Here is a 72,089-nt window from a genome sequence, read left to right as displayed (position 1 = left end):
ACGAACACAAAAGTAATATAAGAACTCAACAGGCCAAATCACCCATTGCCACTCATTTTCATCAACATCAACATAACATATGCCAACTCCGTTTCCTCATCCTTGAACAGATTCCTTTATTGAAAGGACGAGACAACAACAAATTTCTATTACAGAGAGAAATCTTTTGGATTCACAAACTTAATTCCACCCAGCCTAAGGGTCTCAATGAACGTTACGATTTAGGCTGCTACTTGTAACTCGATCTCCTATACTGTTGAGAAGATGACTGTATATAACTATCACCTCTGGAATTCATTGTTCATCAATTTACAATCCTTTGACACGATAACTATTTTTCTTGATATGATGACCTTGTCTTTTCCATGTATTATATTACTGTTTATTATGTTTCTTTTATGTGTGACATATGTGATTACACATCGTTTATTGCTCTGTTTTTACACCTCATGTATACACATGTTACATTTACTCTCCCACCGCTCCTTCGAGCACACCTTTCCGACGAACTACCAGTCTCTTTTCTCTGTTTATCTATGTAGTTCACGTACACGTACACTCACTTCCTTAAATGAACACGCCCCCCTATCACATGACTACGATCCGTGAACTTCACTATCACCGTAGCACCCGTGAGCGTTTTACCGCTAAGTGATGAGATCTCAATTCTACAACTCTACCGTAACTTTATGCTCGACCAACTACCCGTGCTAAGACCTCACGACAATAGTTCTTTACCCACCTTTTTTTTACCCCTTGGTTTGACGGGTCTAACCTTCACGGATATCGGAACATTGCTTTATGTAATTTATTACTCACTGGGCTTCACAAACTTTGGATAACAGCACATCCTTTCGTTATCACTAATTTTCTTCTTTACCCACGTATTCACCCGTTTCAGTACTACCTTCACCTGCATATTGACGTTATGTATACACGGTTGTCTGTAAGCACATGACACACGTTGCACCTTGAATAATTTCGCCAGTACTCAGCCTTTATTTCATTCATGTCTTAGGAAACTTTATTGTTCACCTCATTCTTTCGCACAACCCACGCTTTACTCTAGTATGCTCGTTTAATTGTGTATGATTCGACAATGAGTCCTGCTTCCTTGTTTCCTCCACAGTGCCTCCCCTGATGAAGGCCTTGAACGGCCCGAAATGCATTGGGCATTTGATCAATGGATGTTTGATCAATGAGTTGACTTGATACGAATGATGATAATTCTACATCAGTTGATGAATGTTATGAATAAATTCAATTGACCCTGGATTACCGTTTCATTTTGTGGAACTGAACTCATGGACAAGGAGAACTTTGACTCTCTTTCTGAGTGCCACGAGTGACACCCTCCTCCCAGGAGTGAACATAGGTTGAGACATCCCACCTGCAATGGACACCATGTACTGAAACGTCCCAGTGGCAAAGAAATGCAGGGCGGCCATCACCTTTACTGTTGGTGTCAAAACTGTTAGATATGTTCTGTGAGACCTCAAATGGGGCTCCAACTGAGCACATAGCTCTTGAAGGGTAAGGCGATTCAGGCAGAATTTCTTAATAATGTCGCTATCCTCCATTGTCTCCAGCTGTGGGAAAGGCCGATACACAGGTGGTCATCTCCTACGTTTTCTGGCAGAGGATACATGTAAAAATGATTCAGAGATGAGATGTGGGTAACATCTTACATAATGACTAACACAACCACAACATTGACCGGACTGTAAAAACAGCTTAATGCACAAGTGACATACATAGACACCTTGATCTCCTGTAGTCATTCATGTAGCCAGGATGTACATACTGACTACTGTAAAATCTAAATCAGACTATGTGTATGGTATATGGTACACTGCTACATTATGTGTCCCCAGCCCTCTGTGTAGCTGACACACCACATGTGGCTAACATCATTAATGCTGAGTTGTATGTAGCTGCCGTCACTGCACAACCTCAAGGTTTAGTCACACTAAGCACAACATCATTACAAAATAAGCCCAGTGTGTGTAAGCTGGACAACTATCAATATAAATACAGCACTGTGTACAGACATATATGCATATTACGTGGTCAGTCCATCATAACTGTGGGATGAGTTTGCATTTCACACATTGGCATGTTCACAAAATGATAAGCAATTCAACATGAACTCTGTATACATGCCCACATGGATGAAATTTGACATGTGAGTGTGGACAAACCAATGCATTTAATCATGTGTACTGACATGTGTGGGCATACTTAAGTTAAATGTCACACTCTCAATTCACTTTACAACGCCCTGAAATGATTTTTGGTAAATGTGTTGTGATCAGTGATGCTACTATCCTTCAGGAAGAGCCTAAAAACCTGGAGTTTTAATAGCTAATGGGTCCTTTATACATGTTCTCCATGCGCTGTCACGCGCCAGGACACTCTAGTCTGAGTAGCTGTGTGCTATATCAAATACACTATTTAATGCAATTCGCTAAGTGAGAATGCTAAAGCACAATGTGTTTACAGGTGAGGTTGGTGTGCTCCACCACTGCGGTGACAGGCATTGGGCACAATTGAATGATGCAGGATTGCGGTAGACAAATCATGACCCCCACTGTGTGACACTGCCTATGCGAATAACATCGCAGCCTATAGGAACCGTCAGTGCGGTAGTGCATTTCAGTTTGGAACATCGCGGTAGGCATGCTCCCCCACTGCGGTGACAGGCTTTTGCCACAATTGAATGATGCAGGATTGCAGTAGAGACATCATGACCCCAGCGGTGTGACACCGCCTATGCGAATAACATTGCAGCCAATGGGAACCACCATCGCGGTACTGCATTTCAGTTGTGAACATCGCGGTAGGCGAGCTCCGCCACTGCGGTGCCAGGCATTGGCCACAATTGAATGATGCAGGATTGCGGTAGATACATCATGACCCTGCGGAGTAACACAGCCTATGCCAATAACATTGCAGCCAATGGGAACCGCCATCGTGGTAGTGCATTTCAGTTTTTAACATCGCGGAAGGTGTTCTCCGCTAGTGCGGTGACAGGCATTGGCCACAATTGAATGATGCAGGATTGCGGTAAAGACATCATGACCCCTGCGGTGGGACACCGCCTATGCGAATAACATTGCAGCCAATGGGAACCGCCATTGCAGTAGTGCATTTCAGTTTTGAACATGGCGGTAGGCATGCTCCGCCACTGCGATGACAGGCATTGGCCACAATTTAATGAAACAGGATTGCGGTGGATACATCATGAACCCCGCGGTGTGACACCGCCTATGCGAATAACATTGCAGCCATTGGGCACCACCATCACGGCAGTGCATTTCAGCTTTGAACATCGCGGTAGGCGTGCTCCGCCACTGTGGTCACAGGCATTGCCCACAATTGAAGGATGCTAACCAGGTGGACCAATCGCATCAGCAGAGTACTACTGGAACAATCCTAGGGGCCTATCATTGTCTGTGAGATAGCCACACCTGTCACTTGCAAACAGACACTGCTGCTTGCATTCATCACCACCAACTGCTGCTGTAACTCTACTCTGGACCCACTCATGGCTCGTACAGAGAACATCAGGGCCTGTCACTTCACCACAGAGGAGCTGGAGGTCCTGGTGGACGAGGTCCTTGGCCAGTAAGGGAAGCTATATGGTGCTCCAGAGGTACTGGTAAGTGTATAAGTAAAAATGTTTGAGTGCTCACAATGCTCACATTCTGTTACTGTATAGTTGTATGTGCCTGAGAGTGCAAGCCAATTTTAATGCATTCAGATTTAGCTATTAGCATGGGCAATACATGACGTGTACGTTTTTGCACTTGAGTATGTGGGGAGGATGGCACCATTGACACTGGTCCAGCTCCATTAAAGCCAAACATCACACATGTTGTTCTGAGAATGTTACATGTAAATGAGTGATACACTGCCTAGCATAATGTCCTCACGTCAATGGGGTGTATAGCCTTATTCCCCCAGATCCCTGACTGCGTGTTATGGACATAATATTGTTTAGAAGTTGTACAGTTACACTGCTGATTTGAGGAACTCTCACTCTGTACACACATTCCCTGTGCCACGTCATGTAATAGTTTATTAACTGTGCATATGATCATTTGTGAGATGCAAAATGTAGAATGGAGAGAGGGTACTGATTAATGTGTGTACTGCTTTGATAGTGACCCTATGGAGATGTGGCCAGTCTGCACAAGAGAACAAGGCCTGTATCTATTTATAATGGTGGCAACTCACCTCTCACACATTTGCTAAAGGTCCAGCCAGCCCTCAGACTAGCACATCCATGGATCCCTGTACCTCAGCCAGTTCTCCCCCTCCCAGGTCCTGTCCTCTGACTGTCCCAGACAGTCATCTCCCTCCCAGTTCCACTTCTTCACAATGCTGAAGCCAAGTCCCCGTTCCCACCCCACTCCTCCCTGAGCAGTGCCTGGACTGCCCATTTGATGCCCCTATCCTGGTGAGATTCCCATGGCAGTGGACTGTGTTGCAAATTTGTAGTGCAAGTTTTAATGCACACATGTGCAGACTCACAATTTGGACTGGCCGTTGACCTTAATGTTTTGCACTTTTAATTTAATTTAAATTATGTTATTTATTTTTTTGACATTTCGGTCTGTATTTATCAATATTTATTTTTTTGCAAATTTTATCTGTATTTATCCATATTTATTTTGGGTTTTGTGAAAAAATGAATCTGAAATGAGTATAATTCTACATTTATTTGACCCAAAAATATGCACTCATGCCTGAAAGACTGACAGGTTTCAGGGATATAAACACACTCAGATGATAAAATATGCTTTTATAAGAAAACGTGCACATTTTAATATCAAGGTTTTGCATGTCTATTGCTGTTTAAGGCTCTTTACTAAAATTCCTTTAATTTTTTAACCCCCTTACCTTTCGACCGACATAGCTATTGGCATGGTAGTCATGCCTGACAACATGTGGAATCAGTCAAAAAACAACCCAATTTCCGTTTTTATCCACATTTATAAAGAAATACAGACAGGAAAATCAATGGTTTTCTGTCTGTATTTATCTGTAAAAATCAGTAAAAACGAAAAACAGAGAGCCCTAATTATAATCACATCTTGCTGTGCAGAAGGCAGGTGACCTGTATGTTTTATGTAAAGAGTTGGGCAGCCACGCATTCACACCGCCTGGTTACTACTGCTGCCGGCTGCTCGTTCACGCTCATTCCCCTGTGTTATAATTCTGTCTGCCCACCCATTAATATTACTCAACGGAGGTAATATTTCAGAATCCTTCATTGGAAACAAGGTGACATCCCTTTCGCCTGTGTTCCCAATGTCAGTAACCCGGCCGCGTCCCTGCAGTCTCCATTCTACATGCCATGTCCGGAGGTGACATTGGTTAAAAGGAAATGCCTTGTTAATCATCACAACCATGTCACACACTGGCATAGTGGAACAGTGATGTGTGCAACACCGTGTCTACATGCATTGAATGTATAAATCTGTGATGTGCATACAATGGACCATATTTACCAGAAAAGATAAGAGCATGTCCTCACAACCTAAGTTAATGCTGACTTAGGTGCGTTGAATAAAACTTATATGGTTCTTAGCAAGATGGTGTTTATTAGCCACAGCACTTGTGCCAATATGTTAAAAGGCTCATTTGAGATCGAATCGGTTATGAATTAATTGTTGTTAATGATTCACCACATCTGCCTCCTTCCTAATGAAGCAAAAGGCACTCAAGGATGTTAAAGTAAAGTTTTAATAACAACATTGTACAATAGTGTATGTGTAGGAGAGTGATAAATACCACCCTGTATTCACTAGTAATCAACAAATATCTGGTTATCAATAGCTAATTAATGTTTTCTGAGGGCATTGTTCTCCAGCATAAAGAGGCCACTGATGGCTGGTAAGCACAACTGGGGGGCGGTGGCACACACACACACACACACACACACACACGCACGCACACACACACTCACTTACACCCATGCATTCACATGTAGACACGCACACACCCATTCACAACACTCACTTACACATCCACATACATTCATACATACACACCAAACAGTCAAAACAAAACAACACTTACCTTCTGCAGATCTCGTGGAGGAAAGCCTCAGAGGCGCCAGGAGAGTTGGGACCTTAGATCAGCCGATGAGGGGAAGCAGCACTCTCTACCTCATCACAGAGTATGGGTAAGAGAGATTGCTGACCCCACCCCACCCCATCCTGTGACAAGGTGTTAGTGATAGACACTTGGCGCTGGGCACCTCAGGGGTGAAAACTGAAGCGCCCAGGTCCAAGGCAATCAGTGAATCTCCCGTCGTCACAAGGGGTAGGGCCTTGAGGACCTTTGCCGAGCTGAGGAGGTCACACGCAGAGGAGCTGTGACTTCCTCAGCCCAGTAGATTTCTGCTCAGTCAGCCAGGAGCCTGAATTTTTAGTGCATCTCTAGCTCCTTGCTGCCTGACCTAAAAATAAAGAGTGTCTGGAGGCTGAGCTTTGCTCGTCCTGAAAGGCGCTCTTTATGTCCAAAAGGTGTGGTGTATGGCCCCTCCACCATCAGGTACTGGGTGCTGCTAAAAGAGGCTAAAAATATTGAGCTACATGATGTTTGTGGACAAAATATCAAAGACCAAAATATTGAAAGGTAAGTGCATATAAAGGAAGTGTAGATTTACTATTCCTAAATCCACATTTACATACCTGGTACATACATATGGAGTTAGGTACATAACATCTATTATCACTTACCTTTCAAAATTTTGATTTGATAGATTGTCCTCAATATTTGTACACCTTGATATTCTAGCATTATTATTCAGGGGGCATTCCTTTTGAGGCACTGTTGATTTCTGGGCTCAAGGGTGATTACAAGGCAAGTTACAATCTTAGAATACATAGACATGAGAAATATCTTTATGTCCACTGGGTAGTGCTAGAAACAGTAGGATAGTACAAGAGGATTGGGGGTAGGAAACAACCATGAGTGTGTCCCTAATGTGATTTTGGGAGATTCCAAATAATATCTGGTGTGACCAGATGCCTTGCGAGAGTGCCCATTGCTTGGCAAGTCATGTTCGATGCAACAACACATTTGCACAGGAGAGCATGAAATGACAATGTATTAATTCTGCCTGTGCCAAATTGATATCATTTTTTGCTTCTGGTATAGATGCGTCTGCTACACATTTTATCTTACCTTGTCACTCATCTTTTCATAATGGTCCACCCAAAAACCTTAGTCATCTGCTGGAGTTCCTTGAAGAGTGTCACTGGCGTGGTGCACAGTGCTCTTCATCTAATGTTGGATTTATGTCCCTGAATTCTTATTTTTCTTTTTCTAGAGGTAATGCTCACGTATTTGGAAGAATGTTGTTTATGTTCCTAGAGTGATGTTTTGGGAGGATTACTATTGAAGCTCAACAAAGAATTCCGGTTGATCAGCTTTGTGTATACAGTGGTGGCTTATCAGCCCTTGGAAGGTGGGATTGTTAGGTCAAAATGTTTTTTTTATCATTGTCAGAGTGAACTTTAGACGTTCGTCCCTCACCTTAATTTATGTGATGATTTTCTCTGCTTCTTTCTCATCTCCATCCTAGATTATTATGATGCTATCTATGAACAGAATATGTCCATATCTGTTCTAAATTACTAAATTACAGGGTGAGTGTGGCCAGCCCTGGCAAGATGGCAGACACTCCCTAAATGAGCTCCAGCCACGTGATCCACATTCCGGCACAGAGTTCAAGCATCCTGCGCACAGAGGAGCGGGCAGGGAACTGCGAGCGTCATCAAACGAGCTGCTTTTCGGCTGATTGTGAGGCACTGGGATGGTGCAGAGGCTGGTAGTGGCTCGCGGCTGTGTGGTCTGCCTGACTATGCCGACCGGAACAGAGGTGGGCCTGGTAGGTACTGAAGGTTCAAGTGGCCACCTCACACAACATGCTGGATGCATATGAACTGCAGCGGTCATTGACATAATGGATTGCCCAGGCGGGAGCCTCTTTGTTTGTTGGGCCTCTACGGACTGAGGAAGAGGGCAGCGAAATACGGAGTGCTCTGTCTCCTGCGAGTCCTTCCCCCATACTCAACGGGGCGGCCTTGGGCCAGGATGCCCTTCCTCAGAACTGGGTGTGAGTGAGGGGGTTTTAACTCACAAAGAGAAATGGGGCTAAAAAACGTACGGTCACAAAGAAAAAAGGAGAGGGGGCACCCCACAGTTGTGATAATACTGCCCTCACCCACAGAAATCTGTGGCATGCTTCATCATAGGGCTGCTAACACACCTCAGCGCAAGTCAATGCTGGAGGTGGAGCAATAGGGAGGGGGAAGACGTACACAACACAAAATAAAGGTACAATGTGCGGGATCAAAAAAGAGTGCAGAACAAGATTAAAAAGTAGACCATAGGATCTCCTAAGTAATCCTTTTTAATGTTGGTTTCCCCGGTCTAATTAAAAGGTCAATCCAAGACCAGTGAATGGTGGTATGGTGGTAAATAATGACCCACCTACCCGTCTACTCTGCTAGATGTCGACATATTTCTGCTGGATAAAAAAGAAGTTCCCAGCTTTCATCAGGACTGTAAGAAAGATCCCTTCCAGAGCTATCCCTACCTCCTTCTTTGTAGAGTAGAGCGGAGTCTGACCCTGATATAATGCTCAGGTCTGTGGGTGGAGGAACTTAATCCTACTGAGTAACCTGTAAATAATGGAAAAATATACAGATATGAACACAGCTTTATCAAGTGCCCATGGTATAGAAACTAAAAAACACATATACAAACATTAGTGCAAGGAAAAGTGGTTGTGCCCCTCTGCTTAATGAATGCAACCATTAGAGTTCTCCATTTTAAGATCTAGGATACAATGTAAAAAGTGTGTAGTCCTATATCCCAGAACAAGCGTAATGTAGCGCTCATGCATTAAACGTGCCTGCCCATCGTCACTCGGTGAAGTACCACAGCACACTTGGAAACCCGGCGTGTCTTACCAAGTTTCTCATCACAGAGCTTGAACTGGAGGGTGAGCGAGGACAGCTCCCCATTGTCACAGTCTTCAAGTAATATCAGAGACAATGAGAGAAAATAAAACAATAAGACATGTGAATATCATTGGCCTAAGTAATGCTCAGATAACGCTATAATGTGGGGAAAAAAAGGGGCAGTTGCAGAATGTAATTGCTGTGTTCCCCGGACCGGTAAATAACCCCATTGAGGAGGTATTGGTGTATCCCTACCGCTGTCGGCATTGGTTATGCCTGGCCCGGTATAATACAATGAGTTGTAAAAGCCGTCCAAGTCCCCGGTAGAGGAGGTGACCGGGAAGGGCCCAATGTAAACCCCCACCACTTACTTCATCAAGGTAAGCCATGCTCCGACAAGTTGTCTCTCCCCAAATGCCATCCAGCTGACTGGGGCCACGCAGCGAGGAGAGAAAAACACTGGCTGCCTAAGTCCGTGTCATCACGCTGATGACAGCGGGTGCAAACACTGCCAATCAGAGATCCAGGGCCTACAGGAACAGCTAGACCGTTAACTGTGGGGGCAATATTAGATGGACAATTAATACAGCAGAGAGGACTGACTATTGGTTTATCCACATATGTCCCGGTGTAGGAGACACCCGCTCATATTAATAAAACAGGCCTTCGTAGAGCCAGTATTCTTGCCAAAATGGACTCAGACCCGTGAACTTACTAGAATAAACCATCAAAATAATAAACATATTGTAGTATCTTCATATAAGATAAATTGTACTCCTGTATTTTGTAGTTAGCTGCTCAGCCAGTGTGAGTGTTCCATGTGGAATGATGACGTGACTGGAATGTTGATGTGGTGAGAGACAGTTAGGAGAGGATGGGCTGAGCAGCTAGCAGGCTGCTCCTGGTGGGGCTATACTATGGACTTAACTATCTTAATAAATACACTTAAGACATATCCTGGCTACGTCTGCTGTGTCACATCATCCTATGGAACCAGGTCACTTCAATTGGCGACGAGTTGGACTAAAAGAAACCACATATATATATATATATATAGGGATATAAGCCCATACATGTGGGTAGAGGGGTCCCTGTACCTTAGTAGACCCATTGTCTAGAGACAGCTATCTTGATGCTGTTTAATTAATCAAGTTGTATCCCTAGGGTATCAAAAGAGATGACTAATGTATGAAGTCCATAGACCATGCAAAATGAAACACATGTCACCCCCGAGTGTATTAGAGACACATGTTAGTGGCATCTCATTGCGATCTGATGTAATAACAGGTAGGACTGGAAAGGTCAATACAAATTGTCTCAGCTCCATTGATCCTCACACTTCGACCTCACCACAAAGAACGTCCTGCATTTGTCTTGCACCTGGATGGAAAAAGAACAAGAAGAAAAGGAGACACACATTAACACACTTGATATTACTACGCACTGAGCTTAGTCGCAACATCGTGCTGCAAACCAGTATTTTTTTGTTCAATTTGTACCTAATGTTGGCAGGGCTCTGCCAGAGAGGACTTGGGTGAAGCTAACCCCGTCCACATTTGCTTGTAGGTTTAATGCTGAAATCATCGGGGGGTTCTTTACCAGGTAGTTATCGACTGGGGTGGAGTATGGCCCTCTGCTTGACTTGACCACCATGGTTAATAATAACTCACGCAGAGTGCCCTGGATAATATTATTTAAATATGTTCTTACAGAAAATGTCTGTATTATTACTAAATTTACATTCTACCAATTACACTGTCTATGCAAATTTGAGCTTCTGAGCCACATGTCTGCCTTCACAAAAGCTGTACAATATTTAGTAATAGCAGACCTAGAGAGAGAAATTGCATCACTCTTCGTAATACACACTCAAACACTATCAACACTAAAGGCTATCTTTGAATCCACAGTTGTGCTGATTATGCAGATGAGGATATCAGGCCATAATTCTGCTTTTTGTGCACTGGTAAACTCTCCATCCATTAAAAGCATTGCATACAAACAATCTATGTCAACCAACCACTGTACTGGCCTTCAAAAACTTTCCCTCACTCAGGGATTACAATAAACAAGGACTCAGTTGGCCTTAAGATTGCACAGGTCAAGACATTAATAATGTTAAATCAAAACTTCATCCTCACTACACCAAATGCCAGGAATCTCTTTTCCACCTGATGTTTACTGTCATATTGAGGAAGAAATTGAAAAAGATCTAGCTTACCTACACTAAGTACAGCGGTACGGGCTGATATCATCTTTCTTGATCAAGTTCCCTTTACAGTTTTATGATCTGTTATGGTGTTAGTAGTGGTTAAATTAATTCATGTGCAGACAAATTCCTCTAAGTTACTGTTGGACTTGGCCCTTTTTGCAGGGTCATCCCAGAACTCCAGTATTTTTTCTTGCCTGCTGTTGGTGGTTTTATGACTCTGGGCACTTTATCACTGCTGTTCAGTGCAAAAGTGCATGTGCTCTCTATTGTAAACTCAGTAAGATTGATCTACACCTGTTTGGCATATTTAATTTACCTTTCAGTCCCATGTGCAGTGGTATCTCATATACCCAAGGCCAGTAAAATAAATCCTAGTGGTGGGCTTACAGCGCTGCTTGCGCCACCCTCCAAAGTAGCTTTTCAAACCTGTCTCAGGCCTCTGCCACTGCAGGGCCTGCAAGCGCAGTTTGCTGCCACTGTGATGTGGCACATAAAGTGGTTGCCACGTCTGTGACTCCCCTTTACTACATCTCAGTCACCCCTAAGTTAGGCCCTAGCTAGCCCCATGGGCAGGGTGCGTTGTAGCTAAAATGTAGGACATGTGCCTTAACTCTGTGGCATATCCTGGTAGTGACAAACAGCCTACTTGGGTTTTCACTGCTGTGAGGCTTCCCTCTCATAAAGAATAATTGGGGATTCCATGATGTGTGCTTCAGTGTTAATTCCTGACATGAGAGGGGTAGCGTGATCAAGTTTGGTATTTTTGGAATAGTGGTGATAATTGCTGCGTATTGGTGTTAGCGGATTTATTATTACTATTTTAGAAATGTCTCATTTAAAAGTAGGCATTTCTGTGTGCTATGTGTCTTTGGTCTTCTGCTAGGATGTGTATTGACTGTCTGGCTTTGGAATGACAGGGACTGGGGAGGTGCAGTGGCTCCAGAGCGTCTGGATGAGTCAGTGCTAGGCTGAATAGGCCTGGTCTGCATTTGGAGTGATGGGAGGAGTAGCATTTGCCTAATCACAAAAGGGCTTCACTACATGTGTGGAGGAGGGAACAAGAGGCATGGGGTTCTAGGAGCGAGCAGCCTCCAATACTAAATGTTTACCACAAAAAGATGCTCCTAGTGTGATAATCCAAAAGAGTTACGAGAACGTCGTGAGTGTGGGCATCTCACAAAAAGTTACGGACTGGTCTCACACACCACCTGGTGTCATGCTTCATCATTGACCAGTCCTCGCCCTCTAAAACCTTTGTTTGATAGAGGGCGGGCATACACTTGACGACAAGGATGCACTTCTAAATGGCTAAGTGGGGGCCCGTGATATTGTGAGTGAATTTAAAAATCATTATGGTTATCAGGAGTGTTTTTTAATGTGACTGATAACTATATGATATTAAAATTATATGCGACGGTGAATGGGGTGGTTAGTGTCCCCAAACCGTCTCGTGAGTGGTCAACATTTTTCTGCCGTGTCGGCCCGGTTGGGTCCAAGGCATTCATCAGGACCTAAAATAACCATAATGATTTTTAAATTCACTCACAATATCACGGGCCCCCACTTAGCCATTTAGAAGTGCATCCTTGTCGTCAAGTGTATGCCAGCCCTCTATCAAACAAAGGTTTTAGAGGGCGAGGACTGGTCACTGATGAAGCATGACACCAGGTGGTGTGTGAGACCAGTCCGTAACTTTTTGTGAGATGCCCACACTCACGAAGTTCTCGTAACTCTTTTGGGTTATCACACTAGGAGTAGCTTTTTGTGGTAAACAGGAGTAGCATTTGCACCTGAATAGGGCTGTGCCTGCCTTCCACAATGATGGCTCCGCCCCACTGTGGTGTGTCTGGAGCCAGGGATCACACTTACAATGGGTAGTGTTGTGCACTTGCAAAGTGTCCCCCAGAACTGGTTTGAACTGGGCTCAGAGCCCTGGGCCTAGGGAAAAGAAATATATAATAGTAAAATTCCTAGGCAACTAGAAACCTGGCGAAAATCAGGTCTCACACTTGAAAAATGATGAACAGAAGCTCAGTGTACTACCAAAAGACAGTTAAGAACAATTCATTTTATTCATACATATTATTTTGCTTAAAACATGTATGACAATACCAATCATGATAACGTAACAATAACATGACAACCAATATAGCCATACATAAATTCCTATTCAGTTCATATACATTCTATCACAAAAATACATAAAAAACACATAAATATGCATAGTGTTGTGGTATAAACCACAGGTGGCTAAATGTTAGTAGATCAATGTTAATCTCTACGCGCGTTTCGACGTGACATATGCCTTCTTTAGGAGAAGCCACTTGATTTTCTAAATATCAAGTAACAGACACTAGGAATTGACCATGGTCATAGAAGAAATGGATAAAACTGTCCAAGGCTTTAAGTCGCCCAATCAAGGATATATGAGAAGGTCGAATGAAGTGATGCAGTATCTCATGGGTAGGATTTGCAAACAAGTCAAATCCGATATATCATGTAGTCACCCAAAATAATTAGACGCTTGAGCCCAAGACGTCTGATAATCAGAATTCACGTGAAGAAAGCGTAAATAGACCTTATCCTTGTGGTTTACAGGGAGCGGACCAATGTCCCACTGGACGCTGTTGTCTCTATATTTTGGGATATGTGTCGCGAGCCCTCGGATACCAATAATATATATGGATGGTGTCAGACAGCGAAAGGACACCAATCGCAATTATGCTACCGAGAGGGTCCCCCCTGCAACCATCGATATATTCACCTAGGGAGAACAAAGACACTTGCTAATTTAAATATTGTGTCTGTGACCCCACGTCTGTTGAGTTTGCTTGGAACAGAAGTCTCGTGGGACCAGGAGGAACCGCCATGGAACTGGACTGCAGAAAGTGCTGACCTGCCGCCTTTTTGGGGCTGGTGGGGGATCTATCACTCTGCTTAAAGGAATCCTTGTGCTGGCCTCCCGGGGGACACTTTGCTGATGGGCCCCTGTGGTCTTTCATGACTTTGTGACTTGCCCTATCTGATTTGTGTCAGCGCGTGGTGAGTGCTGTGTTCTGCACCTCTTGTCCCGTCCCGCACAAGTTGCGTGTACCGTCTATAATACAGCAGGGGGCTCTTCTGATGTGGCCCTGTGCTGTGTTGAGCCGTCTGCCAGGAAAGAAGGAGACCGCCTGCAGGAGCGCTGGGGCCGGGGAAGCACATGGTGGGCTCTTCTAATTTTCTTGCCAGGAGCCTGAGACGAGGGCTCCAACTTCGAACATGATGGGCGCCGTTGCGCCTTTCCAAGGAAGCATGGCATCTGAGCCTGATTGTGGGTGGGTCCACGGCTGCGAACAGAAATGAGCCAAGAACTCAACGGAGAACTCACTACGTATCCTGTGGCCGCAAAAAGCAGCCGGAAGCCAGGTAAAGGCTGATCCTGGCTGTGGGCGGGGCCCACCGCAGTAGAGAGGCCGCGCAGAGCAGAGTGGACTCAGCAGAGACTTCGCTGCGGATCCTACTGCAGCAGCCCTCACCAGACAGTGGAAATGCGGGACAGGAGAGCTGAGGGGGCGCAGCACCCTCCCTCTCCCGTCCAAGCAGGCTGGTCGGCACGTCCAGGTATTCTCTGAACCCGGCCCAGTGTGGTGAAGTACCCCGCATTATTGCAGCTGCACCATATGGTCGTGGGCAGCTGCACCCTTACCATCTCTTTGGGGGCACTCTTCTTTGGCAGAGACTGGGTGTGGGCTGGACCCCAGCCCCGAATTGTGTGCATTGGGCACCAAGGCCATTCTGTTTAGGCAAAAACGAGGTGAAACATCAACAGAGGTTCCCGAGTCCTGCTGGAGAAAGGAGCTTCCATGAAATTGCCACATTGGCCCTTAATGAGGCCACTTTGGGTGGAGAATTACCACTTAACAAGTAATGTGGAGGTGTGCGGCCCTGATGAGATGTAGGGGTGGGCAGAATTTGCGAAATTCACTTTCGCAAATTATCGCGAAAGTGTTAAAAATCTCCGCAAACACGCGGAAATATCGCAAAGATACGGAAGTTTTTTTCCCGCCCGTTCGCTGTATTTTCTGCGTGGTCGCGGCTCGCCAACTTACCCATGCGGTTGCTCGCGGGCGCGGACATCTTGTTTTCACTTGTCTCGCGGTGCATGATCGCGAGAAGAAAGACGTGATCGCGCGACGCATGACGTTACTGCGGGCACGAACTGTCGCGAGACAGCGCAAATGGCTACCAACAATCCAACATCTCGTGGAGAACGCGACCGGATTGGGAAAACTTGTCGGCGAACGCGGGGTTTCAGGTAAGGCGATCGCGCGCACGCGAGAATGTATTATTTTACAGCGGGAGCAAGAAACAAATTATCGCTAAGCTGCGGAATGCGGAAATTTTGACATTTTCACGCTTTCCGCGGAATGCGAAAATGACAAATTATCGCAATTTCCGCGAACGGAATGGAATTTTGGTCCAGGCCTAATGAGATGTAGTGTATGCATAACATATAGTGTAGTTTCTGCCTAAGGTGGGCATAATGTGATTAGGAGATGTGTGCACTCTGCCAGCAATTGATAGTGCACTGCTGATTATGCACTGATGTGGATACCTGTGGCAAGAGGCTCACTGCTGGCATGAGGTGCTTATGCTCATGATATACATATTGTGGAAAGTGTGTACTAAGGTGTACTGAGGATAATATGTATGCATAATGTGCAATGCTGAGTAGCGCTATGAGGTTTATGAGGTGTATGCCTAATGTGTTGCGCTAAGTGCACTTTTACCAGTAGTTACTGGTTGCCCTACCTAACTGTGATTTAGGTGATTATGACAGTGGCGCGATTGGCCTATTGGTTTATATAATCCCTGTAAAGTCATGACAAGTGCCTGGTGGCACAGTGTATATATGTGATTGTATTCTAATGTGTTTTCATGGATAATGCAAAGGCTATTTTCATATAACCTTGTGTGGAGGTTCTTTTGTGTTGTGCCTAGTGTGTCGCTGTTGTGTGAGTGTGTTGAGCAAATGCTTTACACATTGCCTCTGGGATAAGCCTGACTGCTCTTCCAAGCTACCAAGGGGGTGAGCAGGGGTTATCTTCAGCGTGTAAGTCCCTCACCCTGACTAGAGTGGTGGGTTCTGCCCGGCTTAGGGGCATGCCGAAGCCAACCGGAAACCCCATTTCTGATCAATAGGAATTCAATATTTACTGAAATGCAGGTGCTATATTCATTATACACATTGCTACCTATGGTGCCTGAATGTGTACTGGTGAAGTGTACACCAATGAGTGTCATGGTAACCACTGCACTATTCTATACCATTCTGATATGGCAGCACATGCAGAATGCACAAGTGATTTAGAACACAGTAAATATTTGTTAAAATATAACAAAATTATTTGTTTAATGCAGTTTCCAATTTACATTTCTCTCCATCAGTAGTATTCAGACTATGATAATGTTAATGATAGTTGATTCCCGAAGTGCAGCTAGGCAACCAACACATGTTTCTTCCTTTCCACTGTGACTTTTTCAGGGCAGCGGATATGGAAAAAATACACATTATGTATATGTTATTCATCTAACTGTATACATTATATACACTAGAGACATATATGATTATCATTTGATTAGTTAGAAAAACCAACATCTCAGTGTGTTTGAAGAGAGGAGAAAGTTTATGCTGCAAGCATAAACCAGGTTTAATATTTCATACAAAAAAAGTCAAGAGTCAAAGTATGGTAGACTGAGCTAGTGCAAGAGGCCATGTGACATTCCAATGTTAGTACAAGATAATTTCTTTAAATTCATAAATACTTTTATTGACAAAGGATGTGGCTGTAAATATTACTCACACTGCTGGAGCAGTACAACTCTTAACTCTATTTGATTAAGGAATTTTCTAAAGTTAAACAGTACCACATTTGTATGACAAACACAAGGAAAAAAGTTCATTTAGAGGAAACACGTATGAGAGATTGAGATGTCTGGGTAGGAGAAATAATGTTATTTCTACTCATTACACCACCCCTGGGAAGGAGCACAGTTTTAATGCATTCCCAGATTTATGCTATGTTGTAAATCTGGGAATGTGTCGAAATCTATGGCCACTGCGTGGGACCACCCACCACAATGCCTCTGGCGCGCATCTCTAACGCAATGTGAGGCAACGCAGCAACTTGGGCTGCATTGCCTTACGCCATATCTAAGAGGCCATGAAAAGCTACGTAGGGTGGCTTTGTTTGGCCTCATAGATATGATTGAGAGGACTGGACCACCAGAGCGTCATTAAAAGTGATGCTTTGGCTGCTTGTAAATTAGGCTCTGAGTCATCTGTGCAAGTGTTGCCTGTGTGTCCGAGAACAGCAATATCATGCATGTTCTGCTTTTTTCTGGTTTCTGGAAATGAAGCATGATGACAGCAGGTGTAAGCTGTGATTTTAACTCTCTGGGCTGCTGTTTTCAAAAGTTCAAAGCTAAAAGAGTGCACCACTTTAAGAAATGCACACAACTGTATGTGACTGTGTGAATTTAAAGATTGCCACGGGTGACTTCTTTGTTGTAATCATCATAAAGTATATTGTGTCATGTATAATTGTTGACACTTCTGTTCTACCAAGCATGGTCAACAAGCAAAATCAGTAGGAGGCAAAGTAGACTTAAAAATTCCTCCACAACAAATTGACCTCCACTTGATCTTTTCAAAGTATTAATTTAGTCAGTAAATATTGTTAACATGCAGTACTAATGTAAGTATCAAACATTGTTAGCAATCCTTAGTTAAATAGTATTCTCATAGCACATAAATTTCATATAGAAAGAATATTCAAGCCAAATCCATAGAACATATCCAAATCATTAGATTAAGCAGCAGAGTGTTTTGCACGACAAGAACAATATGTGTTGCTTGCCAATAAATTTAAATCCTCTGTTAGAGTTTTGAAAAATATGAACAATTTATGTAAAGAGAACTAAAAATAATTATGACACATTTATTTTATAACCCTCTGTCAGCAACCGGAACCAACATCAATAATGTTACATGAAAACGAAAAAAATACCAATTCCTTTCCATGCAGGCACGTGTAACTTTCTTAAATTCAAATACACTACACTATGATTTTCTTTCAGGGCATTCATTATATTTACACACATTTCAACAAGACAGAAAATAACAACTTTGAAATATATTTCATAATTTAATTCCTTTGCACAAAATTTCCATGATTATTATTTATTTAGAAACTTATAAAGCGCACAGCTACTCCAACGGGGGTGTCCCGGCGCTAAGACAGGTGGCAGATGCAAGTACCCGTAGGGGGCTAAGGGCTGGAAAACAGCCAGGTTTTCAGAGCACGTCGGAAAAGGGTTTCAGACTCGGTCATATGCAGAGCAAGTGGCAGGCTGTTCCAAGTTTTGGCAGTAATCACCGCAAAAGCTCTGCCAGACATTCTGGACCGGCGGAAACGGGGAGTAGAATCAAACAACAAGAGAGAGAGGGTCAAAAGCACACTCTTCGTCCCCCCAGAGTAATTATAATAAACAACAAAAGAGTATGAGGGAAAAAAACTACAATGAGAAGGGAAAGAAAGCCAATACTACCAAATCAATCAGATTTTGTAAAAAGAGCCCTCACTCACCAACCTGGTTGTGACATGCTTCATCATTGGACTCCCACCAGGGAGGTCTAATACCTCCCCGGTGTGCTACAACGCCTGTTTACAGCGGAGCTGGTGATTGAATGTCATGTGTTGGTGCAAAGTGAATGTAAAAAATGTCTAGGTTTCAACCAAAATCCTTTATTGTGGTAAACCCGGCATTGAATTAAAAAGGGGTTGTAATAACTAAGTACCTAATTTGGTTAGTTAACCCTAGTAGTGAAAAGAATAAAATTTGGTCAACATGTTTCTGCCTTGTTGGGATGTTCACCAGGCATTCATCAGGACCCTACTGCCCCGGTGGTATACACACGCTAAGGTGCACCCAACCGTTGGCAGCAATATTTTAAAAGACTCACGGTTCTTGTTACCGGAGAGACTTCAGGATTTCTGAAAAAAAAAGGTGTCTGCAAAAATAAACATAAACATAAACAAGTCTTTGTTTAGAAAGATAACACTCAATTACATGTATTAATAAATGGCAAATATCTCCCTTCACCTAACAATACCGTAAATTGGTGTTTGGTAGAAGCTGCACAAATTCTCACTTTAGAATTCATCCGGGCCACACAACACCATAATGTTTGAAGTAATATTTGTCAGATATTTGGCCTCAGGTAATGGCTACCGGTGCTTCTATAATGTCCAAAAATCTTCGGGCATAGGTTTTTTTACAGCATGCATATCATTCGTTGCACTTTAACAATGTCGCAACTGTATCACACCCTATTATTTAAGGTTGTATTCAGTGGCCGAAAAGCCAAAAGTAAAAGAGAAGAACTCCAATTTTAAGGTCACGGAACTTCAGAAATCCCCAAAGATATCATTAGGGGAAAGGAAGGGTTTTAACAGTCTCATTCATGATAGCACATTATTACGGAAAGTGTTCAAAAGGACTTACTAATGGCTATGATCTGCCTCACACCATGGACCCAGGGAGGGGGATGCGCACTTGTAGTCACACTCTGAAATTGAAAGTAATTCGTTCGTTACCATCCGGTAACTGAAGGAAATGAGTGGAACACAAGTTGTAAAATCGCTAAGGACCACTTACTTCGTCAAAGCGCTGCACCCCCCGGAACACCTAACGTTCCCTCCGACTTGGATCCCGTAGGTGCCGTTATTGGTCAGAGAAGCGGTATAAATACCTGAAACATCCAATGAATGTCCGAAAACGGGGAGTAGCCAAAAGGCGAAGATGATTTGATTTAAGGGTACGATTGGATTGAGAGTGCTTGAGTCGAGCTCTAAGATAGGCTGCTCCACGAACCTGAATCGCTCTAAAAGCCAAGACAAGAGATTTTAACTGGATACGTTTGGTCACTGGAAGCCAGTGAAGCTTCTTCAAGTGAGGTGAAATCGAATGGCGAAATGGGATGTTGCAAATCAGCCTAGCAGCCGCATTTTGGACGATCTGCAAGCGTCTAATCAGATGGGCTGGAGCCCCTGCATAAAGACTATTTGCATAGTCGAGATGTGAGGCGATCAGGACATGAATAATGGTCCGAGGAGAGTCCAGGGTAAGAAAGGGAAGGATTTTACGGAGCATATGCAGTTTACCAAAACATGCAGAGGATGTTGAAGATTGCATTAATCTCTTAGCATGATCTGAAAGCCATTTTGTACTTGGCAGCCATTTTAGTTAGCTATGTGCTGGACATTTGCTGTTTCCCTCTCCCAGAGTCTTGCCCATGCTCAGATGTGCTTAGCTAGTAGAGTGCACCTGTTCCTAGTATAGAACTGTCAGGCTGTTCTAACTGATGTCAGCAACTTATTACTCCTCCTACTTGTTGACTGTGCAGTTTCTGTATGACCATCTATGTGCATAACTCTTCTCATGTGTACTTGTACCGCCTTTTTTCAGCCCCTGTGTGGGTATATAATGCCCCTGTTCTCTGTACTCCTTAGAAATGTCTCCTACAGTGATTTGAGAATTCTTTATGACGCATTTTTCCCACTTTAGAGGTTAAATAAAAAGATGTCTTTTATATTACAGCTTCTGTGCCAATCTCTTCTTTGTTGGTTTAAAAGGACCAGGTGTATCAGTGAAGCCCCAGAGAAGGTTTTGATTTTTACAAGGAGACCTGGTATATTTGGGATTTGCAGGATAGCTCATTGTCAAACCGGAACCTGAGTCCACAGGTTTCAGGGGGGATTCAGCTCAGAAGCCAAAGCAATGGAAGAGGGTTTTTTTTTTTATTAAAAAACAACACCTCGGTTTTGTCTGAGTTGAGTCTGAGCGTATTTAATGACATCCAAGCAGAGATATTACACAGACAGCGTCTGAAATTGGAAAATGCTGCTTCAGAGTGATCTTTAAATGAGAACACCAGTTGTGTGTCGTCAGCATAAGAGATCACTCAGACTCAGCAGGATTCTACCGGTGTAGCCAAAGGGGAAAGGTATACATTGAAGAAGAGTGGGCTAAGGGCAGAGCCCTTGGGAACCCCACAGCTTAAGAGTTTCTCCTCGGAGACAAATGGCTGCAGGGAGACCTGTTGGTTGCGGTCGCTAAGGTAGCATTGTATCCAGGACAAAGGGGTGCCCTGGATCCCGAGACTGTGGAGTCTCTCAAGCAAAATAGTATAAGAGACCGTACCGAATGCCACGGAGAGGTCAAGAAGCACCAACATAGCTGCTTCGCCTGCGACCACGCATACGAGGGTATCGCCAGACTAAACGGGATTAAGAAATGGTCTGACCATGTAAGAGGAATAGGAGATGCTGTGACCAAGTTAGGATTGTTAGAGAAGAGAAGGTCAAGCGTATGACCGGCCCGATGGGTGGGGCCACTAACCCGCTGGGTCAGATTGAGGCCTTCCAGAGTTTCTAAGAGCTGGCCAGCTTTAGTGCAGTGAATAGCATCCACATGCATGTTAAAATCGCCAAGGATCATAAAGTGGGAATGTTTAAGCGATAAGTCAGCGGCTATGTTGTAAAGTTCTGATAAATGCTGGGGTGGAGAGTTTGGGGGTATGTAAATTAGGATTCCAGCCATGGCTACGTTGGGTGCCACAGAGATACTAAAATACATAGCTTCTAAGGGACTAATGTTTAGGAGTTTCCTAAAAGAGATATCCCAACTAGAGCGTAGGATCACTGCAACCCCACCTCCAACCTTGTTGTTGGCCCGATTTACCCCCACAAAGCGATAGTCACTGGGGATCTCTAGATTAGGGTCGGGATTGGAAAAATCCCTGACCCAAGTTTCGGTAAAAAACATTAGATCCCAGGCATGCGTTTCAAGGGAGAGCCAAATATCATCCGAATGGCGTGGGACGAATCTGCAGTTGAGTAGACAGGCTTTAATGGGGGGGTGAAAATTGTCTCTCCCCTTGGGGAACAAAAGGAGGTAGGGGATACAAGAGGTGGGCTCTACCTTAAATGTGAAAGAAAACAAATCACATTTATACAGTGCTTAATTTGTAAAAAAATTAAGTGCCGGTGCTCACACCAAGAGGCCAGTACAGCTAATGCCACACATTTCTCCAGCCAGCGCTACCCCTGACAGTACCAAAACAACTATTAACTATCATACTCCTAAAAGTTTGACTATTCAGACTATTCAAGGCCCTCAACGCTATAAGCATAGCTTGAGCTCTTGTTAAAGTCATTTTTAATATATCTTGAATTAATAAACATCTGTTGTGCTCATCCCTGAATTAGAAAGTCAGTGCCACTGTGGTGCAGACTTTCATAAGTACCGGTGTTGACAATTAAGTAAGTTGAACATTAGAAACAACTGGCTCAAATTAAGCACTGGGCATATAGTTTAGTCTGGCTTTGTATTCTATAAGCAATTACGAAAGACTGGGGAAAAACAGCAAGGTTCAACTCTTAATGCCGTGCAGTTAGCATGCAGCTCCTTGATGTTGGTTCATAACTCGCTGAGCTACATTAGAAGTTTTGTAACTGGTGAGAAGCAGGCAACAGAAGGAACTCTGCAGCAATAGCAGTAACCCCCTGAACTGTTTAAATGAAACACAAACCTGTGACCTGCATGCTGGAGCATGTGCTTTGCAACAGACAGATGGATCTTCTATGATATTTTATGATGAGCCAACCTGCCTAGTCTGCAAACAATCTCTCCACTGAGCACTTTAACCGCCGGAGATATCATTCTACTATTATACAAGCAGTATGGAAGATGGGTTCACAAAGAGATCTGTAGCTGGTGCTTTAAACCCACGTTTTAAAAGGCAACCTGCCTATGACCATTTAAGTAAGTTTTTACCCCAAATTTATGTGATCACGGAGTACATTTTTTCTATGTTCACCACTGCCTACTAATCAAATAATATCTCCAAAATCTAAAAACAATGCCTTGAATTTTTTCTGTATAGGTTTAATACTTCCAGGTTTTTTAGCTGTTGAAATGCAACTTTCCACTTGTTTCCTCCTGTGAAGCACTTAAACCCCCCACCTGTGTCTGGTACACTTTATATAGAACTGCTAATCAATCAATCAATCAATGGTGCACCTACCATCTAACACCGAAAGGCTACTCTATACATGTCTGATAAAAGATAAACACATTAAGGATGGTAAGATGGAAGGACAGGGAAAGACCTCTGCTTGAGATGTGAAGGGGAATAAATGATGCACTCCACCAGCACTAATTCAACCCCAGACAGAGTACACCCTGTTTTATTTCGCTGCACAAGTTAAATCAGCAGCAGTGGAGGAAGTGATGCAGCCGTGACCCCCACACAGTATAAAATGTTATTTTGCACAATCAGCAATCTGAATGCTTTATTGACAAATATAACACTGAACACTGGCACACAGCTGATTTCAGAAAAACAAGATAACCTGAACATGCCACTCGAGGCAAGTTTTCATCGAGTGGCATGTTCAAATAGTCATGTATTTCTGCCATCAGCTGTGTACTAGTGTTCAATGTTAAATTTGTCTACAATTCATATTGATTATTATGCTAAATAACGTTTTATCGTGTGGGGCCCATGGCCGCAATTCTTCCGCCACTGCTGCTAGCTTTTAACTTTAGAAAAAAGATGTCGCTCCAAACGTTAAAAGCCAGCAGCAGTAAAGAAAGAGCTGCAGCCATGGGCCCCACACTATAAAACGTTTACCATAATCATACATTTCTATGTTAAAATTGTAGACAAATCTAAGTCTGGTGAAAAGCATTACTTACTGGCACTGCGGGACAGTCTTTTTACTTTTAATTATTCGGCGAGGGAGGAAGCCTGCTGCACCACACGCTGATTGCTTGTGGCATCGGATAATGATCAATGCCGCAGCTGCGCAGTATGCTGGGCGGGCCGCTGGTAAAAACACTACTCATTGGTCCGATTCGGGGCACAAACGTCATGATTCGCCAAGGTGGGACGGGACCAGGATAATATATTTTGCAATCGTTTATTGGTAGTGCATAACGCAAGCGCGCTACCAATAAATGACTGCAAAACGGAAATGGGGTGTGACGGTGTTGGTGGCCTACGCTGAGGCAGGGACCCAGCTCAGGCAGTTTCAGAGGGTAATTGAATGTGTGTTGCTCACGTTTAGGCAGGCGGCAGAGCCACTGCATTAAATTTGAAATATCTTACGCACGCATGCAATCATGTACAATATCCGCTCTTCACGGGAATGGCAAGAGACTGGAACGGTGGCACCTACTTTCAGAATGCGCATCCAGTTATTACTTATACTGCATGTGGACTTGACAACAGTGTAGACCCGGCCCGGAGAAATAAGTGCCGGTGCTAAGCACCGGAAAGCACCGGCACAAATTAAGCACTGCCTACCTTGCTCTACATAACTGCTCTGGCCTGGCCTTTTACCTAGTTATGTGCCAAATAAATGTTGTGTGGTTGTCTAGCCTCATTTATTATGCATGAGGATTCTTAGTATCACAGCAGGATTACCATCTTCTATATAATAACTCTGCACAAAAGTAATAGCTATAGTCATCCTTTAATGGCAGGCCCACAGTACCGTTCTAGGTAGATCCCCTGAGGGTACCTTTTGGGTATATAAGCGCCACATCTAAGCTGGGCAAAACAGAGGAGAAGCTTCCATGCTGACACGAGACACTGGAGTCCCAACACGCAGAAACTCCAGCATGCAGTGGTCTGGCATCCCTTGCGGGGTGTCCAACTCAAGCCCAAGATGGTGTCCTTCATTCTTTCCTAAAAGGTAATGGGGTTGGCTCTTTCCTAGGGGAATTCTTGGCTTCACACCTACATACATGCTAGGAACACTTAGGTACACTTAGCTAGGGTACGCATCGTAGGAGTACGTTTGATTATTTCTATGTATCTATATGCCTACATTTATTCACTGCTTTAGCACCATGGTAGAGTTCTACCTTTTATTTACTCTGTCGGTGCTTGCAATCGTATATATCTGTTTCTGTCTAATTTCGTAGCACACGTATTTTATACTAGAATGATGCTGGTTCAATAAACACTTATTGAAAACGTCGCCATCGTTTATTCTGTGTATCTCTCTGAGATCGATTGAGCACGAGTGACTGAATGAAAAGTACTGTATTATTTTCAAGATCCGTGAAGTATCAAGGGTTGTCATGTTCGATAGTTGCCAGAAACTATTCTCTCCTTGGTAAGGTTATGGGGCTTATAGTGGCACTGTGAGCTAAGTGGTCTAATTGCTAACATATCCTTTGGGGGTGTCTGGAATCAGTCTGGACACCAATCCCTCAGTTTATGTTGTCTCAATGCACAGATCCTATGTATCACAAGGAACTACACAACAGTACCACTCAAAGGTGCAAATACTACCAGTATATGCATGTGCTGTACAGCGCTACATCCTTCAGGTATTGTGCCAACTCATAGGCACATGCACCTCCAGCACATATGTACACCATGCAAGCACTACTCAGTACTGCATTATCCATGTATGGCACACTTCCCAAGCACACATACACATAGTGCTGGTACACCACTTCTGTGTTGTGCAGCACTTCATAGTAAAACTGATGTAGGCCAAGGGTGAGTTAAGCACACAGAAGCAGAACCTTTAAAATGTGAGTGAGCATGTAGGCTTTACTCCAGTGACATAGGCTGAAAAGGACCTGTTCACTCCTACTGATCACTACATGGTATAGTGCTACTACTGCGCTTGTGCTGCATAACTTCTGATGAAGGTGGTAACCTTCCACAACTAGGAGGAATGGCACTTTGGGTGCCTCTCCTGATCCAAAAAGACCACACTCCATGATACAGGTCAATTCATGATGCACGCGCATGATACGTATTTGCCTATGACAACAAGAATCAGCATTAGAGATTCTGACACCTATACAGTTGGGCACTCAAGGGAGGGGTGCACATCCGTTATCATGTACAGGAGTTTTCAATCCAGACAAAGAGACCATGAAGCAGTTGCACCAAAAAGACTAGACTCACCAGTTGTTGTAGACAGAGTATGTTTGAAGAGCAAATCTGTTGAAACTAATTGTCTACACCTCAGGGTACCAGAAAAACTCAATGAAGAAATTGACACCTACTCACCTTTAGGAGAGCTCTGATCAGCTGAGGCATGGTGCAAATATGAATATTTGAATGGGTCTCTAAGGATGCAGAGGGTTTGGGTTCCAGGCAGTTAAAATGCGACACACCACTTCTTCACTGTGGTTTCTGTAACGTTATTAATATAATATGTTTGCATTATATGTGCTTCATGTTGTCATAGTATTGCTTGCTTACTGTCTCCTTGTTGTCACTCTTTCTGTTCCATCACCTTTTTCTTGCGTTGTGTGCATGGATCCCACATGTGAGATAAGAACGTTGGGGGCATTTCACAGTTGGAGGAATTTAACAGGTGGCCGCATTCTGAGGTAAGTTGTGTATCTGAGAGATAATAAACATTCGTACCTCTTATGCTGGCTCCTGTCCTCACAACATCTTAACTGGCGACGGCGATTTTGCTGGTAAGGAGCTGGGACATCCCCTCAGCGCTCCTCGGCTCCCTGCTGCCCAGCTTCTTCTGGCGCTCCCTCCTGTTGGGCCACGGTATTCTGCTTTTAATTTGGCCATGGCACATCAAGAGATTTCAGCACTACACCCTTGTCTCAACAGGAAGGCGAGCGCTTCTTTGCAAGTACTTTCTCGACTGGGCCGCGCCTGCCGGCGACTCCACCTCCATTCCGAGCACACCCAGCGTTGTCATCGCAGACTGACTGCTTCCACTTCCCAGTCAGTGCGTTTTCCTGTTGAGTTCTTCGTCCGCGCCGCGCCTACCGGCGACCCTGCCACCTTCCCGAGCACGGCCAGCGTTGTCATCGCTGACTGACTGCACCTCTCCTTGCCAGTCAGCTTCGCCCTTCTCGTCTGCTCGGCCATCTGCGCCTTCTGTCCAGCTCCTTTGGCCGTCCCCACTGGCTCTAGTTCGTTGTGGAGCACAGTTACTGCTCATTGCACCCTTTGGTCATTGACATTTCTGGACAGGGAGACCTTTTGTCTCACATCCCAGAAAGGAAGCACACATTACATTTTTCCAGAAGCACACATTATATTTTTCCATCCAGAGCTGTACCGCCACCCTTATCCTTACAGTGGTAATCACATTAAGTGCTGTGCTCTCTAGTACTTTTGATTACTTATCCAGTATGAATGGAGTAATGAATACCATCACAACGCCGGACAATTTCCTGGAAGTGTCGGGAGCACCAAGAGCAAGATGGGGGCAATGGATGAAGTTTTGAGATGCATCTGCTGGTGATAGATGGACTGGAGTATATAGTGCTGAATGCAAAACGACTCTTTTGTACAATAGCTCAGGTACTGTAGAAAGGCATCTATTTGATTATGTCTGTCCAACTGTAAAACCTGAAGGAGAAGCAAATTGGAACAGATATATAAAAGCAAAGCAAAGAATGAAAGATGACTCCGATACAGCCCTCAGCATTATATTGGAACGTCACAACTTTTACTACAGATATCAGGCCCAGGGCAAATCTTACACTGCCACCCTACATATGCTGCCTTCTTCATGCGCTTTCCAGAATCTGGATGAAATGATTCAGGACCAATTAGTTATTTGCACTACTTGTGTGAAGGTTTAGGAAAACTTATGTCACAAAAATCCCCCCCATAGATAAGGTTATTAGTGCAATCAAAAGGTGTGAGCGTGCAGCAAAAGTCATCAAAATGTTGAAGAAACCAGACCAGTGCTTAATTTGTAAAAAAATAAGTGCCGGTGCTCTCACCAAGAGGCCAGTACAGCTAATGCCACACATTTCTCCAGCCAGCGCTACCCCTGACAGTACCAAAACAACTATTAACTATCATACTCCTAAAAGTTTGACTATTCAGACTATTCAAGGCCCTCAACGCTATAAGCATAGCTTGAGCTCTAGTTAAAGTCATTTTTAATATATCTTGAATTAATAAACATCTGTTGTGCTCATCCCTGAATTAGAAAGTCAGTGCCACTGTGGTGCAGACTTTCATAAGTACCGGTGTTGACAATTAAGTAAGTGCCGGTGCTGAACATTAGAAACAACTGGCTCAAATTAAGCACTGGGCATATAGTTTAGTCTGGCTTTGTATTCTATAAGCAATTACGAAAGACTGGGGAAAAACAGCAAGGTTCAACTCTTAATGCCGTGCAGTTAGCATGCAGCTCCTTGATGTTGGTTCATAACTCGCTGAGCTACATTAGAAGTTTTGTAACTGGTGAGAAGCAGGCAACAGAAGGAACTCTGCAGCAATAGCAGTAACCCCCTGAACTGTTTAAATGAAACACAAACCTGTGACCTGCATGCTGGAGCATGTGCTTTGCAACAGACAGATGGATCTTCTATGATATTTTATGATGAGCCAACCTGCCTAGTCTGCAAACAATCTCTCCACTAAGCACTTTAACCGCCGGAGATATCTTTCTACTATTATACAAGCAGTATGGAAGATGGGTTCACAAAGAGATCTGTAGCTGGTGCCTTAACCCCACGTTTTAAAAGGCAACCTGCCTATGACCATTTAAGTAAGTTTTGACCCCCAATTTATGTGATCACGGAGTACATTTTTTCTATGTTCACCACTGCCTACTAATCAAATAATATCTCCAAAATCTAAAAACAATGCCTTGAATTTTTTCTGTATAGGTTTAATACGTCCAGGTTTTTTAGCTGTTGAAATGCAACTCTTCACTTGTTTCCTCCTGTGAAGCACTTCAACCCCCCACCTGTGTCTGGTACACTTTAACTGCTAATCAATCAATCAATCAATGGTGCACCTACCATCTAACACCGAAAGGCTGCTCTATACATGTCTGATAAAAGATAATCACATTAAGGATGGTAAGATGGAAGGACAGGGAAAGACCTCTGCTTGAGATGTGAAGGGGAATAAATGATGCACTCCACCAGCACTAATTCAACCCCAGACAGAGTACACCCTGTCTTATTTCGCTGCACAAGTTAAATCAGCAGCAGTGGAGGAAGTGATGCAGCCGTGACCCCCACACAGTATAAAATGTTATTTTGCACAATCAGCAATCTGAATGCTTTATTGACAAATATAACACTGAACACTGGCACACAGCTGATTTCAGAAAAACAAGATAACCTGAACATGCCACTCGAGGCAAGTTTTCATCGAGTGGCATGTTCAAATAGTCATGTATTTCTGCCATCAGCTGTGTACTAGTGTTCAATGTTAAATTTGTCTACAATTCATATTGATTATTATGCTAAATAACGTTTTATCGTGTGGGGCCCATGGCCGCCGTTCTTCCGCCACTGCTGCTAGCTTTTAACTTTAGAAAAAAGATGTCGCTCCAAACGTTAAAAGCCAGCAGCAGAAAAGAAAGAGCTGCAGCCATGGGCCCCACACTATAAAACGTTTACCATAATCATACATTTCTATGTTAAAATTGTAGACAAATCTAAGTCTGGTGAAAAGCATTACTTACTGGCACTGCGGGACAGTCTTTTTACTTTTAATTATTCGGCGAGGGAGGAAGCCTGCTGCACCACACGCTGATTGCTTGTGGCATCGGATAATGATCAATGCCGCAGCTGCGCAGTATGCTGGGCGGGCCGCTGGTAAAAACACAACTCATTGGTCCGATTCGGGGCACAAACGTCATGATTCGCCAAGGAGGGACGGGACCAGGATAATATATTTTGCAATCGTTTATTGGTAGTGCATAACGCAAGCGCGCTACCAATAAATAACTGCAAAACGGAAATGGGGTGTGACGGTGTTGGTGGCCTACGCTGAGGCAGGGACCCAGCTCAGGCAATTTCAGAGGGTAATTGAATTTGTGTTGCTCACGTTTAGGCAGGCGGCAGAGCCACTGCATTAAATTTGAAATATCTTACGCACACATGCAATCATGTACAATATCCGCTCTTCACGGGAATGGCAAGAGACTGGAACGGTGGCACCTACTTTCAGAATGCGCATCCAGTTATTACTTATACTGCATGTGGACTTGACAACAGTGTAGACCCGGCCCGGAGAAATAAGTGCCGGTGCTAAGCACCAGAAAGCACCGGCACAAATTAAGCACTGCATTTATAATGAGCATGGGGCCCGGAAAACTCATGTATATCCGGGGCAGTGCAGCACCTGTCTCTCACTTTAAGTAGTTGAGTCCTAGACCAGTGAATTAAAGCACCGGAGGGACTACCAGCAGCATGGCTGGTGCTGGCTGTGGAACAGGCGTGGACAGGCGCAGACGCTCTTGCCTTTGGCGCACCCGCTGAGAGCGCCTGCTGTGTGTCGCAAATGCCATGAAGATTAAATAGAAAGCGGGAGCTAGAGCGCTGACCAACTCGCTCCGCCCCCAAGAGAAACCGGATGGGAAGAACCTGAGAGTCCCCTACATGGTGGTTCAGGCTGTAATAGATGCACAATATAAAATATAAATTGGAGTAAATTGGCACTTTGACCATAACAAGGACTTTGTCCTTGTAATGTTACATCTGCTAGTCATGAAAAGGTACAATAGGCTAACAAGCTAGGCAGTTTTAATTGATTCACAATAGTATTTATTCTACAGAGAAAGAAATGTGTGCACATTTATTTGCTTTGCATCTTTAGAAGGTACTGTGTTTGCAACTACAAAAATGATATCATGCACATTTCTCATTTATTAATTAGCCTTATCGTAATTATCGTGTGCCCGTTCTGTAACCCCTTAAAAGAGTTAAACTGTGGGACAGAAAGCCCAACTAAGGGCCTCATTTACAAGATTTTAACTGAGTACAGAGCAGTAAGTCATTTTGCTGCCCTGCATCAAACGAAAAGGGCAGACATGCACATTATCTATGAGATATGGCTCATTCCTGTACTCTTTCACTGCGCTGGCAAACATATGGCTGCCTTGTGCCAACGCAGGCACCCTTGCACCATGGTGCAGGGGTGTCTGCGTTGTTGGAATGATTATTTTTGTGCAGGATGGTGCACCCTCCTGCACAGTAACAATCAATGGAGGCATTTTCCTCTGTCTAAGTGTGCTGCAGAAAGAGGAAAAAACTAGGAGAAATAAAGTTATTTCTACTCATAACACCACCCAGGGAAGGTGCAGAGTTTTGACGCATTCCCAGATTTATGCTATGTTGTAAATCTGGGAATGTGTCAAAATCTATGGCCACTGCGTGGGACCACCCACCACAACGCCTGTGGCACACCTCTCTAACGCAATATGGGGCAATGAAGCAACTTGTGCTGCATTGCCTTACACCATATCTAGGAGGCCATGAAAAGCTACTTGGGGTGGCTTTGCGTGGCCTCATAGATATGATTGAGAGGACTGCACCACCAGAGTGTCATTAAAAGTGATGCTCCAGTGGCGCAGGCCGCTTGTAAATTAGGCCCTGAGTCATCTGTGCAAGTGTTGCCAGAGTGTCTGAGAGCAGCAGTACCATGCATGGTTCTGCTTTTTCCTGGTCTCTGGAAATGAAGCATGATGCCTGCAGGTATAGGCTGTGATTTTAACTCACCTGGGCTGCTTTTCTTCATGCTCCTCCAGCACCAAAATGGCAACCCGAGGGTGTGCAACTGCCTTTTAAACCTGCTGCATAGCTAGTTCAGTTGAGGTTTACATTTCTATATCTTTTACATAATTGTTACTTCTTCCTTGATTCTATTCTGGTTTTCCCAGTCGTTTGTGTGTCCTGTCATCCTGTCATATGTTTGATGTCATTTCTTGTTCCTCTTCTTTTACTATATAAAAGCTTCAGTCTGGTTAGTAGGTTTGTTGTAACAACACTGTGTTGCTTCAATAGTTTCCTCGCTCTAGTGACTTGCTGATCTATATGTATTTTAGCAAATAGGTATTGGTTCGGGCGAGCACATCAGGATCGTAGGGCGGGCCCAGTTTTGAGGTTCTTACCCTCCTGTCTGTTGCTCTACGACAATATACCAAGAACTTTTAATGCATATAAGTTAATATTTTCTTTAGACGATTTTTAAATAGGTATGAAAATGACTGTTTTCTTACAATTGAGGGTTGATTTATATGTGTTTTGCACTCTGCTATCGGATAGCGTCCTATTTTTTTATGTTTGCTATATTGTGTCTAATATCTTTTGACCGAATAAAGATGATGATTGATCGCCTTGCTATTCCTGGCTGCTTCCTCCTGGTTGGATCCTGCTGGTTTCCTATTCCTCATTTTCTTCAGCCCTTCAAGGTCTTCTTCCTGGATAGAGGTTTTTTCCTCTTGACAAGATCACAGCATCTTAACGGCATTTGTCTACAACACATTCCAGTCTGTGGTGACATTGTGGCTTCCGGAAACAGTAGCCCATCCATTGAACAGCAGGAGGCCAGAAATCGGAATATGTGTAAGCGTCCAGACCTGAACAGTGGGATGAGATGGCGGATTTTAATATCAAGGTCACACATGTGAACTTTCTAGCGAGACTACTTTTTTATGTTTAAAGAAGCAGCATTATACTACAGCAATTTTACCAGTTAGGGCCCTGTAGCTCAAAACTGCATTTCCAGATTGCCCTGAAGAACGAGTAGTAAAGAGTATTGGTTTATATATCCACAAGGCAGGTAGATGTGAGATTGGGAATCATAAATGTATTCTTATCTATAATTTTCTTACCTCCACTATATAGTGGTAGACAGTGTTTTAAATTAATATTTGGTAGGATGATAGTAAAAACTCAATAATACGTGAGAACACCTGTGGGGTCATATCTCAGCTCTGATATGTGTTCTATGCTTCTAGCGTTCCATTGTGTGCTTATATTTTTCTGCTCTGTTCTTGTATCAAATTGTATCTAGGCCCGCACCCCTAAGCACCTCTTAGAGTGCTCATCCATAGCTATATAATTTGATAGTGAAGCTACTTTGCTAACTAACCGCAATCCATAGTTTATAAGGCCTTTGTAGGGCAGGAGACAGCACCAATGAAGGTGCACAATTGTCCCTATTTACACCACAATCTACAAGAAAGGCATTATAATTGAACCAGGCAGAATTCGCCGTGATTTCCAGTCTATTAAAGTGAGCCAAGACAGATGCAAAGGGACACCAATGGCATGCCTCTTTGACAGCATTCAATGTTCAGATTTAGGCTGCTAAAAATTGCTGACAAACCCCTGTCAGGTCATCCTCACACTCAGAGGGAGCGAGGCCTGGGCTTTTATAACCTAGGAGTATGTGAAATTCATATAATTTACTTTTCACATAATTGGATGAAATTTCAGCAAATTTACATGATATTACACGTAGTAATGTGAAATGCAAATCTACCATTTAGAACTATAGCGCGAAATGTGTCCTCACATACATTTTTAATGCAAGGAGAAATTTTGTTCTGAAAAGTAGTGTAAGAAACAAAAGCACTGTGAAGAACAGCTGTTCTCTGATCCCACTCTGGACCTCATGTTTGGCGCAGGGCAGGAATGTGCCATATTTATCCAATATGGGATATTTCTGTCCTTTTTCCCTTCTAGGCAGCTTATCTCCAATGCAGACAGCTTGCACCATGGTGCAAGGATTCCTGTTTTGTCGGCAGGATTGTTTTCGTGCAGGATGGGGCACCTTTTTGCACAAAAACAATCCTGAGAGGCTTTTTCCTCTTTCCATGTGTGCTACAGAAAACAGCACACATTTAAAGAAGCGATAATGAGGAGAAATAAAGTTATTTTCTTCGTTGAGCCTCCCCTGATTTACATGGTTTGGTAAATCTGTGAAATCGTCATAATCCATGAAATGCCTCCCTAGCGCAGAGTAAGGCAACTCAGTGATTTAGGCTGCCTTGCCTTACTCCATATCTATTAGGCCATTCAAAGCCACGCTAAGAAGCTTTACGTGACCTCATACATATCATTTTGCAGTTTGCGCCGCCGGAGCGATACAAAAGTCTAAGTAAGTGTGGCATCCTTTTGTGTGGTGTTAACACTATTTTACTGTTTGAAGTGTTGCACAAATATTTTGCGCATTGCCTCTTAAGTTAAGCCTGACTGCTCTGTGCCAAGCTACCAGAGGGTGAGCACAGGTTAATTTATGGTGTGTATCTGACTTTCTCTGACTAGGATTGTGGTTCCTGTTGGACGGGGTGCATACCTCTGCCAGCCAGAAATCCAATTTCTAACAGTTACTTTAAACCTTCTTTTTCAGTAAAAAAATTGTTCACCACTGGTTACGTATAGTTAAGATCACGTTTCCATAGGAAAATCACTTTTTTCTTTTCCTAATAACTTTGAAGCCGTTTAGCGAATCTTCACTAAAATTTCTGAATAAAGTTTTTCCATCTCAGCACAAAAATGCATTTTGCCCATTTCTTCTTCCATTGGTTCTTTAAACTCAGTTACAGCCTAAACCACTGAACTAAATTTGGCAGGATCCCAGATCTTGGTTCAGGAAGAGTGCTTTTGTGATTTGATATAAATCCATTTGGCAGTTTCTGAGCAATTAATGCTTAATAATTTTGTATATTTCATGCCGCAAAGGATCTGTTGGGCCAACAAATCTCCAGAGGAGATCTGATTGGATGTCACCACATCAACAAGGATGTGGCAGAAGTCATTTTAGTTATCAAGAGGAGGGACTAGTGGGCTTTTAAGAGGAGGTCCAACATACGGGCCCGGTTAATCGTTAGAAAGAAAGAGTATGCAGTTCCTCAGAATAGAGGGAGAGTGAGAGTGTAGGGAAGAGACCGTGTAAAAGAGGAAAGGGGGTTCCTCTAGTCGGCACTTGGGTCCTCACACACCAAGCAAGCTAGGTGTCATGCTTCATCATATGGACCTGCTCCTCGTCGGGTCGGCGCTGCAATACCCGACGGGCACCCTTAAAGGGGCTCTTTAGCGGAGATCTTCTGTTCCTGGCCGTATGGTGTAGTGCATGTGAGGGGTCTAGTGGTGTAGATGTGAATGCGTGTAGGTGATTAAAACAAGTTGGATAATCCAAAAATAGGACTTTATTAGGAGTGGCTATCCACTTGATTAAAAAGCAAAAACAGAGTGGCAGCTAGCTGACGAGAGGGTTCAGCTTAGCTATGCTCTTCTGTGATGGTCAACATGTTTCATGCCTAGTGGTCCTAATGATCCATGGCAATTCTTCAGGACCTAATGAACTGTCAACTATCTACACACTGTGGAAAGTATAATAGTTACCTGCCACATGTATTATGGAGAACAATCTCGCCATATGTCAGAGGGGACCTAGGAGGAAAAAATTATAAGGTAACCCAGCCATAGGTCAGTGTGGAGTATTAAGTACTATTCGGGCAATTGTCACACACAAGGACTCTCTCCCTTTACAATGTGGCACCAGGCTATGCCAATTGTAACCAAGTGTAGGTAAACAAACCATAGAGTGCAAAAATCCTCTACGTAAATGTGAGATTAAAAACAAGCACCATAATAAAAATCAGAAGACTGGATGTGCGGTATTCACTGCGGTGAAGTCTAGAGAACTAGTAATCAAATTATAGAGTACCAGGGCACTCCCCTAATAGGGTGTATTTCCCTGCTTCTGTCCGTATTCGTTGCGCCACCGGGACACCAAGATTATGGTGTCCTAATGGAAGACAAAATGTGAAATGGAAAACAAAACAACACAAAGGGCAACTAACCCAACATGAGGTGTCAGTACAAGTAAAACAATATCGCCCGTAGTGCGGTCCAGTCATGCGAGCAGAAGTAATGCGAGTCATGACACAGAAAGGTGGTTGAGCATCAAGGAGACCCCCAAAGGAAACTTTATGAGAGTCAAAATGAGGCGCAAAAATGGTGATATTCAACAGCCAGCCGGGATAACGTGTGAACCAGCTAGTGCTGTACAGCCATAGATCAATGCCTAAGCACCACCACGCAATAGCCAGAACTCCGAGTGAAGTTCGGGGTTAGACCAGTCCACAACCAATGCATCTAGGAAACCCACGTGTGGGGAGAAATATTACGGCATAGATACAAAGATGCGAACCATGGGGAGCCCTGTGACCCCCCAAATAGAGTTAAGCATCGTGCACTACAAAAATGCCTGGCAGGCAGCTGGTACAGAGCACTGACACCATCGAGTGTTGAGACCTTCATTAGAAGTCATTTTAGGACATGGTACTCAGTCCCAAGTCCTAAAAAAAAGAAGAAAAAATACTTAAAGAGGAAGAGTAGAGATACCCCTCTTCCTGTGTGTACTTGGGTCCTCGGGGATCCCATTCCCAGGGGCTAGACGTGGGAGCCCCGGTGCCCACCTGAGGCACCTACAAACCACTAGTTAGGGGCGTTGGGGGGAGCCCGAGGGCCTTCCCGGCCCTAGTCAACTCCCCGCATCTCTAGGAAGTAAATATTGTACTCAGAATGTCTGACATTATTCGCTCATGGCTGAGAAAGATAGTGTGAATGTATAGAAAATGTGCTCTCATTTTAGCTTCCAGAGCACCTTCCATAACCTCTATGAGAAACTAATAGCAGAAAACATGATTCATCAAATCTGAGCAAAGGACTTACATTATTCACTGGGTAAAAATCTCTTTCAGTCTTGTAATTGTTGCCACAACCTATTGTTCTGGTTGTGGCCAGCCAATCAGGATTGACTATTCCTCTTTAAAGAGGCCAATCAAAGCATATTTGGACACCGACAGTTCACACATACCTAATTTTTAACCCATTCATGACCACCAAAAGCAGCTCTTTAAATGTGGTTTTCTCCAAAATAACCAAATGGATTTACATCAAGTGACAAGAAGCACGAATTCTGAGAAACGTTCTTAGTTTCTGCCAAATGTTGTATAATTCCTTTCAGCCGTTTTTACTGTATTGCTTCCCTAAATTTCCTATGGGAATTAACATGAGAAATCAATGTTTTGGGACATCCCTTATTCTTGGTCACTGCTAGATAGACCACCACTAAATGTTCCAGTAAGGAGCTGAAGTGGATGAAATAATTTAACTTTTGAAGATTTGTCAAGGGATGCCAAGGTTATTAACAAAATATAGCAAGAATATATATATTCACAGAAATATAGCTACTTTAGGGAGCCTGGGCCTTGTTCTAGCTACTGTAGGGCACAAGTTATAGTTACTTGAGCTAACTAAACTGGTGAGTTTCAGTGGTTTTGTTTTAACAGGCATTTTCATTTAAATATAATGTCCCTCTAACCTTTTTTTCAGTGCATTTCTAAGGTTTTTGTAATGCAGAGTAAGATATTAATACTATCCTTGACTTTAACGTCACTTTAACCTTTATTTTTCTGTAAAGTTCTAGGAGTATTTTATTCTAAAATAATGATTTATTACCATACCTAATGCCAAACTCATGTCATGCATGGGCTTTAGCCATGCAGATGTGGGGTTTGCTTAAAGTCCTGACCTGTGACCTGGCCCTGCGCACAACCTTCTGGTGCCCAACTTCCCTGCTGCACAAGAGCTGTGTGCATTGGGGAGTTGAGTGCATGGCTTGGAACCCAAATTCCAAAGGACATTCACGGTCAAATATAAAGGGTGTCATTTTCAGTAAGGCAGACCTTCTGACATTCTCAAAGGTGTAAAACACTAAAATATAAAAAAGTGGGCCTACTGGCTTTATGAATGGGTCAGGATATCAACATACATACATAAAGCTTATCTGTTGTCTTTGTCATTTACTCACCAATATTTATAATAAAATGTATGCTATATTAATTGACACAGTGCGAAGATGAATACTTTCATACTATTGTTCTCAAGGTATTACAAAAAAAGCATCATAATGTCTTTCAGTCTTTTTAAAAGAAATTCATGCTGCAACATGCCATAGAACAAACCAAAAGGGGGCTCTACACTCTTGTTGAAGAGCCTTGAGGTCCAGCTAGGAGTGATTTAAAAAAATACTGCATGCTCCCCTGGGTCATTGATTCTATGACCCAGGAGACTTACTGTGATTTTCTTTTATGTTGCTCGGAGGGCGCTGCATTCCCTCCATCCCCACACAACAATACAAAAATGTTTGGTGGGCTACCTGTTGCATTCTAAAAAAACACCACAAGCATCCAAAAATTTTGACAAATTGTCCTTGCAGGACATAATGGGTACTCCTTGTCTGGAGCAGTGAATAACAAATGAGAGTCTCCTGTCACTCATTTCTGTATTTACTTAGTTTATTTTTTATTTTTGTGGGTGCCCAAGCGCCCTTTTGGGGCACCCACACCTTTTTTATAATGAGCCTGCAGGTGGAGCCAAGAGCCACGGCAGACCTGGCTATCCCCCGCTCACCACTGTGCCCCGGAGCCCGCCCATGGCACGCACAAGCTTGCTTTTGTTGGGGCCTGTGGGGAGACTCCAGTGCCCCCACATGCTCTGCCGGATCATGTGGTGAGTGCCAGACATTTTAAAACTTTTTGGTGGGTTCCTCTGTCTCAGCTGAGGTACCCATTATCATGACTATTCGAGGGTTGGAGGGGAGCCCCAGTGCCCCCATGGCCCCAGCTGTCTCCCTGGCCAGCTCTATACTAGGTGCTGGTTTGAGCCGGTATCATTCCGTTGCTCCTACCCAGGTAGGAGCAGCAATTCTTACTGCTCCCACCAGGCTGGGAGCAACATTTTTATTGCTCTCAACAGGTGGGAAAAAAGTTATGTTTTCTGCCTGGGCGGGCGGGTATGCCTGAACTCTTCTTAGCAAGAAAACAGCAGTGTCCCTGAGGTGAGATCCCCAGGATACTGCAGCTGTATTGGTCCCTATGGAAAGTGGGCCCCCTGGGCCCAGGTCCAACTCGGGGAGGGGGTGGGGGTAAAAATAGGCAAGAGACCGACATTTTCTATTTTGGATTTACACCAAATCACAAAAAGCACACTTTCTGGACCAAGAGCTTGCTTTCTGTCAAATTTGGTGTAATTTCAATCTGCTGTTTGGGTTGTTGCTGTGTTTACTTTTCCTATGAAAAAATGTATGGGGAAAAGGATTTCAGGACTCTCCTTTTGCTCTGCCTTCACTTGACAGATCAACCTGAAACTTTCCAGGAAGGACCTGAGGTGGATGAGACGTTTTTTAGAAAGTTTCGTGTAGATTTATCAAACATGTTATCATAGGGGAATGGATCCATTCCCCTATGATAACACGACTATCGTCCGGAAACCAAATGGATCTCAGCTCCTACCTCCCCCTTTTGATTATAAGATTTATCAAACATGCCAAAGTTATGAGCAAACCCAAAAAAATGCTTTTTCATTGAAATGTTGTCCTAGCTATAGTTAGCCTTTTGGTAATATATATTTTTGCATTTTAATCACCCTGGAGTAAATGGAGTAATGCAAGTGTGCATTTTGAGCTCCGAAAGCAGTTCTCAAATGTGCATAATTTTGCATAGTATTGCGTAATTTAGCCGTAATTTCGCCTAATTATGGTGCATGAAATTGCATGTGTTACTCTCACCACAATGAAAGCATTTATGCCCAACGTGCATGAAAGTGGAACTTTACTGGGACAGCATGCTTTTGTTAGTGTGCTGTAAATTGGTTCAGTAGTTTTTGAAATATTAACATTTTAATGTGTTGCTGCATGGGCTTTAAAGGGTTGACCCTTTGGAACATCTCTACTGTCCACTCAAATGTGTTGACTTCTGAATCTTGTCAATCACAGCTCGATTTTTTAAAGAAATGTGATTGGCTCTGAATTTTTTTCAGCCATCTTGAAACTCATGAGTTTGTTCATGGCTTTGCATTGTAGAATGAAGGGGTAAGCCTCAGTGATGAAAGACACCAAAGGATAATGAGCATCAGAGAGTGTCTGATGTCAAACCCGGCAGACAATCCCTTTTGTAAATGGCCAAATGCAGCGCAAAGTGGGGTTTGGACTGACTGTAGGAGGTAGGGCACAGCTGTACCTGCAGCCAGTCCCTGCTGTGCATGGCCAACGGCCTTGTGCAGCAGAGATTGGCTGCTGGAAGAGGGTTGGATGAAGAGCCTGACCAAGTGCACCAGATGCTGGCTGATGGCCCTAATCCCAACCCCGGTTCAGCAAAGTAAAGTCAGTGAAAAAACATAGCAAAACAATTATTTAATGATCTGGCTCAAATGTGTAAGACCGCAGAAATTCACCAATTATGATAATCAGCATGCATATCACACACCATACCATTGGCCTTGCTCAAATCATTAATTTGCAAAAGGTGAAAAAACAGGGAAAACGGAGAACAGCTTGTGGGTGAAGCAAGTTATGACCTGTGTGCGGGTGAATTTCAGTAATTTTTACGCCCCCATTTTTTACCAGTTTTTTTCAGTGAATATGTGTGTGTATGTATGTATGTGTAAAAAAACCCATTAGGTTTCAGGGACGCCATAGTTAGTCGCACATTTCACTCATACAAAACCATAGAAATGTGGCCGTTATAGTTAGTTGAGCTAACTATAACGCACGCCCCCGCAATGCACTGCTGATGACATCACATATTACATCATTCATTACATGGTCAGTGACATCACTGATGACATCACTGATGACATCTCAAATGACATCACTGAAAACATCACTGATGACATCATCCATGTGAAAATCTGATGCACCTCCTCATACCTTAATAAAACCTTTGATACACCCAGTATAAAATACAGACTACCGATACGATAAATACAATGTTTATTTAGACCTTGGTCTTTAAACAGTAATAACCAGTTAAAATTGACAGTTAAAAGTGACAGTTCAACAATACAGATGTATACCTTCTCAGCGTTAAGACTTAATACATTTTCGGAGTGGAGTGCAATAGTAACTTATCTATACAAATCAGCTGGAGCATTTATAAAAATTATACATAATTTAAAACTCAATTTAAAATATTGTGCAATTCATCCATTTTTGAAAAGATTAATATTAGCCTTATTTAGATTTTAAAACAGTTTAAAATTTCTGGAATTTACAGCTACATCTCTTTTAGATAACTTTTAATTACCTTCATATAGTTCCCTAATGCAATCGCGATCTCGAGGTTAGGCATTTCTGTGATTAGCTCCACCGCCTGTGTCCGTAACTTTATGCCATATTTTAGAAACAATGGGCGGAGACATATTTACGCTGCTCTAGTAATGTTGCACAATCTAACAAAATATGTAATATATCACCTTTTGGTCCCAAAGTACATTTACAATAACCTTCATGGCCTAACATTTTTATTTTTAATTCTTCATTTATCAACCAGGGATTTATACCAATTCTCAGTCTTAGGATTTCCTGTCTGTACCAATGGTTTGGTAGAATATCCAGGTAAGGGAACCAATTTTTATTTAACCATGAATCTCTCATAAATTGCACAGATTTTTTCTTTGCCAGATATTCCATATCTGCACATCGAGAGACTTCCTGTCCATACTTACTAAGATCACTTTTAATGAATTCTACATACAGGGATTCTTGACAGATTTTCACTTTTAAGTTCTTACAGGCCAATCGTATTTTCTTCCTGTTCTCTTTAGCCCATTTTAGATTACTATTTTGAATTTCTTTTCTACACCATTGGGATACTTTCTGGCCTATCTCTATATCCAGGCGTTTCCAGAATCTAATTAAAGCCATTTGTGCCTGTACCCTCCAAGCAGTTGTACCTAACTCTGTTCTTATTGCTTGGATCATTGCCGAATGTGGTAATGACATTAATGTTTTTAGGCATTTCCCTTCCTCTAAATCCCAATCACATTTACCACTCAGATGGAGAACTTCCGCTCCATAGAGTACTTGTGGGGGTATCATTGCGCTGAAGGCCTTTAGCAGCGGTCTGTGCGACATGTTTCCATAATCTCGGTTAAATTTTTTCAAGCCACAGATCGATGTAAAGGCCTTCGCCTTCTGGGCCTCTATATGAGTGTGCCACTTTAGAGACCTGTCAAACCACATCCCGAGGTAGCGGTATTCGTTCACCGTTTCTAGTTTCAGGTCTCCTAAAAACCAATTAAATCGAATATCCTTTTTCCCAAAACTTAAAATTTTTGTCTTTTCCATATTTACCGTTAAAAATTTCCTTTCACAATATTCACTAAAGGCATTTAGCTTTCTTTTGAGACCTATTTCAGTCTGGTCCAAAATTACCAGATCATCTGCGTATCGTAAACAAGACACTTTATTTCCATCCATTCTCGGGCTAGCACTTCTTTCAACCTCTAGGGTTGCTGGTAGATCTGCTAGGAATATGGCAAATAGCATGGGGGCCAACACACAGCCCTGTCTAAGGCCATTCTCAATTGCTATTTTTGGCGTCAATGCCCCTTCTGTGTCTCTAATTACTTGTGCCCAATTTCCGCTATGTAGCTCTTTTATTATCGCAAGTAAGCTTTTAGGGATATTTTTATTTACAAGGGTTTCCCAGAGGCATTCTCGATCAACTGAGTCAAATGCTGCTCGAAAATCAACAAAACAGCAGCACAGCTTACCATTTTGTTCTATTGACTTGCGTGCTACTGCCCACAAGGCAAAGCAGTGATCAACCGTAGAGTGGCCTTCTTTAAAGCCACCCTGTTCAACTGGTACAATTGAAAACTCCTCTACCCAGTCCTTTAGTCTATTCAGAATTATTTTTGAAAATACTTTTTCTCCTATATCTAGTAGATTGATCAGCCTATAGTTTTGTGGTGCATTCATATTGCCTTTTTTATGGACTGGCCTTATTATTGCTCCCTTCCAATTCTTTGGTATTTTCCCTACCGCTAAAATTTCCAGGAACATATGAGAAAAAAATCTCGCCCACCACTTCATCTGAGACTTTATTATTATCGCTGGAAGGTTGTCTGGACCTGCTGCTCTTGTTAATTTTAATTTCATTATTGTGTTTTCTACATTCTGTTCTGTGAAGTCTGGTTTTAATTCTTCCATTAAGTTATGCCATGGCTGGGGCACTTCCACTTCTAGATCTCTGCGAGGGCTATACAATTCCTTCAAGTACTTCTCCCATACAGCCTCGACTATCACACAGTTCATTCTCCCCGCTGGGTGATCGGCAGCTGCTTTCACCAGCTTCCAAAACTGTCTTATATTTTTTGATTCGATAGATTCCAGTAAATTTTCCCAGCATTTATCTTTATACACCCCTTTTGCATTTGTAATTAGCTTTTTATACTCACTTTTTAAGTTGTTAAGATGATTTTGTCTCTTCAGATCATACTTTTTCCTAATGCTTCTTTTTACTTTCCTTATCTCTCTTTTTTTCTTTTGGCAATCTGCAGTGAACCATTTTGGTTGTCTAACAGAGATTAACTGCTGATTTGTTTTAACTTTTGCTAATTCAGTTCGAAGGCATTGCACCACTTGCTCTATTTTTCCCTCATACCAATCCAAATTTTGACCCCCTATATCTCCCAAGGCTACCTTTTGTTGGAATGATCTTAGTTTTTCTATGTACTCTTCCGTTAATCTAGTTGTTACTCTCTTGGGGTATTCAACTTGTTGTGAGATTACTTTATCTCGGGCTTTCGGGGCACCTCCTTGAATCTTCATCTGCAAGGGATAGTGATCGCTGCCTTCTTTCTGAACTATCTTAAATTCCCTTATAAGAGAGAAGTTCCAGGCAGACATAAAGGCATAATCTATTGGGCAATTTTGTGAGCCTATTTTGAATGTTTTCTCTGCTGGGCAATCTGTTTCAAATCTGCCATTCAAGCAGAAAAGGCCCTTCGCCCCTAGATAATTTCCCAAATCTTTATCCTGTTTTAAGAGTTCACATGCTGGAAAGATTGCTTGTTTTACTTCATATGCATCCAGTATATCCCTATGCCAAAGGTCTACCTCCTTTGGGTACAATTTATGATTAAAATCCCCCAAAATAAAGAATATGTCAGAGTCATACTTTTCACATAAAGAATCTATATCATCTTTAAAATATACCAGCTCAGTTCCATACTCAGTAGCATTCTTCCATTGCATATACACATTTATAATGATTATATTTTCATATTTTATGTCTACAATCAACAGAGATAGTCTACATGCCAGGAGCCATTTACATTTTACTTTTAGCGGGATCACGTTATTTATTACTTTTGTAGACAATAAAGTCATGATCCCCCCTGCCGGGCGGCCAAATCTTTTTTTCTTGGCCGGTCGATGGAGTTGGAGGAAACCATCGAAAGTTGGGGTTTCGTCGCATAGCCAAGTTTCTTGCAGGCAAACAATTTCCACTTCATTTGCTAGCTTAGTTATACATTCCTGTTTTATTATATCTCCAAGGCCATTTATATTCCATGATAAGAATTTAAGGCTATGCGACCCCCCTTCATCCTATTCCACCTCACTTAAACCTCCATCTTCATCCATTACATCCTTATATCTCTGAGAGGGTCCTGCAGGGCTGCTTCTTTGGCTCCAATTATCCCAGGAGTTATCCATTACTGACTACCATTTTCAAAACAATAGAGACACCAATACCAGTTAGTAAGTATGCAAGCACTGATTCCTATATCTACACACACATCCACTCATTCACCCATACAGTCTCTCATACATGCAGTGACTCATCATTACAACACTATTATAGGCATTCATACACCTATACAAACACTCACACACCACCTCTCATCCAGAGTTACTCACAAATCTAGTCAGTCATGCAAAGAATCAATCACACTTCTATTTACTCAGCTACAGAGCTATACACACAGAACCTCACTTATTCATAGTGATGCTAACATATACTTATTCTCTTATACAATCACTGATACAAGTACACACTCCTCCCACCCACCCACACACACACTCAGGCACCCATACAAATACTCAGGCAACCAATCAATCACCCATATAGACCCTCATGTAGCTACTCATCAACCAATGCAGCAGCTTTCACAGCAAAAGACAGACTGATACAGACATTCACACAGTTTAGTCACTAACCCATGAATTCAGTAAGACACATTTAATCACTTACTTATACAGTCAGTCACACACCTACTAAATCCTCCATCCACACACTTATACACCCACTCATTCTTCAATGTACCTTGGCCAATATATTTATAAAACATATTTAAACTTTACAGAAACACACAGTCACTGGATGATGTCATCAGTGATGTCATCAGTGATATTCTTTGAGATGTTATCAGTGATGTCATCAGTGATGTCACTGACCATGTCATGAATAAGTTAATATGTGGCATCAGCAGCAGTGCATTGCGGGGGCGTGAGTTATAGTTAGCTCAACTAACTATAACGGCCGAATTTCTATGGTTTTGTACAAGTGAAATGTGTGACTAACTATGACGTCCCTGAAACCTATGGTCTTTTACACATACATACATACACACACACACATATTCACTGAAAAAAACAGGTAAAAAATGGGGGCGTAAAAATTACTGAAACCTATGTTTTTTTTTAGTGAATTTCAAAGGTTTTTTTAAATGCTAATTTCTAATTATAATGTTCATCAAACCTATGTTTTTTTTCAGTGATTTTAAATTATCATTCCATTCTCAACCTGATGAAAACCACCCCTATCGCAAGTTTTAATAGCCTCCGCAAAAAAAAATTGCCACAAATGAGAGCAACAACTAATGCTAATAATAATAATAATAAAACAGGCGATAAGCTGCGTTAGCAGTAGGAATGTAACATGTGCCTTTTACTGGTGTAAAGTAGGACGACTACCTACAGTCCGAAAGGGAGCCCAGCCCAGAATTTGTATTGGGATTTGTAAAGTGCAGGAATCACCCCCAAAGGGATATCTCCTCGCTGAGAAGCTGGTAAGTCAGCTAAACATGGGCAGACAGGTTTAAGCTCTAAACAATACTGTTTCTTGAAACAAAGTAAGTTGGAGCATTGCGCAGTTCATCGGGCAGGGTATTCCACAATTTAGAGGCAAGATGGACAACGGTTGTGCCTCTGGTTCTAAACTTCTTAAATCGGGGAACCACCAGCAGCCTTTTACTATCTGATCTAAGATGACGATTCGGACAGTAAATTTTAAATTTATCTGACAGGTAGCTGAGGCTCGCACCATATAAAGCTTTATGGGTGAGGCAACAAAGCTTAAAATTAATTCTCTTGCGGATGGGGCCCCAGTGAAGTTGTTGAAGCAATGGACCTAAGGAGGTGCGAGGTGTTTTTTTAGGGCCAGGCGAGGCGCCACATTTAGTACAATCTGCAAACTGGTTAGTAGGGACTCATTTGCAGATGCCCGCTGTGCATTACAATAATCTAAGCGGCCAATGATCAAATCCTGAATCAGGGTTCTGCGTACAGAGAGAGGCAGCCATCAAAAAACTCTGCACAAAGGCTTAGTGTATGGTAACAAGTCCCTGCTGTAGTCATCACTTGGTCCTTCATGGATAACAACACATCCAAGCGTAGTCCCAGGTTTTTTGCCACCAAGGTAGGAGTAGGAGCAGACACCAAGGTTGCAGGCCACCACCCAGGGGACCAGAAATTCTGGGCTGACCCAAACAACAAAATGTATGTCTTGGATGCATTTAGTTGCAGACAGTGGTTCGTCATCCACTCTGCAATAGCTGACATCCCCTCAGTAAAACGCTGATCAACCGACTCGGAGTCCTTATCAAAGGACAGAAGCAATTGAGTATTATCAGCGTAAGAAAAAGGAGTGAAACCGTACTCCCTAATGACCTTGGCAAGGGGGGCCACATAGATATTAAACAAAGTTGGGCTCAAACAAGAGCCCTGGGGCACCCCCTTAGTGAGTTTCAAGGTTTGGGAAGAGAAAGGACCAAAATTGATGGTCTGAGTGCGTTGGTCAAGGAAACTGACCATCCAATTAAGTGCCTGTCCCTGCAGACCAGCCTTCCTCAATTGCACAATCAGTTGCTGATGAGAGACTGTATTGAAGGCTGCTGTCAGTTTCAATAAAACCAGTATCACTGCTTTATTATCATCCAAAGCCATTTTAATATGATCCGTAACCCCAATAAGGGTTGTCTCAGTAGAGTGGTTGGGTCTAAACCCTGACTGAGAAGGATCAAGAATAGCATGCTTGTTGAGGTATTCCACTAGCTGAGTGTTAATATAACTCTACGCCATTTTACTCATCAGCGGAAGGAGTGAAATGGGCGCTAATTAGATAGCACATCAGCGGCCAATTGATCTTTCATTGTAATAGGGAGTACTTGAGCGGACTTCCAGTCAAGAGGCAGAGTACCTTCACTTAAAGAGGTGTTCAAAATCTCATACATTGGGGGGGTTAGAAGAGGAGCAAGCAGCGCAAATTTATGAGCTGGCAACACATCTAGAGGAGAGCCGGATTTCGCCGTACTAAGCATGGCTTCCACCTGAGAGATCTGAAAAGCTTTGAAACCAACCAGGCCTGCGGCCAAATCCTTCTCTGTTTGAGAGCTAGAGTCAATGGGCTCCACATGACAGGGATTTTTTTTTTATTAATTCAACATTTTATTGTTAATTTGCAAAGAATACAATACAGAATAATGGCCTGGTACATTAGGTATTACACTAGTCGTATTAGTCTGTTGCATGTCATTGACATAGGTACTGCAAGGTCTCAACACACCATAACTTACGTAGTTGGATGTATCAAAATAAGACTTCCTGGACCTCTGTCCCGGCCATTACTTTGTTCCCATATGTGGCTCGTCCAATTAGTCGCTCAGGTCCAGATCCGAGTCCGGCGGTGGGGGGGGGCACAGATGTTACCACGAAATAAATTCCACCTACCCCAGACCCGCTCCCACTTTTTGGGACACCCTCTATGTATAAAAACTGCTCTTTCGGCCACCATTGAGCTGCCATGTCTTGACACCATCGTCTCTGTTGAGGGGTCACTGGCACCCCCCCATTGTTGTGCTATATTGCGCTTTGCCACCATGATCCCCAGGGTTGCCCAGTCTTGTTATGCATGATGGAGGTCTGTTGGTTCCCAAATATTGAGCAGGCACCGTTTTGGTTCGGGTGGAACCGGAAAGCCACATACCCGGGTTATGGTGTCCATCACCTCCTCCCAATAAAGTGTTATGTGTGGACATTCCCAGAGTGTATGGTAGAATGTACCCTGGCCTGTGCCCCACATCCCCGCAGACAGAGGGGCATCACAGCTCGGCCGATCTTATGGAGCATAACCCTAGTGTAGTAAGTCCTGTGTAGGACCTTCAGCTGCACCAACCGTAGGTGGGACGGGATCGCCACTTCCTTCGGGGACACAAGTGCTTCTTGCCAGTCCTGTTCATCTGTGTCTCCAAGCTCTGCCCGCCATTTGTCCCGCAGAGCTAGTGTGGGATCCTTTTGATTATTAATAAGTTTTCGGTAGGTGAGGGAGATGGCCCTCTTAGTGAGCTGGTCTGTAAGGAGACGGTCTTCAAGTGGTGACGATTCGGGAATTGCCGTGCCTCTGGGTATTGCCCTTGTAAGTGCATGCTTGATTTGCGTGTAACGGAATAATTTGGTGTCTGCCATTTGATATGTTGTTTGTAGGTACGCAAAAACCACTACGTCTCCCTTCTTCCACAGATCCCCAACTTTAGAGATACCAATCAGGTCCCATTGCACGAACCCTTTGCTGTTGCGGAGTGTACCAAGTTTTGGTGTGTCCCATAATGGTGTGAGTTGCGTCATGACTCCCTCCCATCCCAGCGCTCGCTGTGCCGTGAACCAGGTGTGCATTGTGTGTGCGGTGGGACCTGTCCATGTGTCCTTCTTCCCCTTATGATACAACGCCCCCAGAGGTCCTCCAATCACAAGAGCATGTCGGTCGAGCCGGAGAGCCGGCTCGTCCGGAGGGGCGTGAAGCCATTGGTTAACTGTAATAAGTTGTGAGGCCCAGTAGTACTGGCGTATACTCGGCAAGGCTATTCCTCCATCGTATCAGCTCCTAGTAAGTTTTGCTAAAGCTATACGGGGGGTTTCCCCCACAGAGGAGCAGTCCCACCTCTGCCTCGACTGCCCTGAAATAGGAATCGGGGACCCGGGTGGGTGTATTCTGCAGGGCGTATAGGAATCTCGGGAGAGCCATAATTTTAAATAGGGCTGCATGGCCCAATAGGGTGAGGGGTAGTGTATGCCAATGCTTTACGTCGTCTTTGAGCCTCCTAAGGGGGGGCCTGAGATTTAACTCGTAAAAGAGAGTGTGGTCCGGAGTAACTTGGATACCTAGATATTTGAATCCGTCTGTCCCAAGTTGTATCGACACTCCCCTTGGCAGACGCGGAGGGGAAACGTGGAGAATAAACAGAACCGATTTTGTCCAGTTAATCGTGTATCCTGAACATCTGCCATAGGCAGCACATATATCTAGCAGGCAATTGATGGAGCGGCTGGGGGAGGACATATACAATAGTATATCATCCGCATATAGCGATATGCGGTCTTCCCACCCCTCTGCCCACCGCAGCCCCCCATATCACCGGGTCGCTCTGGATCCAGGCTGCCAGGGGCTCGAGCACCAGGGTGAATAGGAGCGGGGATAGAGGACATCCCTGTCTGGTCCCACGCCTCAGGGGGAAGTCCTCTGAGATACGCCCATTGACCACGACATGCACCAGGGGCTGTGTGTATAGTAACTGGATCCATGCCCGGAAGTTTGGCCCAAAGCCCAAGCTCTGGAGCACCGCAAACATAAAGGGCCATTCCACCCGGTCAAAAGCCATGCTGGCGTCTAGCGAGAGAATGACTGCATCCTCGCGGATAGTACATGACAGGGATTTTGAGGAAATTGGTTATAGATCAAATTCATTTTATCCTCCAGGTGCATAGCTAGATTGTCACACAGTTCTTGAGAGGGGATGATCTGTTGTGCACAAGCTGAGGGCTTAGTGAGGGCATTAAGGACTTTATATAGTTCCTTTGTGAATATCCTGCCTGGTTCAGGTTTAGTATAATATGCTTTTTCCGTGCAATTTTTAAATTCTTGAGATTGGCAATGAGAGCCCGTTTAAAGTTAGATATTTCGCTATCTAACTGAGATTTGTGCCAGCTTTTTTCCAGCACTTTACATCTGGATTTTTCCATCCGTAACTCGGAAGTGTGCCAGTCTTCACTTTTTTTCCGAGATTTATTAAGTTGGTGTTTTAATGGAGCCAATGTGTCAATTATGTCACCAATTGCATCATTAAAAACCCTTAGCTTCATGGTGCTGCCCATCTGTTCATTAAATATCGGAGGCGTATATAATTTGCTAAAAAAGTCATACATGTGCCATTGTCTTTGAAGGGCCATCTGGGTGCCTCCAGCTGATTGCTGTCTGAGGCCGCTAGTGATATGAAACAGAATCATAGAGTGATCTGACCATGTCAGTAAACAGGGAGGATCAGCACTTATGAGAGGGGAATTGGTAAGTATAATATCCAGGGTGTGACCAGCCAAGTGTGAATCACATCTGAAGACCAACTCATGTCACAGAGTTACTGATCATGCACGTCCCACACCCAAGAAGGCCACAAAACCCACTGCCATCACCCTCAGGACTTCCCCCGGACCACCCCACTACCACCGAGGCAGCACACAACAGGACAGCGAACCTTCCAAAAATGGCATGGCTCCTCAGCCACACAATAGCTGAATGTTGCGAGATGTGGCAACCAAACATGTGTGTAGGACGCAAGTCACCCACCAATAATAATGCACACAATACCAAGTGTAGCGGTGATGTGCTGGACAGACCTCACTATGCAGAGCACAAACCTCTCCATGTGTACATATACTGCTAGTGCTTGTAGTGTCGTGGACAGTGGATGCAACCATGTTACCTCAGACAGTGGGGAAGATCTCGGTCATGTACCTGTGTTGTAGTCCCCTCTAAGCGGAAGTGCAGTGGGCTGGTCCAACGTACGCCACTCCAGCGTAGAAGTGTGAATAAATAGGCCGGGGCTCTGGGCGTGGTTCACTTGTGTGAGGGCCAGCGTGTCTGCCAGAGCGGCGGCCCTCACCCTGCCACGTGGCTGCCACCATGACCGTGGGCCTTCCCGACACAAGACCCCTGCGATCCCAGCCACACAGCACCACAGAGTTACGTCTGTACATACTACTGCCTTCGATCTACACAGCGGACAGCAGGACTCACAATTCAGATGGAGTCGCGATTGCAGATGACGCAGTCCAGTAGGCAAAACACATTGCCAGAGGTACCACTACTCAGTGCACCACAAGTCATCGCCACGTAGCCTTATTAAGGCAGAATTCATTAGACAAAAGACATTGCTACCAGTGCGGCCCGCCCAGACCACGCATCATCGAAGAGTGCGCCCACGCTGAGAGCTTCAGGTGCCACTAACTCACTGCACCACAAGTCATCGCCACGTAGTCTTATTAAGGCATAATTCATTTGACAAAAGACACTGCTACCCATGCGGCCCGTCCAGACCACGCATCATCGCAGGCTCCGCACATGCCGGTTACTTCAGGTGCCACTAACTCAGTGCATCACTTATCATCACTGGCTGCACACACGCTGAATTGCCAATAACTGTGCCGCTCAACTGAATGCCACGTGGCTGTGGGCCCTTGCTGACCGCTGCCTCTGGCCTACACTACAGTCAGCAGGGCTCACAATTAAAATTGAGTCTTTATTTATTAATTACAGAGTCCAGTAGGCAACTAACTACAACGTCTTCAAAACCTCAATAATATCCTTTTAGTATTCTTGCTTCAAGAATTTTTTTTATATCAATTATAGCTTTAGTAAATCACCAAATTCATCTTGCAAGCCCAAAGGAACACTGAATGGCAGTCTACACTGCGGCCAGCAGAGCTCACAGTTCAAATTCAGTCTTGATTCATTAATTTCAGAGTCCAGGAGCCAACTAACTATAACGTCCCCGAAACCTACACATTTTGACAATGTATTCCATACATATTTCAACTTTTGTTACCTACACTGCGGTCAGCAGAGCTCACAATTTACATTGAGACATGATTTATTAATTGCAGACAGAATTGTACTCTATGTCCTCAGATTTTGTCAAGAAGAAGTGACAAAAAGCATTCCTCGATGCCTGTGCTGACTACTGCCTTCCATCTACATTGCGGACTGCAGGACTCACAATTCACATCGAGTCGCAATTGCATATGACGCAGTCCAGTAGGCAAGAGACATTGCTCCCGGTGTGGCCCGCCCAGACCACGCTGCACACATGCTGAATGCTTCTAATGCCCCTATCTCAGTGCAGCACAACTCATGGACCCTTTATGATACAATATTTTGTGTATAATTTCACATCTGGTGCCCCTACCTCAGTGTACCACAAGTCACGGACCCTTTACGATATAATCTTTTGTGTATTATTTCACATCTGGTGCCTCTACGTTAGTGCAGCACAAATCATTGCCCGTTGATGATTGAATCTCTGTGCCTGATCCAATGATTACTGTTGTACTTGTTGCAGCACCAACCATTCCCGGAGGGCTGGCTTACACTCACCCACACACATCCAGCACAGACGTCACTGGACATGTGACCCAGGTAATAAAAAGGAGTCGAGCGCACGTGCCCGTACCCAGTTCCACTGTGTTAGACGGCGACCTCAGAGGAGCCCGGAAAGGGGGTCCTGGCTACCCTGAGATCCACCCTCAAGTATCGTAGCCGGGCACTGGCGGGAGACTCCTCAGGAGGAGGAATCCCGTATCGAGGATCGTACTTCTGGCACCACACGACACAGAAACACCACACCGTGCGTTCTTAGGAATCACTCTTTATCAAACAGGTTAGCACTGCAAATATGTACAGGGGGAGCGCGGGCTCAATGAGTCTCGGAAGGGATAGGGGGTAGCGGGACAGTCTCTGGTAAAAGGTTCAAGGCGAGGGCGTACCCGGCGCACAGCTCACAATCCTCGAGCTGGGGGGTAGGCTTGTTGTTGTTGGGGTCCGGCGGGACCAGTGGAGTCGGTGGAAGCCGCGAGTCACTCAGCGGGCTCAGGTACAGTTCGGAGGTTTTACGATCTTCAGGGAGCCGCGAGTCACTCAGCAGGGCTCAAGTACAAGTTCGGAGGTCTTACGATCTTCGGGGAGCCGCGAGTCACTCAGCAGGGCTCAGGTACAAGTTCGGAGGTCTTACGATCTTCAGGGAGCCGCGAGTCACTCAGCAGGGCTCAGGTGGTTCTAAGTTTCAGGAGCCGCGACCGCGTCAGCAGGCTCTCGTTGTTCCAGCGTCGAATCTGCCGGACAGTCTCAGAGCACCCCTTGTTATAGGTCGACCCCTTTTTGATGTCCGGAGTCTGTGCAGGCAGGGGTCTTGTCACCTGGGGGTCGCTTGTCGGGGTTTCCTGCCATTGTCTTTTGATCCTTTCAGGGCCGGGTCGGGAGGAGTCCCAGACACCCAGCAGGCATGGAGCCAGCTCTCAGGGAGGCCGGAGGGCCGATCGAAACTCATCGTCCCAGGGGAGTTCAGAGGTGCGATAGAACTGCTCCTCCCTCTCTCATCCCCTGGCAAGCGGGGTGTCCTCCAGCCGGAGTGGCGCCGCTAGGCCCGGGTCGCGCTGGGGCCGGGCAGCCATCTTGGTGCATGAGTGGGCACGCGGGCCCGGGGTGGCCGAAGGGGGAGAGGCCATGGACGAGGATGTCCGGGTCGGGTGCGTGTGTTCTGGTGAAAAGGATCGGCTAGGCCGTGGGCTCGGGGCTGCAGGTACCAGGTTAGGTGGTGCGGGGACAAGTAGAGCCATGCTACGAGGCCGGGTCCAACACGCGTCCCCCCCAGCTGAAAGCCGGAGAGAACTGCCCATCATCTTGGGGGGTTCTCTTCACTGAGGCGAAAGAACCGGGAGAGGCCGTCAGCGTTGGCGTGGTCCGTACCAGGGCGATGTTCTACGGTGAAATCCATCCCCTGGAGGGAGATTGACCACCGCAGTAGCTTGGGATTTTCTCCTCGCATCTGCATGAGCCATCGCAAGGGCCGATGGTCGGTTTGGACTTTGAAATGGGTGCCGAACAGGTAGGGGCGTAGTTTCTTGAGTGCCCAGACCACGGCAAAGGCTTCGCGCTCAATGGTGCTCCATCTCTGTTCTCTGGGCAACAGCCGCCGGCTGAGGAAGGCGATGGGCTGGTCTAGGCCTTGGTCATTCACCTGGGACAGGACGGCCCCAATGCCATGCTCGGAGGCATCGGTTTGGACCACAAACTCCTTGGAGTAGTCGGGAGCCTGGAGGACGGGGGCAGTACACATGGCCTTCTTTAGGGCATCGAACGCCTCCTGGCAGGCAGTCGTCCACTGCACCTTCTTTGGCTGTTTTTTGGATGTGAGTTCTGTGAGAGGGCCGACAAGACTGCCATACCCCCGGATGAATCTTTGGTAGTAGCCAGTGAGGCCCAGAAAGGCTCGGACCTCCGTTTGGGTGGTGGGGGGTTCCCAGGCCAAGATGGCGTCGAACTTCGGCTGTAGAGGGGCGACCTGGCCACTCCCGACCTGGTGCCCCAGGTAGACTACTGATCCTTGCCCAATTTGGCACTTGCTGGCTTTTACTGTGAGGCCTGCCTGGCGCAGGGCGGTTAGCACCCTCCGGAGGTGCTGGAGGTGCTCACTCCATTCGGAACTGAAAACGGCGATGTCGTCTAGATAGGCCGCGCTGAACTGTTCCAGCCCGGCCAGGACTCTATTCACCAGTCGCTGGAAGGTGGCCGGGGCATTTTTCATTCCGAAACGCATTACGCGGAAGCGGTAATGCCCATCTGGGGTGGAGAAGGCGGACCGCTCCTTGGCTCCCTCGGTGAGCGCAATCTGCCAGTATCCGCAGGTGAGGTCGAATGTGCTGAGGAACCGGGCTGCCCCGAATCGGTCAATGAGCTCGTCGGCCCGTGGAATGGGGTGGGCATCAGCTCGGGTGACGTCATTGAGCCCCCGGTAGTCCACACAGAATCGGAGCTCGGGGGCGACACCGGGGGCCGCTGCCTTCGGGACCAGGACCACGGGGCTGGCCCAGGGACTGTCAGATGGCTCGATTACCCCCATGGTCAACATCTTCGAGACTTCAGCTTGAATGCAGGACCGGACCCGGTCAGGGACCCGGTATGCTCGGTGTCGCACCGGCGGGCTGTCCCCGGTGTCCACGTCATGGACACACCAGTCGGTGACTCGGGGGATCAGGGAGAAGAGGTCGGCAAATTGTCCTAGGAGCTGGCGGCAGTCCTCTTGTTGCTGGGCAGTGAGAGCTGGGGAGAGGTTCACTCCTTCCACGGAGCCATCCTGCTCCTTGACACACAGGAGGTCCGGGAGGGGATCGGACTCATCTTCGGCCCCGTCATCGGTGGCCAGCAGGAGGCTCAGTTCTGTCCGCACGAAGTGAGGCTTGAGGCGGTTCACGTGAAGGACCCGAAGGGGATCCTGAGGCGACTGGACGTCCACCAAGTATGTGACTTGACTCTTCCGCTCAATCACTTTGTAGGGCCCGGTCCACCTGTCCTGGAGGGCGCCTGGCTTCACGGGGGCCATGACCCATACTTGTTGGCCCGGCTGGAACTCGACCAGAGTGGCATTCTGGTCGTACCAGCGCTTCATCTCTTCTTGGCTTGCCTCTAGGTTGGCCTCGGCCAGGGCTCGGAACTTCCTGGTCTGGTTCCGGAGGGTCAGAACATATTGGAACACATCTCGTGGGGGGGTCTGGGGTGCCGCCTCCCACCCTTCCTTAACCAAACTGAGGGGACCTCGGACGGGGTGTCCATAGAGCAACTCAAACGGGCTGAACCCTAGGGACTTCTGGGGGACTTCTCGGTAAGCGAACAAGAGGCAGGGGAGCAGGACGTCCCACTTACGCCGGAGGGGCTCTTCTAGGCCGGTGATCATCCCTTTCAGAGTCCTGTTAAACCTCTCTACTAGGCCGTTCCCTTGGGGATGGTACGGGGTGGTGAACTTATAGGACACTCCACATTGTTGCCACAGGGACGTCATGTACTTCGAGATAAAATTAGTGCCGCGATCGCTCACGACCTCGCGGGGAAAACCCACCCGGGAAAAGATCCCCATCAGGGCCCGGCCCACCACGGGGGCCGTGACGGTGCGTAGGGGGATAGCCTCAGGGTATCGGGTGGCGTGATCCACTAGGACCAGGATGAAACGGTGACCTTGGGAGGTGGGGGGGTCCAGGGGCCCCACGATGTCGATCCCGACTCGTTCGAAGGGGGTACTGACGACCGGGAAGGGTTGGAGGGGAGCCTTGCGCTTCCCCCCACTCTTCCCACTAGCTTGGCACGTGGGACAGGACTTGCAGTGGGCTTCTACAGCTGCTCTCATTCTAGGCCAGTAAAAATGGGTCACGAGATGGCTGTAGGTCTTGTCTTGACCCAGGTGGCCGGCGAGGGGGACGTCGTGGGCTAAGCCCAGGAGGAAGTCTCGGAAGCGGAGGGGTACCACCAGCACCCGTCCGGATCCCAGCTCCACCGACTTCTGCTCACTGTACAAAATGTTATTTTCCCAATAAATTCGGTGCGTTCCAGTTTGGTCGCCTGCGGCTTGGCCCTCGGCCTGGCGCCGCAGTCCGACCAGGGAGGGACAAGTGGCTTGCTCCCGGCAAAATTCCTCCCGGGTGGGCCCGCCCTCGTGGCGCCATGGGGCCAATTCGGGTAGATCGCCTAACTCGGGGAATGGGGCGGTGTCGGACGGCGAGGGTTCGTCGCTGGCGACTGGCCCTTCCGATGGGGGGACGGGAGGACCCTCGGGGGTCACTGTTCTGACTTCCTTGGTCGGGGCGTCTTCGACTTCTCCCAGGGGGGGAAGTCGAGCTGACATAGATCGGGTGGTGGCGCACACCCACTCGGGGAGCCCCATCATTCCTAGGTGGGCCTTGCGCTCGACTTGCTTCCAGGGAGAACTCTCCAGGTCGTTCCCTAAGAGGCAGTCGACCGGCTGGGAGGTTCTTACGGCAACCCTCAGTTTACCTGTCACCCCACCCCACTCAAACGGCACCAGGGCTACCTGACACATACTCTCTCTATTATCGGCGGAAATTACCGGGCAAAAGACGTTGGGGAGGATCTGCTCCTCGGGGACTAAGTGCCTGAGGACACCGGTGATGCTGGCCCCGGTGTCCCGCAGGGCCCCTATTTGGTGGCCATTGATCTTGACGAGCTACCCGTATTTCTTCGTGTTGGAGGGCAGGAGGCTACCAGGGACCATCTCTCTATCTCCCAGGGATACTAGGGCCATAGCTGCGGGTTCCCACTCCCCGGTTTCCTCAACCTCCTCCCCCAGAGCTATGTTGGCTATCTGTCTTGCAGGGGCGATTTGGGTGGCCATGGGGCACTCTGGGTCATTGGCGTAGTGCCCGGGCTTCTGGCAACGAAAGCAAGTGACTGTTACCCGGTGTCCCCGTCTCCCGGGGGGTCCCGTTACTGGTGGGGGGGGGCGCTGGAAAAGGTGGAGGTTGGGTCTTCGGGGGGCTAGGCTGGGACTCTCACTGCCCTCCCTGGTTCCCTCCTCCTCTCTGGCGGGGTGGTCCCTGACTGGCTCGGGGGTATTCTCCTACCATGCCCCGGGGGACCCGGGTGTTGGTCCAGCGGTCTGCTTCCACCGCCAGCTTCCTGGGATCGGTGAGTTTGCTGTCAAGCAGATGCTGGCGTAGTTCCACAAAGCAGTTCGCAGCCAGGTGTTCCCACAACATGAGGTGGGTGAGTTCCTCAAGGGTGGTGACTTTGCTGCCCTTGATCCACCCATCGAAGGCCCGACTGAAAAAGTTTACATATTCCACCCAGGTGGTGCCCGGGATTTTCCTGCAGTCCCGGAATCGCTGATGGTACATCTCGGGGGTGAGACCGTACCTTGTGAGTAGAGCCTCTTTCATGTGGCTGTAGGAGGTCTGCAGAGAGAGGGGTAGGTCGAGCAGGGTGTCTCTTCCTTCGCTCAGAAACCGTCCCCACAACCCCGCCCCCCAGTCCTTCTGCGGGACCCGATGGGAGGTCATGGCGACCTCGTAGGCCCTGAACCATTGTTGAATGTCATCGTTTTTATAATATTCTTTGACCACGTCCTTGGGGATGTGGACCTTCTGCTCCGCTGGGGAGGCCGCCTCTCGGTTTCCCGGGGGCCTCCCTTCCTCGCTTCTGGCCTTGAGCTCGATTTCCTTCAAGCTGCGTTCGTGCTCTAGTTGGAGCTTCCTTCCTTCGTGTTCCCGTTGGAGCTTCTTCTCTTCTAGCTCGCCTTGCACGCGCATTTGCTCTACTGCTAGCTTTTTTTCCGCTAACTTTAATTCGCCTTCGATTTTGAGTTTGGCTAACTCGAGTTCGTGATTGCAGCTTCTCTCTCTGTCCGCGAGTTCTTCCGGGGATAGGCCCCCGTCTGGTACGATGCCTCGCACCTGATTGCTGCTGCTTCCGCCTTGGGGGGGTTCGGCTTCGTCGGGGCGCTCCCCCGTGCCTTCCGGGCGGGAGGCCCCGGCATCCACCCAAGCTTTCAGTGCTTTCTGTAAATCCTCTTTGGTGTTGAGACCGGTGGTAGCGATTTTAAGTTCTTTGCAGAATTGCTTTAGTTCTTTGTGCGTGTATTCTTCTAGTTGTTCCACCTGGAACACCCTGTTGGCGTTGGTTTCTGCGGGGATCATGACGTTTCCTTCTGCCATCTTTGTCGGTAGTGCGTCCGTCGTTCACGGTACGATCTTCAGGTGATGGGCCCGAATCCCGTCGCTTGCCACCAATGTTAGACGGCGACCTCAGAGGAGCCCGGAAAGGGGGTCCTGGCTACCCTGAGATCCACCCTCAAGTATCGTAGCCGGGCACTGGCGGGAGACTCCTCAGGAGGAGGAATCCCGTATCGAGGATCGTACTTCTGGCACCACACGACACAGAAACACCACACCGTGCGTTCTTAGGAATCACTCTTTATCAAACAGGTTAGCACTGCAAATATGTACAGGGGGAGCGCGGGCTCAATGAGTCTCGGAAGGAATAGGGGGTAGCGGGACAGTCTCTGGTAAAAGGTTCAAGGCGAGGGCGTACCCGGCGCACAGCTCACAATCCTCGAGCTGGGGGGTAGGCTTGTTGTTGTTGGGGTCCGGCGGGACCAGTGGAGTCGGTGGAAGCCGCGAGTCACTCAGCGGGCTCAGGTACAGTTCGGAGGCCTTACGATCTTCAGGGAGCCGCGAGTCACTCAGCAGGGCTCAAGTACAAGTTCGGAGGTCTTACGATCTTCGGGGAGCCGCGAGTCACTCAGCAGGGCTCAGGTACAAGTTCGGAGGTCTTACGATCTTCAGGGAGCCGCGAGTCACTCAGCAGGGCTCAGGTGGTTCTAAGTTTCAGGAGCCGCGACCGCGTCAGCAGGCTCTCGTTGTTCCAGCGTCGAATCTGCCGGACAGTCTCAGAGCACCCCTTGTTATAGGTCGACCCCTTTTTGATGTCCGGAGTCTGTGCAGGCAGGGGTCTTGTCACCTGGGGGTCGCTTGTCGGGGTTTCCTGCCATTGTATTTTGATCCTTTCAGGGCCGGGTCGGGAGGAGTCCCAGACACCCAGCAGGCGTGGAGCCAGCTCTCAGGGAGGCCGGAGGGCCGATCGAAACTCATCGTCCCAGGGGAGTTCAGAGGTGCGATAGAACTGCTCCTCCCTCTCTCATCCCCTGGCAAGCGGGTGTCCTCCAGCCGGAGTGGCGCCGCTAGGCCCGGGTCGTGCTGGGGCCGGGCGGCCATCTTGGTGCATGAGTGGGCACGCGGGCCCGGGGTGGCCGAAGGGGGAGAGGCCATGGACGAGGATGTCCGGGTCGGGTGCGTGTGTTCTGGTGAAAAGGATCAGCTAGGCCGTGGGCTCGGGGCTGCATGTACCAGGTTAGGTGGTGCGGGGACAAGTAGAGCCATGCTACGAGGCCGGGTCCAACACACTGTCTATCTGTGTCCGTCTGTTCATTATGTATGCAACATGCTGTCTCTGGGCCCTACCACATTACATTGTGCTCTGGACAGCATATGCAACCAACTTACCTTTGACAGTGGGATAAAACTTTGGTTATGAAACTTTGTCTCAGTCATTGTACAAGTACGTATGCAGAGACTGGATGATTAGAGTACTGCAAGGAGAGTGTATAGTGAATTTATAAGCGCGTGTGGATTGGCGGAGTGATTGTATAAGTACATATGTTGGCACAGCCGAACTCCGACAACGAGCTTGTCTCTAATTGGCTGCCCTCAATATCCCAAAAACTGAAATAAACATTTCCATCCACACAGATGTGTCATGTCCACCATCTTTCTTGTGTGGAACTATAGATGAATGTAGGGTCAGTGATTCCCTGTACCTTCCATGTTGGCCATGTTGTGGGACTTGGCTCACAGAGTGACACATTGACGCTTGCAACCCGGATGACGGCAGCACTACAACAAGAACACCCGCATGCCAGTGTTGCCAGATTTTTTCAGCATTCTCTAGCCCAAAGCCAACCAATCAGTAGCCCAAAGTAGCCCATTATTCCTACTTTAAGGAAGGAGGGGCAGGGACGTCATCAAGCGGTGAATGCATTGGAATTGATGTTGCAGCAGGCTGCCAAGTAAATATTTGTTTAATAAAGCGCTTTAACATACTAGTTTGCTGGACCGCTGTATATATATTTATAATCTGACAACTAGCACAAACCCAAATTTTGCTGCACGACCGGGAAAAATATAGCCCAATTGTGCGTGATCTAGCCCAATCTGGCCATAGTGCCGCGTCAGTTGATTCCTCATACAGCTCACGATGGAGCCATGCCCCTAGCTCCGGAGTCATTCTTCACAGCCTCACACAGGACTGGCATACGCCAGGCCAGCCCACTCTGCTTATGCTTACAGGAAAGGACAACAACGCTACATGGCCCAGATTTTCATTGTAGTGATCTGCTGGTCACAGGTCTAGTTGTCATTATGCCACAGCCACTTCCTCACGGCTGGTATACACCCACACCACACCCATCCAGCACAGGCATCACAGGACACATGACCCTACCAATAAATATGAACGGGCGCATGTGCTCTACGCCATTTTAGAGTTGCTCCCACCGCATGCACTTTGATGGCCCGTCCCGGTGGTCCGGACACCTAATGTAGGCCTAAGCCATCGAACAGGGGGCCTAACGCAACGTGCGTGGCCTCACTGGTCACTGAGTTAGTGGCACCGCAAGGACTAAGCATGTGTGCAACCTGATGATAGGTGCACTAGTATGTCCTCTGTCATTGAAAAATCAAGATGCAGCTCCAAATGTAAGACTTGTAGGCTTGCGGAGTGCGGCTGCATGATGTGGAGGGTGCCCTGTCCGCGAAAAGGTGAGCAGTGAGGCCTGGGTGCACAGCGGTAGGCAAATATGTCTGGGCGGTGGGAGTGGATGGGGTGCAGCAGCCTGGGTGCGCAGCGACGGCACAGCGATTTAGACATATGCAGCCGTATATACTCTGCCATTACTACTTCTGTACTATGTTTCAGATGTGGGAGCTTCAGGGCTCCACTAGGTCCCGGCACGTGGTTGGAGACACAGCGGTGGCGTAAAGGTGAGCAGTGAGGGTTTTCTCCACAGTATGGGCACTCATTGTCCCTCTTCATTTCTTCCTTTCTCTCCTTCACCCTCTTTCTCTCTCTCTTCCTCTGACACTGTTTCTCTCTTTCTCTCTTCCTCTTTCTCACACTCTTTCTCTCGCTTTCTTCCTCTCTCACTGTTTCTATCTCTCCTCGTCTCTCTCACTCTTTCTCTCTTTCTCTCTGTATTCCTCTCACTCTCACTGTTTCTCTCTTTCACTCTGTATTCCTCTCACTCTTTCTTTCTTTTTCTCTCTGTCTTCCTCTCAGTCTTTCTTTCTCTCTCTATTTCTCTTTCTCTCTCCTTTGATGGACGCATGATGCACAATCTTATCTTGCTTTTTGTCTAGCAGGCCTGCGATAATGCGTGGCCATCCTGCAATCAACACTCAAACTGAATTGTGAGCTCCGCTGTGCCGCGTGTACACAATGGGTGAGGAGGTTTCTTCGGCACGTGGTGGACCCTCTTCGACACATGCCGGTGGTAGGAAGGTGAGCTGTGAGGATTTTCTACACAGTGTCAACACTCACTCTCCCTCTTCATCTCTTCCTTTCTATCACTCACACTCTTTCTCTCTCTCTCTCTCTCTCTCTCTCTCTCTCTCTCTCTCTCTCTACTTCTTCCTTTCTCTCTCTCCCACTCTTTCTCTCTTTCTCTGTCTCTTCCTCTCTCTCTCTCATTCTTTATTTCTCTCTCTGCCTCTCTCTCTCATTCTTTCTTTCTCTCTCTTCCTCTCTCTCACTCTTTCTCTTGCTCTCTTCCTCTCTCTAACACTGTTTCTCTCTCTCTTCCTTTATTACACTGTTTCTCTCTTTCTCTCTTCCTTGTATCTCACTCTTTCTCTCTTTCTCTGTCTTCCTCTCTCTCACTCTTTCTCTCTCTCTCTTCCTCACTCTCACTCTTTCTCTCTCTCTCTTCCTTTCTCTCGCTCTTTATCTCTCTCTCTTCCTCTCTCTTTCTCTCTCTCACTTTTTCTCTCTCTCTCTTCGTCTCTCTCACTCTTTCTCTCTGTCTTCCTTGTAGGAGAGTAGGATCTGCTTCACATGGGTACCCCCACTTTTTGCTGGTGTTTCACTGTTTTTCGACCTTAGTCTGGCTGTGGCCCTGCTAATCAGGACCCCAGCCTAGCGGCTTCCTCTCTAAAATGGTTTCCATGTACATTAGGTACATTTCTAATTGGATTCAGGAGTGCCTTATAAGCCCCTAGTATATGGTATACTATGTACCTAGGGCATAGGTACCTGAGAGGCCTACCAGGGGCTGCAGCATATATTATGCCACCCCTGGGAAGCACTTCAAAATGGCACCACAGGTCTGCTACTGCAGCCTGGGTAAGGGTGTGCTTGCACCCCTTACTGTGGTATAGGCTACCTATAACACTACCCTATACAGACACATATAAACCTATAAGCCACTCCTATGGCAGGCCTTGACAATCCTGAAGGCAAAGTGCTTGGTTGTATGTGAGAGGGTGCCCAAGCATGAGCTGAGCCCCTCTGCAGCTTTCGGAAATACTTCCTTATGGCTGTTCTGTGATACAGCCATACCATATACTTTTAATTGCATTATAACCTCGCGGTAAATGCTAACTTTGGAATGGCTGCATCAAAACATGTCGTGTTTGGTGTCAAACGCTTTGGAATACTACCCCCCCACCAGTTCTGGCAGCAGGGGTAGCATTCCATCCTTCTTGAGCGATAGACATGTTCACACTGGCTAAACCCAGTAGGACTTTCCTGAGCCCTGGCATCGCAAAATGGATGCCTCTGCCACAGACACAGGTCTGGACTCCTGCTGCTGACCAGAACTCCGGCAGGGGAGGCCTGGACAATAGGTTTCCTGTCGATTGGGGCTGGGCGGGAGCACTCTCTGGTGCTTTGATGTCCTGCACTGGGGGCACGGTTGCTGTCCCTGTGCATAGCCCAGTTCAAACCAGTTGCAGGGGCTACCTGCCCCTGCTCTGGCGCAAAACTGGACAAAGGAAATGGGTGTAACCACCCCTCTTTCCTGGCCCACCCATAGGTGGGGCCTTAGAGTTAGTCCAGCCCCTAAACTTACTATAAGTATAGGAATCCAGTCCCTAGGACTTTAGATTACCCTGGACGAAACTCTGCAACGTACATCCTGGACCTTCGATGTTCTATCCTGATTAGAAGACTGAAGAGCTCTCCCTTGGGGTCAAGGAGTGACTCCCCTGCTTGGCAGGCACCAAAGAAGCAACTGACCGGTCTGCATCACTGAAGCTCCCGCTGGACACCGAAGTCTTTTCATCACCAGAGGTGAATTTCTGTGCTTCCCCAAGGCTACCCTGAGTCCGCAGCAAAGCTGAGGCCCGTGGCTATCATGGGTGAAGTGGAACCGTGACCCCTGGACACCGTGAACTTTTGCAGCAACACTATCTTCCTGGTCCTCTTTGGAGTTTTGCTTTTGGGCTCTTAGTAACCCCAGCCTTGAGCACCTCCTGCACCGAAGATTGTTGGCCTCCACTCCATGAGTGACTCAAGGGCCAGCTTCAAGTGCGACCGCTTGAGGCTCCTTTGCGATCACTAGCCCGTTGGCTAGCAGGTCCCGACGAAGGCAACTCCTTTTCTGATTGGGCTTCCCTGGTTGCTCCAGATGTGCCCTGAATTACCCTTGCTGGGTGAGTCCCACAGACCTTGCTGGTCTGCACCGCAGTCCTTTCTCTAAATTCCAGTGACTTGCCGTTGCCAAGGCTTGTTGTGTCCATTCTGGTCGCCGACACCGCAGCACTCGACAAAGTTCATGGGAAAGCTGGAATCCGGCTCGTGGACTTCGTTGACACCTCCTGGACCTCGTGGCTGAAGAGTCAAGACACCCATCAACTCACCTGAAGCACCCGACATCTGTGGGCATTGGTCCATCCTGCCCTAGGTCACTGGCAAATGACCCAAACTCTGTCCCCCCTGCTTTCAGGTTCCTTCCATCCCAGATGCAGGCTTGGATCTATTCGGACAATTCTCCTCTTCACGGCAGCAGCAGTTCTTTGCAGGCTCCCATTGAAATCGATGACGCGACCCAACACCAAAAGACACCTATGCACCCGGCTTCCCTGGGTGAGGTAACTCGAGTACTCCGGTGCTCACGTGGGTGCTAGCCCTAGAACTTCTGAAGTCCAAAAGGGTTTGGTCCTGACTGAAAAATACAGGTTAGAGGTCAGAGATACCCAAAAAGCACAAAATCAGGACTGGGTTGTCTTTGTTGACTGTGCCGCTAAGGCTCTGGAAGGTTGGTTATTGGGTTGTAAAGTGTGTGACTTCAAAGGATTGTATAATCTGATAATGAGGGAGCAGATTCTTAATAACTTTCAAAATCAGCTGTTGCACCAGTACCTGGTAGACTCGGATCTGACCTCTCCCCAAGGAATGGGAAAGAAGGCAGACAAACGTGTCAGAACCAGGGTGAGGCAGAAGGTACAGAACCAAGGTGGTGACCCAAAGAAGCAAGACTCCAAAAACTCTGAAAAGGGTGGGGACAAGGGTAAAGGCCAGAAGTCTTCTGAAGGGCCCCAAAAATCTTCTTCAGGTTGGGATTCACAGTCAGGAAAGGGCAAAGGTCAAAAGCAACCTTGGTGCAAAATCTGTAAACAGAAAATTCACTGGACTAGTGACTGCACCAAGGCCAAAGAAAATACTGCAGCCCCCACCAATGCCCCTAAGGCACCTGCTCCCCCTAGTGCATTTACAATTGGTGGTGGGAATACACAGAATAAGGGTGTAGTAGATTTGACCCTGGGTTCTGAGATGCACTCTGGCCTAGTCAGAGTACCAACTCAGGCTCTGCTTGTCAGTGATGGGGGCATGGATATGTCCCCCTTTGTGAGTCCCAGTAACTTGGGCAAATACAGACCGCAGCCTTTAATTAATGGAGTAGAAGCTTGGGCATTCAAGGACACAGGAGCAAGTGTCACAATGGTGATAAAAGATCTTGTGGATCCTGGGCAGATTATACTTGGTGAAATGTACCAAGTGACCAATGATAGCAATGTCAGAACAGACCATTCTCTGGCAGTTGTTAACTTCTCCTGGGGAGGGTAACTGGCCTTAAGAAGGTTGTGGTAAGTGCAGACCTACCAGTACAGTGCTTGCTTGGCAATGATCTAGAGACTTCAGCTTGGGCTGAACTGGAGCTCAGGACACATGCAGAAATATTAGGGATCCCTGCACATGTCTTTGCTGTGACCAGGTCACAGGCAAAAAATTTCAAAAGCTGGTCAGGTCCTGGATTCTGGAATAATGAACCAGGCGCCTCACAAGAGGAGGAGCAGTAGGGTTAAGGCAGAGCCTTCCCACCTGTCTCAGGATACTGATCAGTCTCCCCAGGGAGATAATCTTGAGCCTGCAGAAGGAACTGTCCCAGAGGAGCTTGAACCTGACCAGGTTGAGTTCTTGGGGACAGGGGGCCCTTCCATGTCTGATCTGAGCCAGGAGCAGAAAACCTGCCCCTCTCTTGAAACCCTCAGACAGCAAGCTGCTGATGAGGCTGCTGGGAATGCTAGTGGCACCCATAAAGTTTATTGGGATGATGGACTCCTTTACTCAGAGTAGAGACCCCAAGCCTGGTGCATCCAGGAGGTTGGTTATACCTCTGAAGTTTAGGGGTTTCCTATTGAAACTAGCCCATGATATTCCCATACCAGAACAAGACTTGGGACAGAATTGTTCCTCACTTTCACTGACCTCACATGTCTGAAGACACAAAGGAGATTTGTAGCTCCTGTGTAACCTGCCAAGCCAGTGGCAAAGCAGGTGGCCCCCCTGATACCACTACCTGTGGTGGGGGTGCCATTTGAAAGGGTAGGGATTGACATTGTTGGTCCCCTGGATCCCCAAACAGCATCTGGGCACAGATTTATACTGGTGGTAGTGGACCATGCCACCAGGTATCCAGAAGCAATTCCCCCAAGGACCACTACAGCATCTGTAGTGGCAAGAGCTCTATTGAGTGTGTTCTCAAGAGTAGGCTTTCCAAAGGAGGTAGTATCTGACAGGGATACAAACTTCATGTCTAATTACTTGACTGCTATGTGGAAGGAGTGTGGAGTGAACTACAAGTTCACCACACCCTATCACCCACAATGCAATGGTTTAGTTGAGAGATTCAACAAAACCTTAAAGGGCATGATCAAAGGACTCCCAGAAAAGCTTAGGGGAAAATGGGACCTGCTCATGCCCTGCCTTTTATTTGCATACAGGGAGGTGCCCAGAAGGGGGTTGACTACAGCCCATTTGAACTTCTGTTTGGTCACCCTGTCAGGGGTCCATTGGGTTTGGTGAAGGAAGGATGGGAGCTACCTCTCAAACCCCCAAAGCAAGACATAGTGGACTATGTACTTGGTCTCCACTCCAGGATGGCTGAGTACATGAAAAAGGCAATCAAAAACCTTGAGGCTAGCCAGGAACTGCAAAAAGCCTGGCATGACCAAAAGGCTGTTCTGACTGTTTATCTGCCAGGACAGAAAGTGTGGGTGTTGGAGCCTGTGGCCCCAGCAGCTCTCCAGGACAAGTGGAGTAGACCCCACACTATTGTTGAACAGAAGGGAGAGGTTACTTACTTAGTAGACCTAGGAACTCCCAGGAGTCCCCATAGGGTTCTCCATGTCAACAGGCTAAAGCCATTTGCAGACAGGGCTGACATGGGCTTGCTCATGGCTACTGATGAGGGACAGGAGGAAGAGAGTGACCCACTCCCTGACCTCCTCTCACAGAACCCTGATGATGGGTCACTTGATGGTGAAGCCTTGGCAGGCAGCCTCACTACCCAGCAACAAACTGATTGCAGACAGGTTCTCAATCAGTTCAGACTCTCACTGACTTCAAGTCAGACTACCTGGTGCACTCATAAAGTGGACACTTGGGACAGTCTGCCTATTAAAAATTAGATTTATAAACAACCTGACCATGTCATGGACTGTATCAAGACAGAAGTCCAGAAAATGTTGGATTTGGGTGTGATTGAACCCTCCGATAGCCCTTGGGCTAGTCCAGTGGTCCTTGTGCCAAAACCTCCCCCTAGTGGTGGAAAAAGAGAGATGACATTTTGTGTGGACTACAGGGGTCTCAATGCAGTCACTAGGACTGATGCCCATCCAATACCAAGGGCAGATGAGCTTATAGATACATTTGCCTCAGCCAAGTACCTTAGCACATTTGACTTGACAGCTGGCTACTGGCAGACCAGACTAGCTGATGATGCAAAGCCAAAGACAGCATTTTCTACCCCTAGTGGGCACTATCAATTTGTGGTTTGAAGAATGCACCTGCCACTTTCCAAAGGTTGGTGAATACAGTTCTCACAGGCCTGGAAACCTTTAGTGCAGCATATCTAGATGATATTGCTGTCTTTAGCTCCACCTGGGAGGATCACCTGGTCCACCTAAGGAATGTTTTGGAGGCCCTGCAAAAAGCAGGCTAACTATCAAGGCTGCTAAGTGCCAGATAGAGCAGAGTCAGGTTGTGTACCTGGGCCACATTGTAGGTGGAGGCCAGGTTCAACCATTGCAGAGCAAAATCCAGAGCATAATGGAATGGACTGCTCCAACTACCCAGACTCAGGTGAGAGCCTTCTTAGGCCTGACTGGGTACTATAGGAGATTTGTCAAAAGGTATGGATCAATAGTGACACCCTTGAATGACTTAACTTCTAAGAAAATGCCCAAAAAGGTTCAGTGGACAACTATCTTTTCAAAAGGCATTTGATGACCTGAAGCAGGCCATGTGCACTGCTCCCATTCTGTAGAGTCCTGACTACTTCAAGAAGTTTATTGTTCAAACTGATTTATCTGAATTGGGGGTTGGGGCTGTACTGTCACAATTGAATGAAGAAGGTCAGGATCAGCCAGTAGCTTTCATAAGCAGAAGGCTGACCCCTAGAGAAACACATTGGTCAGCCATTGAGAGGGAGGCCTTTGCTGTGGTTTGGGCTCTGAAGAAGTTGAGGCCATACTTGTTTGGTACTCACTTCCTTGTTCAGACAGACCATAAGCCCCTCATATGGCTAAAACAATGAAGGGTGAAAACCCCAAACTGCTTAGGTGGTCCATTTCCCTACAGGGGATGGACTTTACAGTGGAACATAGACTTGGGAGTAACCATGCCAATGCAGATGGACTCTCTAGGTATTTCCACTTAGAACATGAAGACTCAACTGGTCAAGGTTAGTTTAATGTCCCTGCATTTGGGGGTGGGAGAGTAGGATCTGCTTCACATGGGTACCCCCACTTCTTGCTGGTGTTTCACTGTTTTTCGACCTTAGTCTGGCTGTGGTCCTACTACTCAGGACCCCAGCCTAGCTGCTTCCTCTCTAAAATGGTTTCCATGTACATTAGGTACATATCTAATTGGATTCTAGAGTGCCTTATACGCCCCTAGTATATGGTATACTATGTACCTAGAGCATAGGTACCTCAAAGGCCTCCCAGGGGCTGAAGCATATATTATGCCACCCCTGGGAAGCACTCCAAAATGGCACCACAGGTCTGCTACTGCAGCCTGGGTAAGGGTGTGCTTGCACCCCTTACTGTGGTATAGGCTGCCTATATCACTACCCTATACAGACACATGTAAACCTATAAGCCACTCTGTTAGAGTCGGGGATCTCTGGTTGCCGCAAGGTTGCCCTTGTGTCAAGCAGGAACCCTCTCCTCCACGTCAGGGCGCAGGATAACCCCTCGCGAATGACCCTTGCTCACCCTCTAGGTGCGTGGCGTGAGCAGCCAAGGCGATTCCTCAGGCGTTGTTGGTTAAGCACTTGCAATCATACACCCAGTAAATACATCAATCCCCCCAGAAACGGACACCAGACTTGGATGTATATAAAAATACGCTTCTTTATGTAAAAATAGGTATATATATCTCAGCAGACTTATCACAAGACCAATAACGTTTTCGCTATGCCGCCAGGTTATAAAGCAGGCAAATGTTCTTTGTTCGTAGTTTCAAATAGATACTTTGCAGTCTCTTGCAAATGTTACTTGTGGTTCCAGTACTCACAGAGATCGGCTCCTGCGAACGGGGAAATAAGGCGTTGCGGGCCCCGGGCCCGATACTGGAACTTCCTTAGTGATGTGGAGAGTCGGCACAGGTCGGTGCGACTCTCAGCTTAAGAAGTGTTCTTGGGTCCTCAATCAGCAGGTGTGGGCAAGTAGGCAGGCGCGGCCAGCGACCCTTTAGCACGGCGGTGCAGGAGGGTCTCCACAGCGGGGGCGGCGCGGCCTGAGATGTCCGGGGATAGCGAAGCGGGGTCGCAGGGCACGGTCAGTGCAGCTGGATGACCCGGCGTAGATCACAGTCGTCGGACGGCTTCCGGCGGGAGGGGTGATAGCGCGGTCAGCGCGCTCCAGTAGCAGGCGGTGACAGGGATGCAGGCGGCCTGGCCCGGGGACAGAGAGCGGCTCTGGACGGAGCGGGGCTCTCACGGGTTTGAGGCAGGCAAGCTTCTGAGTGTCACGGCCCTAGGAGGGGCGATGAGGGGCGCAGTCTCTTTCCAGCGGGATGCACACACGGCTCGAATTGGAGGACGAGCAAAAGCACAGAGAACCCACTGGTCCTGGGGTTCAGTTCAGGGGGCAAGCTCAGATCAAGCCCTTGGAGAATGTTCAAGCACAAAGTAGCAAAGTCTTTTCAGTAGTCTCTTCCTCTCCTTTCTCAGCAAGGCAAGCAGCAGGCCAGCTCCTCCAGCGTCTTCTTCTCCTTCTAGTCGGGCAGAGGTTCTTTGTGGTAAACAGGATTCTGATTTCTTAGGAGCCAGGCTCCTACTTTTATACCATGATTCTTTTGTTCTTTAGCGCCAGGGGGCCTGGGCCTGGCTCAGTCCAGTTCTGGAGCACTTTGTTATGGTGACTCTGCTCTTTCCTTTCAGCAGCAGGGCAGAGACATCAGCCGCTCCACAGGGGGCGGCGCCGGCTTTGTGGTGGCAGAGCACAGGTCTATTCAAGAGTCAAGGTGTACTCCTCCCACCCATCCAGGTGTCACCTCTCTACCCACCACCTGGCAGCCAACCTGTCTCTGGGGATTCCCCAACCCTGCTCCTTACTGTTGCTAGGCAGAACACACACACACACACCAGAGGCGGACTGAAATGGTCAGGTCAGTAAATACTAACTTTCTAAAACTAGTATTTACAAACCCAGGATATTAAAATAAACTTGACTACAAGAAGTATTTTATTATTCTGAGTTCAGGCATACTAAACTTGACACTCTACCATGCTCTCTGAGTCCACTGGGGTCACAGCGTTGGCGTGATCCCAGCAGCCCATTCTGGCCTATGGAGAGCAGGTAGCCTTCAATAGTGAAAAACGACAAGGGCTGTAATTCACTACTAAGACATGCCACACACATCAGGGCATGTCCTACCTTATGCCTACAATGCACCCTGCCCGTGGGCCTACCAGAGGGGTGGCTAATATGTAGGTAAGGGAAGGTTTAGGGACTGGCAAGTGGGGGCACTTGCGCAGTCAGCGCGACAGTCCCAGACTGCACGCAGGGTCTGCGGTGGCAGACCCTAGACACATTTTACAAAGCCGCTTTCTGTGGGTGGCGCAACCAGCGCTGCAAGCCCACCAGCAGCATTGGCATTCACAAGCCCTGGCACCCCTGGTGCACTTTACTGGGGACTGACAGTGAACCCAATAAACCAATCAGGGACATCAATTACAGGTACACTTTACCTAGGGAGCACTTGCACTGCGGCACGGATTAGCCGTGGCGCAGTGCCCTGAGCGGACAACACCAGCAAAACAGTCGAGGCACACCATCAAAAACTGGAAGGGAAACTCACGCCAAGGTGCCAGGTCTAACACGTGTCCCCTCCAGCTGAAATGTGGGGAGAACTACCCTTGCCCAGGGGGTTCCTCGTCACTAAGGTGGAAATACCTGGACAGACCGTCAGCGTTGGCGTGATCTGTACCAGGACGGTGTTCCACCGTAAAGTCCATACCATGTAGGGAGATGGACCACCTCAACAGCTTCGGGTTCTCACCCCTCATTTGCATCAACCATCTGAGGGGCCTGTGGTCCGTCTGAACCCGGAAGTGAGACCCAAACAAGTAGGGTCTTAGCTTCTTCAGCGCCCAGACCACAGCAAATGCTTCTCGCTCAATTGCACTCCACCTACTTTCCCGTGGAAGTAACCCCCTACTGATGAAGGCTACGGGTTGGTCCCAGCCCTCCTCAGTCATCTGTGAGAGAACAGCCCCTACACCATGCTCTGAAGCGTCTGTCTGTACTAGGAATTCCTTGGAGAAGTCAGGGGCCAAGAGCACGGGCGCCGTGCACATGGCAGTCTTCAGGGTGTCGAAAGCTTTCTGACAGGTGTCAGTCCAGATCACGTTCCTGGGCTGCTTCTTAGAAGTCAGCTCTGTCAAGGAGGCAACGATCGTTCCATAGCCCTTGACAAACCTCCTGTAGTACCCAGTGAGCCCCAGGAAGGCCCTCACTGCGGTCTGCGTCTTGGGGGGTTCCCAAGCCA

This window comes from Triturus cristatus, chromosome 3_1, assembly GCF_964204655.1.
Source record: "Triturus cristatus chromosome 3_1, aTriCri1.1, whole genome shotgun sequence".
Classification (NCBI taxonomy): domain Eukaryota; kingdom Metazoa; phylum Chordata; class Amphibia; order Caudata; family Salamandridae; genus Triturus; species Triturus cristatus.
The sequence above is the reverse complement of the archived record's forward strand: the minus strand, read 5'-3'. Positions refer to the sequence as shown.